The sequence below is a fragment of the Gobio gobio genome (genome assembly GCF_949357685.1).
Source record: "Gobio gobio genome assembly, chromosome: 1".
NCBI lineage: Eukaryota > Metazoa > Chordata > Actinopteri > Cypriniformes > Gobionidae > Gobio > Gobio gobio.
The window spans coordinates 7,586,442-7,658,530 of NC_137097.1; the positions used below are offsets into that span (position 1 = coordinate 7,586,442).

Below are 72,089 nucleotides of genomic sequence, written 5' to 3' on the forward strand. Positions count from 1 at the left end.
CACTCCAAGAAAAATCCCAAAACTTTAACTTTAATTATTTTATTGCCATACCAATCAAGGTTGATAAGTAAGTTACCATTTTATCTACTTAAAACATAACATTGATGATAAAAAAAAATAATTTCCCAGTAAAACGGATCAAATATGACTATATGTCCACTCCAGGTAGAAACTGTCAAAACGGCTATCCCTCAGAAAAACACATGCATCATTTTCAATGTCAACAGTAAGAAGCCAATTTACGTGCAAAAAGTGCCCAATATAGAGATGGGAAAAAGCAATGTAAACAGCCATTTCACACGTTAATGCACACACCAATGTCAAAATGCGTAATTCATTGATACTGTACAATAACCCGTCAACAAATAAATAACAACAATGACAAAACTACACTATGTCTTTCGTGAAGTACATGGCACATGCACTTAGCACAGTCAAAATGGATTAATGGTTGATTTTAACATCTTTCAGCAGCTGTCGGTGTTGCTAGTTGCAAATGTCCTAAGTTTGTATATGACGATGGACAGGAGTCACGGTTATATATATTTATAAAGAGTCTTCGAGTCACAGGTGTAATTCACGTTTGAGAGTTGAGTCACTCTCCCACTCTTTACTGTAGAAACAACTTACTGTATATTTATGCCACTGGCATAGCGATCACTGGAATATACAGCTACGAGTTATCGCGCTAAAAACCCGGCTAAAGTCATGAATGAGCTCGTCTGCCTGCTGATCGCTGATTGGCTGAAAGTGCTACTCTCGTCGCAAGAACCCGCCCTATCTGGCCACATGGTGTGTGATTTGTGCAGGTGCAGGCGTGATTGATCGCCTACAACCCAATAGGGTGTCGGAATGGTTTGTGTTTATCCTTCTCATCCAACCACAATCAAATTCACTCTGTCCGGATGGCGCGATTTATCTGGATATTTTTTTTTTTTTGATGACAAGTCGGAATGAAAACAGCCTCGTTACTCCTATTCCATTTCGGCATATTATTAAAATGTAAGGAGTAGAAAGTACAGATAATTGCTTGAAAATGTAAGGAGTAGAAGTAAAAAGTAGGCTGAAAAATAATTACTCCAGTAAAGTAAAGATACCCAAAATTTCTACTCAAGTAAGGTAACGAAGTATTTGTACTTCGTTACTTGACACCTCTGCTAGGCCAGTGTTAAATATTTTGTTCAGTTGAGTACTTACAATATCCCAAATGTTTCCAACTATTTGTAAATCGTGAGAAAATTGCTATTTTAACCAAGGAACCGGAACGTGTGAGGGAGTCGCCTGTCAATTGCGTCATATCTGCGTTACCCTCGGTTTCCGGTTTATTTTGTGTCATAATAAAAGTCCTGCTGCTCACAAGGTGTGTGTTGTGTTCATCTTATTAACAATCGCTCCAGCGGTTCCTCACTTCCACAACACTCGTCCTGCTCTGCTTCACACTACAGTAACGTTAATAATCACATCCATCAACATGATTTCTGCCCGAGTCCTGTCCCGATTCTCTCCCACCAGCTGTGAGGAGGAAACCACATGTCCCAAGATCCTGCGCTCAAACGTGGTGTCATCAACATACCCACATACAACATACCCACATTGGGTATCACCACATACCCAAATCAGAAGCCATGGATGAACAGGGAAGTGCGACTCCTGCTGAAGTCACGCAATACTGCCTTCAGATCAGGAGATGCACTAGCCTACAGCGCATCCAGAGCAAACCTGAAGAGGGGCATCAAAAAGGCCAAGCACTGCTACAAGCTAAAGATAGAGGGTCACTTTTCCAACTCTGACCCTCGACGCATGTGGCAGGGCATCCAGGCCATCAGTGACTACAAACCCACCCACTCCACCCCCGCAGCCACTGATGTCAACTTCCTGAACGAGCTAAATCACTTTTACGCTCGTTTTGAAAGAGACAACAGAGAAACTGCCACCAAGCTCAAACCCTCAGCTGACCCACCAATCACACTCTCCTCCACAGATGTCTGCAAGTCACTGAGCCGGATCAGCGCGCACAAGGCTGCTGGACCAGACAACATCCCTGGTCGTGTTCTCAGGGCATGTGCGGAGCAGCTCGCTGAGGTTTTTACAGACATTTTCAACCTGTCTCTTGCCCAAGCAGCTGTACCTTCATGCTTTAAACGCACGTCCATTGTGCCAGTGCCAAAACACTCTAACCCGAGGTGCCCTAATGACTACCGCCCTGTAGCACTCACACCCATCGTCATGAAGTGCTTTGAGCGGCTGGTCCAGGAACACCTAAAAGACTCTCTACCATCCACATTGGACTCACACCAGTTTGCCTACCGCAGCAATAGGAGCACAGAGGATGCCGTTTCCATGGCACTGCACTCTGTGCTCACTCACCTGGACAATAAGAACACTTACGCACGCATGCTGTTTGTTGACTTCAGCTCAGCATTCAACACTGTCATCCCAACCAAGTTAATAGCCAAACTTGGAGACCTGGGCATCAATACCTCAATGTGCAACTGGATTTTGGACTTCCTAACTGACAGACCCCAGAATGTTCGTTCAGGATCCACCTGCTCCACATCCATCACACTCAACACTGGTGTACCACAGGGCTGTGTGCTAAGTCCGTTTCTCTACTCCCTCTTCACCGCCGACTGCAAGCCTGTGTATGGATCTAATTCTATCGTCAAGTTTGCGGACGACACAACGGTGATTGGTCTCATCAGCAACAACGATGAGACTGCCTACAGGGAGGAGATCCAGCACCTGGCCACATGGTGCGCTGATAATAACCTGCTCCTCAACACCACCAAAACGAAGGAGCTCATCGTGGACTTCAGGAAGGAGTCAAGAGGCACACACGACACCATCCACATCAATGGAATGGCTGTTGAACGTGTCTCCAGTTTCAAGTTCCTGGGGATCCACATCTCGGCGGACATGTCGTGGACGACCAACACCTCCAGCCTGGTCAAGAAGGCTCACCAGCGCCTCTTCTTCCTGAGGACACTGAGGAAGAATCAGCTCTCCTCGGCTATCCTGGTGAACTTCTATCGCTGCGCAATAGAAAGCATCCTGACCAACTGTGTGGCAGTGTGGTATGGGAGCTGCTCTGTTGCGGAGCGCAAGGCACTGCAGCGGGTGGTGAAAACTGCCCAGCGCATCACAGGGACTCCACTGCCTGCCATCGAACACATCCAGAGGAAACTCGCAGCATCCTCAAGGACTCCTCGCACCCAGCCCACAGACTGTTTTCTCTCCTGCCCTCCGGCAGGCGTTTCAGGATCCACCGGACCAGGACCAGCAGACTTAAGAACAGTTTTTTCCCCAGAGCTGTCTCCTTACTGAACTCAAACCCCCGCTGATCCACTCCCCTCATATACTGATAACTCTCCTACCTCACATCCACCTTCACTTTGTTATTTGCACTACCGACTCTTTATTACAGTAACAACTGTTTACTTATTCATTTTGCACTACCACACCGTAACTGGATTATGCTCATTTGCACTGCCGACTGTTATTTACAGTACCTACTGTTTACATTTGTATTTTGCACCGTACTTCTAACTGTAATATGCAATCACTTCCACTGCACTTTTACACTTTTTTTCGGATAGCTTCTGTCCATAATTTATTGCACTACCTTAATCCACTGCCATATTCCTCATTTTAGCCTAACATATCATTGTATACCTCTATCTGTAAAATTCTGTTTATAGTAATAGCCATCTGTATATTATATTATATTCATAGTACATATCCACCTGTAAATTCTGTTTATAGTATTAACCATCTGTATATTATTCACTGTACATATTCACCTGTAAATTCTGTTTATAGTAATAACCATCTCTCTATTTATAGACATATTTATATATACTCAGTACATATCCATGTCCTGCACTTATGCAAACGTTGTATATCCTGCACTTGCTGCTATTGCACTTCTGGTTAGACCTAAACTGCATTTCGTTGCCTTGTACTTGTACTTGTGTAATGACAATAAAGTTGAATCTAATCTAATCTCTAATCTAATCAAACTACGCCTTTGTTTTGAATAGGCGACCTCTAGCGGATGGAAAAGTTACATAGTGCAGCTTTAAAGGTGAAATTCTTAGTGTCACAGATCCTCTGGAGTCGCACGTCCACTTACTGGGATTTGAGAAACCCACAGTAGTGAGGGTGAGTGCAGGACGGCTGTCATTCTCAGATCTGCTGTGCGAGACTGTGCTAAGCACCCTCAGTTGATACTGTAATAATATTGGCCAAACAGATTTGGCAGATTCAAATGCATCTATTTACAGCGAGTTTTTGCAGCGGTGAGTAATGCAGCCAATCACAGATATAGTTGTTTATTTCTCAAATGCGATCAAAAACTCAAACTCAAAACGCAAGAGTTTTTATTCAGTGTTAATGTTAGAGTTAATGCAGGCTCGCGAAACCTCTCATTAATAAACAAAGTCAGACACGATGTAAGTAATTTGACGACTTCATTTTTATAACGGAACTTGGTGAGATTGAGATGAACTGACAAAGCAACAGCATCACTTTCGAGGCTACAGTCATTCATTGAATAAAACTATTGTTGCTAAGAGGACCGATGGCATGCAGCAAAGTTTCGGAAGTGACATCTAAATATAAACGCTGCATGAGACAGAAATATCCTCCTGAGACCCAGATTAGAGGTTTTGCCTCTGTAGAGGACATTATTTAGCGAATTTCTCTGAAAACACTTTTAAGTCTGGAGATTCTTATGAAATACAAGACATTCTTATGAAAGTATTATTATACGTCTTTTACAATTACATATGCATTTACCTTATTTATTTTAATATGCAAATTAGATACAGTGTATGCATTGCCTAGAATGGGAATGGCATTTATGGCCATGTTTACATGCATATTTCATAAAGTAAAATGGTATATGAAATTATTCTGTATCTTTCATAACATTGAGAATCATCTTTATACAAAGTTTGGATAAAACAAACTTGAAGCATAAAAATTGATTGGTGAATAAAAACAATTATTTTAATCTTTTAATTTTCTCAATAAAGGGGTTCTGGTGTCCTCTACAGAGCAGAGAATATAGCATAGATAGAATAGATTCGCCAATCTTACAAATATTTAAACACTACGATCAGTTTTAAGTGTGCAGTTGTATATCGACATGAAATATCAATTAAAAATCACTTACGTGCATAATAGCTGCATATTTATACTCGAGAGCGCTTTGACCCGCTGCCTCGGCGCTAAGGGAGAGTCTGCCAATTCCACCAAGTTGAAACATAATTTGTATGAATTAAATTAAATGTTTTTTTTAATTTTCAAATTCCAATGTAGTGTTGTGCATTATTAAGTCAATTTTACCAATACAATCAAGCTGTGGAATTTTAACATGTCTGTTTTTAAATGTTAAAAGTAATTTTAATTCATACAAATTATACATTTCAACCAATTGGTGGAATTGGCAGACGTTCCCTACTTCCCTTAGCGCCGTGGTATCGGGTCAAAGCATTCTCGAGCATAAATATGCAGCTGTAGGTGATTTTAAATTAATATTTCATATAGATAAACAATGGTTAGCCTACATACTGTTAAAACTAATTGTGGTATTGATTTCTTTGTAAGATTGCCGACTCTATAGAACAGTGGCAACTTTACGGCGCTCCGAGTGCCCCTAAGTGGTTGGGAGCATTTCCGTTGTGTTGTGGCTTGATTTCGTTGTGTTGTGGCTTGATTTCGTTGTGGCTTTTTCGTTGTGTTGTGGCTTGTTTTCGTTGTGTTGTGAACTTATGTTTGCTTTTTATATTTCGTTGTGTTGTGCACTACTGGGCCACCGTAGATTACTCATTCCAAAGCTCCTTTACATTTATGACAAGCTTGATCTTAAAACTAGCTGACAGTAGGGATGGGCATTATGACAATATTATTCTACATACATGAGAAATTTTATTTCACAATAACGATATCACAATATATTTATTTATACAGAATAATACTGCTTTAAAAGTCTACACTGTATGATATTCCATGAATTAATATCAATGGATTCTTAAAGAAGCAGAAGGTCTTCTCTATTCTTTTGTTGTTTGATTAAAATTATGACAGACAGCAGTTTATTAATCTGCTGCCCCTTTATGAACGGATGCACAGAATGACACACATCCGGGTTTCCCCAGGTTAACTTGAACTGTTTAACTTAAGACATAACTGACTGTTTAAATCAAGTGAATACCTCACATGACAGGGTTTCTGAGATAACTGTGCGCATTTTACAGAAAGATCATTGATTTCGGGATCGCCTGCTGTCTGAGAGAGGCTTATTTTAACACATGCATGTCCCACTCATTATTCTACATTCATGCATGTTTCTTTGTCAAAATGTCAAAAACTTTTAGTACAGTCAGTGCTGCGTTATATACGCTATATTCACATTCCGCGATATAAAAATGTAATGTTAACGTTTACTGCAAATTCGCTAACAATAGTCATAACTATGATCGTCATAACACCCAGCCCTAGCTTAACAGTATTACAACACAACAAAACAGAATATGCAAGTTAATCACGATTAGCATATGACTTTAATGCACTAACGTTATATCTTGATGAGCAGTAGAAACAATATAAAGGGATTTACGTTACCTTCTGCCGTCTGCCATTGGTAACTTAGTCTGTTCGTATTCATGTTTTTTCGTTCTCAGTCGACATCTCACAATCAAAATTTGTCCAAAATAAGATTTTAACAGGTTTAAATGGTCCATGCAATGCCATTAATAGACCGACGAAGCAGTCCTGTTGCAGATTAGAAGCCGTGCCCGCGTCCCCGCGAGCCACTCCAACGACAACGGGTGTATAATTCAAACTGAAGGCGCGCACTGTCATTGGCCAGATTTCTGGATGACATTCAGATTGACCAATCACGCTCAAAAGAACACGGAAAGACAGCAAATAGCCTTGCAAATATAGAAAAAAAACTTGTTTTAAACAACAGTTCGAAAATGTGTATATTTATTTTTATTTGCTGTTATATTTAATTAATTGGTCAAATGGTGTTTTGTGGTGTGGGCAGAGGCCTGGAAGTTTCAACCTGGAGAGCAGTGCAGATTTGTACTCTTTAAAACCAATTATTGTTTGATATTTAGTTTGCTTTATGTATCCAGAATTACAGTTTGAATGTAAAAATACACCTACACTGTAAAATAGAAAATTAAAGTAAAATATCTTGATTTAAATAAGGAAAAATCTGTAAACTAACAGTGTTTTCTCTAAAACTTTTAATGTACATTTCTGTGAAGGTTTTGAACTTTATTTGACTTAAGATATTTTACTTTAATTTTACGGTTTTTGTTTTGCAGCTGTAGCTGCCAGTCATTTGACCTTTTTTTAGGTTTTTATTTTTTACAGTGTAAATATAAAACTAATAAGATTTACTTTAGAATTACAAAGAATAATGTTAAATTGTTAGTATGGACATAAACCTTTAATACAATGAGCTAAATATTTTATTACAGATTATTTCTGTCATTTTACATACATTTGTATGTAATTTATGAAAACAGAAAAAAAATGTTCCTGTATAAAAAATGAGAATTACTGTAATTTGTCATTAATAATATAATCCTTAAAATAACAGTCAAGTTGTTTATTTACAGATATTGTTTGTATAGATACTGTATAAATAATACAGTGATTTTCATGTATAAAAAAAAGAATTACTCTAATTTGTCATTAATGATAAAATAAAGGTCAAGTTCTTAATTTACAGACATTGTTTGTAATTTTACATGAATTTGTAAGTAATTTATGAAAACAGAAAAATAACAGTGATGTTCCTGTATAAAAAAATGAGAATTACTGTAATTTGTCATTAATGATATAATCCTTAAAATAACAGTCAAGTTGTTTATTTAGATATTGTTTGTAATTTTACATCGTTTTAAACATAATTCAAAATTACAAGAAAATACTGTAAAAAAACTGAAGTTTTTTCTGTAAAATTAGGATTGTTTTTTACAGTGTAACCTTATTGGTTGCACCTCCATTGCGTCACCACATCTATTGTGAGTGGTGGATTTCAAACCTCAAAACGCCCCTTTTTTGCAGCGTGTTAAAGTTAAGAATCTTGGAGTGACACTTTTTGTTAATAGTTGCAGAGCTGAAAGATCAGCTTGTGTTTCTTGAGCAAGTGAATCCCTGCTCTTTTTAAACCACAATTTATGATTTATTAAACCATAATTTATGATTTATTAAACCAATTTATTAAAACAACAATTTATGAGATTAAAAAATCTAGTCATGGCCAATAACATTTATGTTAATATTTACTCTTGTTATTTCATAGGGAGCTTCAAAGAAGATGTATCAGTAACAGTATTACCCTGTGTTTATCAGTATCCAAATATGTTTTTTGGGTAAAAAAGAAAAACTAAATAAACAAAGTAAAGTAGATATCACAATATATCGATATCGTGATTTTTTTCCCCTCCACAATAACCGTGGTGTGAAAAATCTAATATCGTGACAGCCCTACCGCAAAGCATCCCGGGAAGGCGGTGCCACAAGTGTCCTAATCTACAATCCTCTCATGGACTTCTTGTGGAAACCATATAAACACAAGTCACTTCAGTTTTTAAATCAAAACAATAATCCTTCACTTGCACTGAAGCGCTGTTTGCTGTGTGACGTCATCGGAATGCATTCTATTGGTGACATCACAGCACTGGAGGTTCCAGAGGCTCTGAGTTCTTCTCACTTTGACTCCTTGCCTTCGCAGATGCACTTCAGTGTCAGTATACGGTTTCCTATCAAAATCAACCTGCATTTTCATTGCTCACTGTGAACTTTTACATCCGTCTTGATCTGTTTTCATTTCCAGATCGTTGAATTGCACAGCTTTCTGATCTGTGTACGGCTTCAGATCATACGATTTCACTTGGTTGGAGGATTTTGGATCAGCGTACCATTGTAGATCAGAAATGTGTGCCGCAGACATGCCAAGACTGAAGACACAACCACCGCCTCAGAGGAGGGTAAGAAGCCTATCAATGTGTTTCATCATCGGTCATTATTAATATTTAGCCTGCGTTTATATGTTAATCATAGTACTAACGTGTTTTCTTATTCTTATACCATGGTCTGTCTGAATACTAGACACTGACTGGCTGGAAGGTGTGCAATAATACGGTTTAATGTGAATAAAGTAATCACCCAATAAAGTGATATTTAGCCTTGGGAATGCGAATTGTAGCAGGGGAACCCAGCCAAAAAATGCAGATTTACCCCCACGGAACACGATTTTCTGTGTGTCGGATTCAAAGCGGACAGAATGCTGGATATAACAAGACATACCTGATGAAAATAACCATCAGTTTTTTCCTTCCGGTCAAATATTGCGTCGCAAACATCAATTACAGCTTTAAGTTGTCAATGCTGGTAAATGGCCATGGTATAAGTGGTATAAACTAAAATCGTTAAATGCACAGCTAGCCGTGGTTTAACCCTTTCTTATTTATCATCAGCAGGAGCTGTTTCGCCGGAACACCATTACTGTCAGAGAAAAGGCCCCGATCTCCAGCCGACCGCAGTCTGTCCAGCTTCCTCCTGTCATTGGCAGAGGTGAGCTAGTCCAGCAATCTCAAACCGGTTTGCTACAATTGAATTCAAACACATATCACTTGAATATGAAGTAAACGTACGTTAACATAAGAACCATATTAACATGAAATAAATGTGATGTTTTATGCAGGACTGTGTCTACATCCACCCGCTCAGAGGAAGACAACGCCTTTAGTTGAATACGGCATCCGTGCTGTCCAACGCAAGGCTGAGCCGTCCGAGAAAGAGGACAGCAACCATGGGCCATCTGAGCTTAACACTGGTCATGGCCATGACAACTTCAGCCTCACCCCCTTTAAAGTCACTGAAAGAGCCCATCATTCATCTGACAAGGCCAGAGAGCAGAGAAACCTTGCAGAGAAGGTGGCCGAGCACCGCATTGACCGTGAAGTTGCCAAAGGCCGCAGATACGACTTCCTGTCGTCTCGGAGGACAGACACGCGTCTGCGTCATCAGCGTGAAATGGCGGATATGGAGGAAACGCTCACCTTACAGAGGGCAAAGCAGGAACAGGAAGTCCAGCATGTGCGTCAGAAACATGCCCAGTTTCTGGAAGAGAAGAGGAAGAGGATTCAGGAGCAAGAGAAAGTTGTCCGTTTCAGCCGACAGCATATCTCTCTAGCGAAGGCTGCACAACACATGCGAACGTGGTAACCAGCAATAGCTGTCTCTGGGTTCGGACAGCTGGCAGCGAGTCCTCCCCATCATGGTGGACGGCAGCGAGTTTTCCCCATCATGGTGGACGGCAGCGAGTTTTCCCCATCATGGTGGACGGCAGCGAGTTTTCCCCATCATGGTGGACGGCAGCGAGTCCTCCCCATCATGGTGGACGGCAGCAAGCTCCGGCCTCAGGCAAACGGCAGCGACTCCTCCGCTCCGCGCGGACGGCAGCAGCTTTGACAGCACATTCCTGTGCTATCATGGCTATCAATCAGATTCAACCATACATATATGATCCAGAATCTGATCCAGCAGCAGCAACGACTACAGCAGGACATCTTTATGTGCTAAGTACTGTAACTGTATATATTTGCTTAACGGCTTGTGTAAACTACTAAAAACAATAATAATATTACACCTATAGTGGTCAGCTAAACAAATGTATTTACACACACACCATACATCGCATGCTCCATTGATAAACTAGCTATACGTGATCATGTTGTTCACTTGATGTGCACTTATGCGCCGATAGCCAACAGCACAAAGACATTTGAGGCAGTTTTACTCACCGCCTGCTTCTACCGCTCGACCGTGAACCCTAAAGCCAAGCAAAGCGTGTTGAAGGTCGGCGTACAAGGAAATTCTGCACCAGTTGACGTCATGTAATCACACAATGTTTGATTACATTTACTTTTAATCTTACCTCCATATGATGCCTATATAAATATATAAATGCATCGCTGGTGCCAGAGGTAACCAAGGAAACTCTACAGGCTACACTGCAAAAATGATTTTCTTATTTAGTATTTTTGTCTTGTTTCCAGTCTAAATATATTTACTAGGTAAGTAAAATAACATAAGATATTTTTTTTCTTTTTTTCTGGAAAGCAAAATTATCTGCCAATTATTATGTCCATTGGCAGATCATTCGGCTTGTTTACACAATTCTTCTTGATTTTTTTATATATTTGGACTGGAAACGAGACAAAAATTTTGTTCACCGGCGATTAATTTTCCTAAGTTGATTTGTGTTAGGCCCATCTGTAAGATTATGCAGCATATTTTTGTTATAATTTTGTTTTGTGGAATATAGTGTCAGTCAGTTGCACCAAAGTGCCTAGATATTAAAAGTGTGTTATGTCATCACTACTCATTATCACAATGCAATACAAGATTACTTGTCAAATAAATAAATTAACTTCAAATTATTTTACTTCACGTGTAGAGATTGCAGTGATGTGATTTTTTTTTTTCATATTTTGTTTTGACAAGAAACAAGATGCAATGTCAAGTTAGCAATGCTAGAGCGTGCGCGGGATCACTTTCCTCTATACCAACGGAAACTAACGTTACTTAAAATAAAAATACTAAATTATGGTCATACAGATAAGAGTATACATCGTTCCTAATTGTAAAGGCTTTAAATCCAATCTTCTGTAACTCTTCCAACGTGCGCTCGCTGCTACACTAACTAACAATGTCGCTGTCAACACACGTGGTGCTGAAAGCCCGCGATCATGCAACTGGCTCGATTTGCTGCGAAACAAATAATTTCTCACACTTTATTTTTGTTTCAAAACACACGAACAAGTACGATTGTATCAAATGATTATGCTGTTGTAGAGATGAAAGGAGGAAAACACCATGAGGGGTCGTACAAGCGGAATATGTAGTGCATTATTATTATTCAGAAATTCAACAGGCCATTGTCAGTTATTCCTTACCTCAACAGGAAATTCCTGAACACAACGACTGTGTTCCCATGCAATCATATCTTAAATTGTAGACACTTTTTAACAATGTGCTCACCTGCAAAATGACTCATGCATCATGTGGCATTGCTATTCTTTTTTTGACCTCTTCTAGGCCTGTACACTTCGTATCTCCAAAGTCAAGCGCCATCTACAGGAGAAATGGCCCACACAGTTTGTATGCTTTCTTTATCTGACACAAATCAGGTCTTGGAGTCGTTAGTTTTGAGCTGATGGCCTGAGTAGGGAGTGTTAGATAAAGGAGATATATAAACAAACATTTACACTATAAATCACTGCATGAAAAGTGGGATTTTCGTCAGTATGTGACACTGTAGATTGCCGTGAAACTTCAGGTTTACGACTGTGCACGGCAATTTGCAGGCAACACCGAAAACTGCCGTAAATTGTCGGAAATTGACGTGGGCCTTGCTTGGCAGTTGTCCCCCCATGACCCCCCCTCCCCTTAATTCTAGGGGAGGCTTTATCATGTAAATGAACATGCTGTGAGCTACACAAATGCAAATCAGTAGCAGCAGGGTGAGTTTTATCTAGGTTCTGAATTTTTTTGACTAAAACAAGTTTAAAGTTTAAGTTAAAATGTTAACTTAAATTTAAGTTAAATGTACTCGATTTAGTTCACATTACTAAATGTTTAGGGCAACCAGTTTGCTCCAATTTTTAAAGTAGATTCAACTTGTCCGGGCTCACAGTGTAGATTAATTACTCTGTATGTCATTAGCAATAACCAATGTTATGTAAAAAAAAATAAAAAAATACAGGACAGCAGTTCATGTCTTCAACCTTTAGAGAGGTTATGTGATGCAACAAGACAATGAACCAAAGCACACAAATAAATCAAGTAAAGCATACAGTTTACATACCAACATTAATTTTTCCACCCTGCACTGTGAATGATTTTTTAAATGGCTATTAATCATAAATGTGAAAAGTACAAGTTTGTGTGTTAATAGTTAAGTCAGATTGTGTTTTTCTGTAATTGTCATTTAAATTGAGCTCACACCACATTTTATGAATTATCAATGCAGATTTTCAAGAGGTGGTTTCCTGGACAGGGTTTAAATTATGCCAAGAGTAGGCCTTAATCTATTTAATCGTGAGTTAAAAAATTGTTGCCTGGAACAAAGATTAAGCACAGATTACTAACACCTGGACTATGAGTCCTGAACTAAAATAAACTGGATTCATTTACAGTTTTATCTAATTGCTTACACACAATTTCTGAAAATATGGCTCCATTTCTTGTAACTCTACACACAAAACATCAGACTCTTGCAAAAGCAACACTTTGTGCAAAACTATTTTAACTATTTCCAAAAATGTTGTTTTTGCATATATCTAACTACACACAATGCACAACTGAGGAATTTACAGTTGAACTGAAATCAGCTGAACTGAATCAACACTGAAGTCACTTGAGCTGAATATTGACACTATATTGGCTTGTTAGAGCCGGTTTACAGCAGAATTTGTTTTGAACTTGTTACTGAAGCTGCTATGAAACAATATATTTTGTTGTATGCATATTCTTTCTTTCTCAAACCTTAGTTTTGATTTCTAAGTGATCAATTTATGTATAAGTGTTTTCACACATGATCATTGGCTGTATGGGTCCTCAGTAAATTAATGTGGCATTTAAATGGCAAAAGTTATTCTTGTCTCTATAACGTTTATGGTTAAATAAAATATTAATAATATAAATAAAATGAATATCAAAACATATTTTAAATATAATGAAGTCATTTTATTATAGCACTCATCAGATGTTCCTGGAAACAAAACAGAGACAGAACAGTATAACAAACTATACAACAAACTAAACACCAAATTACAAAAACATTATTATGTGAAAGTGAATAAAGTTGTGTGTGTTTTCAGTTATAAATATGTGCTGTGAAAATTAGCCTATACTTTTAGAAATTATATATAGCCTAACTTTAAAAATCAAACAATAACCCATATAGATAAATTATAATAATTGTATAATATTAAGCATTTACTTAATATACATTGTAACATTAGGCTACTTTACTCTAGCACAGTAGTCAGTTAAGCAATTAATTAATATCTTATATTAATATGTATGTAGCCTAGGCTACATCTAAAGGTAAGTCTGCTTTAAAAAAAAAAAAAATTACACTTTGACATGTACAGAATGTGCGCGTTAAGAAACACGTTCAAATGTGTCTTCTTAACATGTTAAAACTGTGCGTCGACTGTGTGTGTATGCCTGTTACACGACCAGAATGTGCGTGTCTACACATACAAAAGAAACACGTAAAAAATTGCTGCGTTGAAGCGGAAAACAGGGCGTGTTGAAGGTTGAAACGATCATAAGTCACGCGTTTCGTAAAGAGATTTGGCCCCGGGCGCGTTCCATATTAGAGCCCTAGTCCAATGAGGTGCGAGGTCGAGGTCATGGCCATGACGCGTAGAAGACGAGCTTTAAACTTTTTTTTTATGTTTTTTGCTGCTTTCCTTTTTCGTGATCAACTATGACAGGACACCGTCTTCAACTCAATCTCTGCATGGACGCGACGAACTTTTTGGACTCATTTTCAGGAGGCTGTTTTCGTCTTCACAACTCTGAGGCAAACTGCAGGCGCTATGAACCAGAGCATGGGTAATGTAACATTACGATTTAAAGAATATGCTTTTATTCAGCTGTATAAGGAAATGGATGCGTTAATAGATCCGAGCTTAAAACTGTACATTTTGTTTACACAGACTATCCTCGCCTCATAACGAAGCCGTGAGCTCTTATCTGCTTGGAGCGATTTCCGCGAGTCCAGATTTAACCGCTGATCACGACGACATTGTGTGTAAGTAAAACGTCTAATGTTTTTCTCATTCCTTGTTTAATTTTACCGTGACTGTTTTTATTAATACCAGTCTCATGTAATTGTTTTCCAGCTGCCTGTAAGACGTATTATGAATCGACATGCCGCAGCTTCAGATACAAACAACCTGAACTTACATAGCAGGCGGAAACTGCGAAGTTTAGCTCGGAGTCGATCAAAAAGAAAAAGGGTAAGATTTATTATATTAGATCCGTTTTTTGTCAATGTGAGTATTTTTCAGGTTGCTTATTGTCCTTATGGATTGTATTACAGTTGCTGGAAGCGAGAGTGTGCTGGATGAGGTGGACATTTGGAAGTCCGCGACCATTGAACTCATGTCTGACGAGGAAGACGGCATTGTTGACGGGGTGTCTGGATGGATTGTGCGGCCACCGCCCTCTCGCAGCCTGGAGCTCGACGAACTTTACATTACATTACGAGACGTTACTGCTGCACTGTACATAGTTGTGTGTTTAACAATAAAGCTCTTTCTTTGAGTAAACCGCTGTGTTTTATAAATGAAGCCCTTTCTTTGAATGAACAGCTGTATGCTTATAAATGAAGCCCCTTGTTTGAATAAACGGCATGGTCCGTATAATTTTCCCATATATTCCTTGATGGTATGAATACTTCATAGCACAATAACATTAATATGAAACAAATTATTACAACATAAATTATATATTTATTATTATTATTGGGGTTTACATTTATAATGAGCCAGGGGGACCAATAATGATTGGTTTGCAGTGATCTGCAACGCGACGTTCGCTGCCTCTAAATTGACGAAAAACTGCCGAAAATTAGGGAGATTTCCGGGAGTATACAGGCGTTTACAGGGTCGAAAATCCCACTTTTCATGCAGTGTGAACAGCCCTCTCTTCCCAAATAGCCAGCAAGTCCCGCCCAGAGTGCTGCACCAGAGCTAGGAGCCAATACGACAAAAAGGCCAATTCATCACAGATTTCGTATTTTAAAATAATTATATTTGGGTATTAGTTTTGCTTTGTCATTTGAACGTGTACTTGACATTGTTTCATTATAAATGTAACTATATTTCAGATATTCAAATATTTTTATATTGTAATTTTTTCACCCTTTTTTGCATAGTGAAATAAAACCTATATACTAAGATGTAGTTTGTGAGCTTGTCAACTAAATACTTTGACCAAGTTTGGTGTTTTCTTCTTCCCAATGTAACATGATCCTCATATGACTAAATATTTCTTGTTTTTAATGTGTGAAAATATGAATATGAGCTATATTCACCTGTTGAGCTGTTCTCCATAGTTGCTACAGTAGAAGACAGTGCTCTAGTGTTCATGGTAAAAGCAGATGTCCAGTGTTTGGCTGCTGATCGTGTGAAAGTCTTCGCTGCTGCTGATCGTGTGAAAGTCTTCGCTGCTGCTGCTGCTGACTTTTTTTTTTTCTTTTTTCTCTGTTATGTATAGTATTTCCAAAGCAGCATAGTCCATCCATAAATTTTGCCTTATACTGACCAACAGATGTGAAATTGATCTACAATACACACAAGCTATACAATGATCTCTGAGCCCGTTTCTCTGAGAGCAGCCTGTGGGGAGATGGAGACAGATGAAGCAGCCATACAGTCCTGGTGCCACAGATGTTCTGCAAGGGCATTTAGGAGAGGCGCTACTTCACCAAGCCCCGCACTCACATCACCTCCCACTCGGAAGACCGGAAGACCCCACACCTCTTGAAAATGTGTTATGTCACTCTCTGTCACGTCTGTGTGCATAAATAAGTCAAATTTGGTGCCAACCACCAATTTAACCATTGGATCTGAAGATTCTGTGATCCGTGATATCTGATTTGAAAGATCATCAAAGGAGCCTCGATCAGTGAAGGAGAACAGGAAAAGGATGGCATCCACCTGTTCCTTACATGACGGTAGCATGTGGTCAAATCTTCGCATGGCACTTTCTCCACAGTCCCAAAGCTCAAAGCGGAAAAACAGCACACGGCCACTGTCCTTTAGTCTCACAGGCCAGAAGACCACTGTTGTCTCTATGCCTGTGGTCTCATAATGCATTTTGGGGAGATCGAGGCCAGCGAGACGGGCAGCAAGAGCACTCTTCCCGACTCCAGTCTTACCCGAGATAAGAACCTTGTAGCGAACGATGTCCACATTCATATGAGGAGGCATCATCGGCGCCTCCAAGAGCCCAAACTTTCGCCGTGTCTTCTTGTGCAGTATTTTGCTGAAAAACTCTCTGCTGTCTGCACAACAGTGCCAATCCGACACCAATATGGATCCAAGTGGGATAGCCATTTTAATTGAGCTAAATTAGGTAAATGAAGAGACTTGCGCTTTATATTATGATATCAAGTAACTTATTCTGGGCGAACGCTGCTGCTGCTGATTGTGTGAAAGTCTTCGCTGCTGCTGCTGACTTTTATTCTGGCGCAGCTCGGAATGTTCGCTGGAATGTAGCTCGGAATGCAAGCACTGTGACATCATGAGCCCTGTGATGTCACGCCGCGCAGTGGAGCCTCGATCGCTGCTTTCACAGATGATCAACTTTACAGCTTCATACAACATATCGTTTTGTTCATTTCGCGGCTGTTGTGTGTCAATTTAAAGTATTGTGTGTGTGATATGCTTTATTATATTTCGCTGTTATAATGTGCATTAGTTTATTATGGCCATTGAAAGGAGATTATCGTGTCTTTAGACATGCAGTGCTGCATACATTAGCTTGTTTATGATTAGTTGCTTATGTTGATGTCCTTTATGTATATTTAATTTGTATTTCTGTGTTTGTTTGTCAAATCGTTTGTTTTGAGGTATTCTGAAGTTGTAAATAACTCAATACTCATGCGTCTGGAACATGTCCATTCAGAGTAACACATCTCGACCCTTACAAAAATTAACCATGATTTTACTACAAATAAAAAAAACAAAAAAAAACCACATGGTTATTATAGTAACCACAAACTTTTTGCTACACTTCCATGTTTTTTAACCAGTTTAACCATGGTATTTGTATTAAAACTGTGGTTATTCAAATGGTAATCAATACGCCAAAAAAAACATGGTTACTATAGTAAACCCTTAGTTTATTTTAGTGCTGTCAAACGATTAAAATATTTAATCGCGATTAATCGCATTAATGCCATAGTTAACTCACAATTAATCGCACATTTTTATTTATTCTAAATGCCCCATTTCTTTTTGTCCCATTATTTTTTCTTATTTTAATGCTCTTATCAACATAGAAAAGTGGATCGGCTTGCTTTGTTCAAATGTTTGTTTTATCGATTTCACACCAACATTCTCACTTGAAGCAGTCATTCACACTTGGAGCAAATAATCGCTCACACAATGTAGCACTGTCCATCAATAAAAGGGTGAAAAAAATACTTTGTTGCACAAACAGCCCCTTCAACAGCCCTTTCTAAGGGATCAAAACAGGGTGATACAAAATAAAATTACAAAGTGCACATGCAAGGTAAACTAGGACTCCGCCTATAGTGCAGTTAAACCAGGGGTCGCCAACTAGTGAACTCCGGACCGCGAAGCCTTTTGACGTAATGAAACAGTTAACGTTGCAATGCTCACTGTTACTACGTTCACTTCAGACCCAGACGCGCGGTCAAGCATGCAGTGAAGAAGAGACTGATGGTGCGCTCACACCAGACGCGAATGACGCGACATGCACGCCGCTTAATTCGCGCCGCAGAATGTCTATTTGCGTCTTTGCATTGACTTAAATCACTCGCGCAAAACGCTTCATTCGCGTCCGGTGTGTAGGCTACGCACCATCAGAGCAGAAAGCAGCGCTCAAGACAAGCACTTTTAGTTGAAGACCCCTGAGTTAAACCATGGCTTAATACGTTTCTCATTTCGGCATCTCACGCTTGCCATCCACGTCTACTGTTTTAATGGCCGAAACAAGTGTGGGCAGCCGCAGCGTGCCTGATGTTTTGTTTCCGGTCTAGCTACACCCGGAGTGGTGTTGTAGTTTTTCTAACGTTACTAGTTGTTGCAACAGCATGTGAAAAAACTACAAAGTTTGTTAGACCAAAAAGAACGTTAATCTCGCGATAAAAAAATTAACGCCGTTAAAATAGGTTTGCGTTAACGGCGTTAATAACGCGTTTAACTGACAGCACTAGTTTATTTTCATACTGTTAAACTTAATATGACATGCCCATTTTGTTTCTTATTATTAATATTTTTAAATAGTTTGCTGGATATTCAACACGTGTTTAATGACTTTGGTAAAGTTGGTTTTATATTCACACATTGGGACTTTCGTACTCAATATCTCTCCATTGGCGCTTGTGGAAAGATTTATATCAGTAAAGTATTCTTACCTGTCAGTCTACTACAAGCCATTTCTTCCTTGAAATATTTGTTTTTCAGATGTGGATAAAATCATTGTCTCCTATGGACTTGGTCTGCATTCCTGGGAAAGCTTACAAAAACGTCATATCCATTGATGCCAAGGAATTACCCAAAGTGAGCGATGCGTTTGCTGCAAATGTGTGATTTTCCCCTCAATTGCACCTCCTGCACAAGTTGAAAAAATATTTGGGACTTCCACAACCGAGTAGCAATAGTAGTTATCCCCAACATGTTTGATGATGGAAAAAATGGCAGAAATAAGTGTTCTGAAAGTATATATATATATATATATATATATATATATATATATATATATATGTATATATATATATATATATATATATATATATGTATATATATATATATATATATATATATATATATATATATATATATATATATATATATAAAGAGTTCTTATACTGAATCATATGCTAGTCAAATTAAAATCATATAGGATTTATTTACATTTTGTGTCACTTGTTCATGTATTTCATACAGTTTTCATATTTTTTAATAGGGAAATGGTGTGCTTGCTCTTTAAGCTTATATAATACACATATAAACTACATATAATTATCATACATGATTTCAGTCAATATTAAAATATCTCTGCATATACTAACCATATATGATTGCAGTCAATAACTTTTTTTCCATCACAAATTTGTGATGGAAACACTTTTATTTCAACACAAAGTGAAACACTCAAATTATATACTCCACATTAGTAATTTACAATTCCAAATTGATAACAAAACACACAAAAGAACAACAAAACACATTGAACACACTGTCATGGCCATCAATCATCAAAGAGACTTAAAGTGATAGTTCACCCAAAAATTACAATTAGCCCATGATTCACTCTCCCTCAAGTCATCCTATGGTGTATACGACGAATGAAATCAGAGCTATATTAAAAATGTCCTGACTCTTCCAAGCTTTTTAATGGGAATGATTCAAGATTTTGATGGCCATAAAAGTGCATCTATCCGTCATAAAAGTAATCCATCTGCAGGGGGTTAATAAAGAAGCGAAGCCATGCATTTTTAGTATAAAAAACAAAACAAAACATATTTATGACTTTACAGACTAAAATAACTAGCTTCCGGCAGACGATTGTATGCGTCAACTTATGCCAAAAGAGTGACCTTTGACCCGACACATGATGTATTGACGAACGAGGATACGCAGAGGATAGAGAAAAACAATACACTGGTCACAAATTAGAAGTCCACAATAAAAACTGCTCCCGAGGTGGTACTTTTTCAAAGTTCGGGAACTTTCGGGGGTGGGACTTGGGCGCTGAACATGCTGATTGGTTGAAATCATGCAGCATTTTATTTCAACAGGCATTTTTAAAAGTCTTTTGCGAGGATCGTTCAGCGTTCAGTAAATATCAGTCTTGCTCTTTCTGTCCGATGGCGCGCGTTCGTCTCAGCCATTGCACGGTCAATGTCCCTAATAGCTGATGATAACATACTTTGTCTTCTTTTAAATCTAGCTTTACGAGCTTTCAGAATACGCTTTAGTATCAATGCTTGTCTCTTTTCCGCCGTTTTGTTAATGACCTCTTTAGTAAACCAATATATAACCAGCAAAAGCAGCACTGCTTGCATCTCCTCCACTTGTTATTGTTGCAGACAGTATCGCACAAAAATGATTACTGTCCGTCGCTGACTGGGAGGAGCAGTCGCGCCGCGCGCAGTCCTACATCACCGGACTAATGTGCCTAATCTTCTCGGTACTTTAGACCGCGGTGGAAATGCAGACAGCAGCAGGTCTGGGGGAAAAAAGTTCCTGGTACAAATTGTTCCGGGTAATTTTGGTGGAAACGGGGCTATATTAATGCTTTATTCTGCATGACCTTATTCTACATCCCTTCCTTAATCCTACCCAATACCTAAGCTTAACAACCTTACTAACTAATGAGCAGTAATTAGGGGTTTATTGAGGCAAAGTCATAGTTTATAGTGAGAATTGGACCCTAAAGTGTGAACATATTTCCTATTGTACTGAACCCGTATTGAACCGTGAACCTGTAAGTGTTCCACCACCAATAACTACACAACACTGCTGTAAACCGAAATAGAATTTTGTTTTGCATAATTTATTCATTATGCCTATAACTGTAAACCTGTTTTAAAAGAATCTATATTATATAATAAATAAATTACATTCCAATATAGTTGTGCAAAATTATTTAAAAAAAAATCAAATATAATTTATTTGACACAAACATTACTAAATTTGAAAACTTGCACTTACTCCACTAAAATGCCTTTTGATATTCATGCATATTAATTTTGGGATGTTACTTCTAATAAAGACACACCATGAAAGTGCACTTAATCAATTCTTGTAATAACGTTTTAATAATTTTACAACATTGATAAAATTCAAAAAGACTTTATTTCATATGAAGACAAAGCACAAAACTAAAAAAAAAAAAAAAATGTTACATTAAAGATATATATTTATATATCATTTGAAATTTGTATATTCAAAATCAAGACAAAAAAAACGTTGACAATTTTTCAATCCAACCATACTAAACACAATACTGTACAAAATTGCTTATTTCTACGTGTACAATAAACACATTTTGAAAAATATCTGTGAATAAAGTGTGTTGTACACACAATATGCTGTCAGGACTTGGGTTTGATCATTGTTCTTCCTGCTTTTTCTCTCATTTATGTTTCCCTGTATTATTCCACCGCACCACAGCTGTGCTCTTTTCTTAATCAGCACTACTGCACCGCTCTCTCACCTGTCTCTCCATTTAAGTTTCCCCGCACTTGATTTCTGCGGCAGCTGCGCTGCATTATAATCAGGGCTCTTGCACACCTCTCTCACCTGTTTCTCCTCTCATTTAATTTCTCACACTATTTAGCTTCCTTCCTTCTCTGCCCGACTGTTTTTCTGTCATGATCTAGCCTTTCAATGTGAATCTATTTTTGCCTTGCCAAATTTTGATCCTGTTTGGTTTTTCCTAGTCTGATCCAGCCCTGCAGCTCAGTTTTCCCATCTCCTTTTGGATTTTGCCTTTTGTTATTGACTCTGTGCCTGGATTATTCTCTGCCCTGCACCTTGGACTGTGTCATTTTGCTGGTCTTGAACCTGCCTGCCTCTTGACCTCTCTTCCGGCTTGCCCTCTTACATTATTGCCTCACTGGACTGTCTACCTGTTGATGACTTTGGCCTGTCCTTGGATTACGTCATCAGCTATTTCCCCTGGCTTGGCAGCTCGGCTGTGCAATGAAATAGTGTTTCTGTTGCAGTGGCAAAATACAGGGAAACATAAATGAGAGAAAAAGCAGGAAGAGCAATGATCAAACCCGAGTCCTGAAAAATGCAGTGTAACTTGGTGACATTTACAATAACAAAATCAAACATTCTAGGCTATTTTTCATGCTAAACAATGTCTAGCAGAATAGTCACCATTGACAATAACCAACTTAAAGGGGTGATGAATTGAGAAATCAAGTTTCCCTTGAGCTTTTGATATATAAAAGGTCATGGATATATAAGAATATCCTGTAAGTTCCAGAGCTGAAAACTTCCTTGTTAGTCAAAGAAAAGCTTTTATTGACACCAGACCCAGAAAATGACCAATCTCAGAATGTGCCCGGCTATGACGTCTGAGTGTGGTGAAGCACCGCCTCAACAGAAGAAGAACAACGTCTGATTCTGTAGCCCCGCCCACCGACTCGTGCCACTAACATGACAGCTAAGAGCAGCATAGAGCTAGACAGCATCGAATTTATAAGCAATAAACATACCACATAAGCTTTTTGTATTCTGATTTTTAAGCATTCGAATTCCAATATTATGAATGCATGGATTAACTTTATTTTTAATGAATATCCAGCTCACGTGGGGAAGACACTGCGTTTGTTCCTTCATTTCTGATCACGTATTCGTTTGTAAACGAGACTGGATTTGCAGACAGGATGAGATTACATGAACGAATGAAGCTACACACTAATGTGAGTAAAACATTTTTTTTATATGTGATAGTATTGCATTGCTACAGATAGTACTGATTATGTGTACATCTCTGACTTAAGCACGCTGTCACAGACTGGAGAATACTTTATTTGTGGTGTTCTTGGTACATTACTGTCTTGATGTGCGTTGTATACTCTCTTGACTCGATGTTTGGCGCAATTCCGGTTACCGTTTGCCACACGCTGTCACTGACAGGGGGAGCAGAAGCTCATTATGCAAATCTTATCCAATCCTAGCTGTGGGCGTTTACTTCCATGTGTTCAGTGCGGCACACCCATCAAAACTGAGCGTGTCTTGAGAGAGCCTCAAAACCAGGTCAGAAAATAGCCTATTACTTATTCACTATGATGTTTTTAAATGTAAAAACCACGCAAACGTCATAAGTTGACCTTACATGACAGTATTAAACATTTAAAAAGCCAGTTCATGACCCCTTTAAAGACTTATTAGTGTGTGTATAAAATCAGCTGTCAACTAAAACATAAATGTCCCTGCAAAACATGCTTTTTTTTTTTTAGATGCATCTGTATACCAGTGATATTACTACATAAACTATAAACTTAGGTTTAATCCATGGTACACAGACAAAAAAACATTACACATCCTCTGCACTGAAATTTGCTGGACTACATTGTTCAGAGACATTAGCATTAACAATTAGTCCTCGACACATTTCAACTCTTAACTTGTCGTGGCTCAAAATCTTTGAAGCCAAGGTATCTCCCTCATCCTTCACACATCTTTGCAAATGAAGCTCGTGATCCAGAACAAACTTTTGATTACCCGTACCAACATCAATGGTGATGTGTCCCCGAACTGTTGACCTAATTTTACTCGTTTTGCAGAATGCTTTGCAGTGCAAGTATCTGGTCATCTGAGTTTCATGATTCACAAAAGGCAAAGTGTGAAATTGTGGACAAAGATATTCCACGTGAACATCTGTACACTTTCTCTTTGATCTACTTGTACACAAGCACCAAGATCTCCAATCATAGACAATCGGCTCTGCACAGTTGTGTTGAGGCAAGGTTTCTCACGGACACATTTTCAAATTCATACCATTTTCCGATTTGTACAGGTATTTCGCCCCAAACAGACAAATACATGCTTGTTGTAGAATCAGCTACTGTGTGTGTAATTTGGACGTCATTTTGACGACTTCTGGTCACAGTGTCCTTCTGCTGAACAAGCTCCAAGATCTTGACTGTAGGTACAATAAAAATACAACATCTCTATACATTGTTAAAATTCATACACAACAAATAATAAACACATCTTCAGCCAATATATAGTAGTGAACGAGCCGCCGCTCTGTTCACTGTGCGCAGTGAATAGACCTCTCAGTGTGCGAGTAGTTTTGAGGACACCGCTCATTCCCGCGGGTATATAGGGCATTGCTAGGCGAGTAGATGTTGTAGACTAAACTGGTAGGTATTTTTGGGCCGGTAGCCACCTCAGGGTAAAGCGGTTAGCATCTCCTCTCTGTGTAAAACTTCAGAGAGTGTAGGTTCAGACTGGCGCATGAACTTCATTTAGATCTACGTCCAGCTCTGCAGGGCTTCTGACTTTTTCTGCCCGAGTGCCTCCTCTCATGTGAGGCCGTCGCTCCCCCAAGCCTTGTGTAAAGATCTATGCTTGCAGGCTGGCCCTCAACTGCTATCAGATAGTAGGCCCCACCAGGCCTCCCTGAAGGTGGGCTCCCAGTTGCCAGTTACCTTGACAGTTAGCATGGATTGCTAGCAGGTAGTAGGCCTCACCAGGCCTCTCTGAAGGTGGGTTCCCAGTTGCCAGTCACCTTGACGGTTAGCATGGATTGCTAGCAGGTAGTAGGCCTCACCAGGCCTCCCTGGATGCGATTTCCTGGACCCCAGCCACCTTAACAGCAAGCATAAATTGCTATCAGATAGTAGGCCCCACCAGGTCTCCCTGAAGGCTTGCTATCAGATAGTAGGCCGCACCAGGCCTCTCTGAAGGCTTGCTATCAGATAGTAGGCCCCACCAGGCCTCTCTGAAGGCGAGCTCCTGGACCATTTTCAAACAAACTATTCCAAACGGCAACATGTTTAAAACTGTTCATTTAAGACCTGTACCCATCCATTTCCCTCTCAACTGTTTACATTCATTTTACACATAACCAGCTTTATTTATATGTAGACCTTGTGAGTTTTGACATTAACTCAGGCATAAATGATAATTTAGTCTGTAACATCTGACTTCAAAACACTTTTGTTGTTACATAATTAAGGGACCAGAGACTTCTACGTTTCAATGAGTCATATGTATTTCAAATCACAATTCATCCCGAAAACATTCCACAAACATATCTGTCCTGCTGTATATGAACCACCAAAAAGTGCAGTCTTTTATAGTAGCATTTTGGCTACCAAGAGCTCAGTCCTTGTAGAAGTAGCATTGAGATGGAACAGTACTCAAGATCTATGCTATTGAAACCCCATCATCTTATGGCCGAGGCCCCCAGCGGCTGTTGGTAAGTTGAAGTATCTCATGAAATGAACACTGGATGGTAAGGACGTTGTCGGCAGAACGAAGACAATCAAATACTCCTTTGGACAGGTTTATAGTTGAGCTGTTTCCTCATGCTTACTCAAGGAACCCTCTGCACCAAACAAACAGATAAACTTAGTGCAACCATTAACACATTTCCCCATAACATATTTACATAAACCTTACCAAAACATCATATATACAAACAAAACAACGACAGTAGTACTCACATTTGAGTTCCAGAACTAGAAGTTCCTCAAAACCGGGTACAAACACAAGACAGCATTGTGGGTAAAGCTTCTCCATGTGGTTAACACATCCTTCCTCTCTCATCTTCTTCTTCTTCTTTTTCGTATTTTACGGCGGTTGGCATCCAGCTTTATGGTGCATTACCGCCCCCCTCTGCTCCGGAGTGTGAATCAGATAATAGGTTTACAGACTAAATCACCCACATAACAAACACACACACACACACACACACACACACACACACACACACAACACCTCCCTATTAAACATTACCCTTCACACTTTAACCCTCCTACCACTTTGCTTCATATCCGATTAACCACCCCAGTATCTCTCAAAAATTTCATAAGAATACTAGCCTGCACCCTATGACCCTTGCTTAATAACTCTTTTAATGTTAAGTTCTTCACCCCTATTTCACTCAACTTAGTCCTCATCACCTCTCTCTGATCATTATACCTACTGCATCTCAGAACTACATGCTCTACTGACTCCTCCTCCCGGCATCCCTCACACATTCCATCCTGATGCTTCCCTATCAACTTAAGTGTTTTATTTAACAAACAATGCCCCAATCTTAACCTAGATATCACCTCCTCTTCCCTCCTATTTCCACTTCCTACCCATGTATTTTTAACATCCCTTTGAATTCTATACAAATGTCTTCCCTTCCCCTCCCCATCCCATCTTTCTTGCCACTTTTGAATTATTTTCCCCCATATCACACTTTTGCCCTCCGACTTACTAAAGCTTACTTGCATTTCTATATTCCCTTTTGTTAATGCCCTTTTTGCTAGTGTATCTGCCTTTTCATTCCCCTTTATCCCTACATGTCCTGGAACCCATATAAACTTTACCTGTCTTCCTTGATTTACTATTCTCGTTAATGATTGCAATACCTCATATAGTATATCTTGACGACTTTTGGAATAAAATGACCTTAAACTTACTAAAACTGAAGATGAATCTGAACATACCAATACTTTGTCCTGCCCCACCTTTTCCACCCATCTTAATGCAATTAACATTGCCAGCATCTCCACTGTATATACTGCTAATTTGTTAGATGTTCTTCTATTTATTCCTACTCCTTTATCTGGTATTACTACCCCCAATCCTGTTAATTCTGTCTCTGGATTCTTAGCCCCATCTGTATATATTTGAATATAATCATTGTACTTATCCTCTACTCTACTATTAAATACTCTTTCCAGATTTATATCCTCCTTTGCCTTCCTTTTTTCCTCCAACACAAACCAGTCCACCACAGGCCAAACTAACTTCCATGGAGCTATCTCTGGGAAAACTACCGTGGGGCTTATCTTCATACCAAAAACATCTAATTCTTTAGCTACATCATTTCCAATCCTACCAAAATTCCCTTTTTGATTTCCCCCCCACTCCCAGCTCTCCTGCAATACACTTTTAGTGAGATGTGATTCATTATGCCCCTGTAAACTAGCCCAATAATTTGCCATCAACTGCTTCCTTCTTAACTCTAACGGTAATTCTCCCATTTCGACCTGAATGGCTGACACTGGCGTTGTTTTAAAAGCTCCGCAACATATTCTGAGAGCCTGAGTCTGTATTACATCTAGCTTTCCCAAAAGAGATTTTGCTGCTGCTCCAAATAGTATACTCCCATAGTCTAAAACTGATCGAATTAATGCCACATACAACCTCTTCAATGATGCTCTACTAGCACCCCATTCTCTTCCCCTCAAGCATCTCATCACATTTATTACTTTTTTCCCTTTATCCTCCATTTTCCTTATATGGTCAGCAAATGTCAATCTAGAATCCAACGTAACTCCCAAAAATTTAAAATTCCCAACCCTCTCTAATTCTCTACCATACATTTTTAATTTCATTCCTTCCTGTATTTTCTTCCTAGTGAAAAAGACAGACAGAGTCTTTTCAGTAGAAAATTTAAATCCCCAATCGTAGCCCCAATCTACCACTTCATCAATAGCATCCTGAATTTTCCTAAATACAAATTCTACATTCCTACCTCTCTTCCACAATGCCCCATCATCTGCGAACAAAGACCTTCCTATGTCTACTGGTATTCTCCTAAACACATCATTAATCATAATAATGAATAGTAAAGGGCTTATCACACTCCCTTGCGGTGTACCGTTTCCGGTTATGTATTGTTTTGACATTTCTGTCCCTATCCTCACTTGTATTCTCCTTCCAGAAAGAAAATCCCTGACCCAGTTAAACAATTTCCCTCCTATCCCAATCTTATTTAACTTGATCAATAATCCCTCCTTCCACATCATATCATATGCTTTTTCTATGTCAAAAAACACTGCTATCTCTAATCTTATCACTGAATCTATTGTGCCTCTTCCCTTCCTAAATCCACTCTGACAGCTATCCAATACTCCTCTTTTTTCAATTACATATGTTAATCTTTCTGCTATCATCCTTCCCATTATTTTACATATATTTGAAGTAAGAGCTATCGGTCTGTAACTACTAGGTTTAGTTGGATCTTTACCAGATTTCCTTATCGGGATCACTACCGCTTCTTTCCAGTAATTTCCATTTGGTAATTTTCCCTCCTTCCATATTTTATTGTATACCTCCAACAGCTTCAAAAGTGATACTTCCCCCAGTTGTTTTAACATAATGTAACAAACTTGATCCTTTCCCGGAGATGTAGGTTTAGCTCTTTTAATTGCTCTGACCAATTCTGCCAAAGTAAAAGGCTCATCTAATTCACTTCTAAACTCTTCTTTCCTACTTAACTCATGCATATGCTGATTCAATGTTATCAGTCTTCTCCTTCTCCCTTCTACTGTCAGATTTTTGACCTATGAACCTTTATGAATGATTTAGCCATTATTTCCACTTTCTCCTTATTTGAAACTGCTACTTCCTCTTCTGTTGACATAACTGGATACTCCCACTGCCTCCTGTCTCCCCCCATCCTTTTAATCATTCCCCACACTTCTCCCACCGGTGTTGTTCTTCCTATTCCATCACAAAAATTTCTCCAACTATTCCTCTTTGCCTGCCGAATTATTCTTCTAACCACTGCCTGGGCCTTCTTATACAGTATTGGATATTGCCTACTATGTGTTCTTTTAAGCATTCTGAAAGCTTTATTTCTGTCCCTTACTGCTTGTTTACACTCTTCATTCCACCACGGCACCAGACTTCGATTTATCCTATTACCTCCCTTAGGGATAGCTTCCTCTGCTGCCATAATAATTGCAGAAGTTACCTGTTTATTAACCTCATCTATCCTTCCAGCCACATCCACCCTTTTCATTGCTCCCTCACTCACTTCCATAAACCTTTCCCAATTGGCTTTGCCAAAATTCCACTTAGGAATTCTAACATTTGGACCTACTCCCAATTTCCCACCCACTGTGCATAATACTGGGTAATGATCACTCCCCACTGTAGTTGCTGTCCAAACTTCCCAATTACTAATTCCTGCCAGAGAACTCGACACTAAAGTAATATCTATTGCTGACTCTTTCCGTGTTAAAACATTTATTCTGGTTCCTCGACCATCATTCACACAAACCAATCCTCTTTCATCCATCAAATCTTCGACTACTTTACCATTAGTGTCTGTATATAAACTTCCCCAAATTGTACTATGAGCATTGAAGTCTGAACACCATATTACCCTATTCCTATCCTGCCCTGATATCTTTAGTAGCTTATCTATTTCCAACCTCTTACACGGATTATAATAATTAACAATATTAATTGCCCCACCTCTATCCCACAGCTCCACCACTAAACATTCCTGATCTTTACTTTTCTCCAGTACTCTGAAAGATATACCCGTCTTTATGAATATTGCACATCCTCCTCCCTCCCCAGTATTTCTATCTCTCCTTATTGCTGTATATCCATATATTATGAAATCTAAATTTGGCTTCAACCACGTTTCTTGGATACACACTACATCTGGCTTCTCATCCAATTCATTCAAAAAATGTTTAAACTCCTGTCCATTGGCTACTAAACTCCTTGCATTCCATTGTATGATAAAAACCATTAATATTAACCAACCCATGATGACTCTTGACTTGACTGATTAGTAAGGGTCCCCCTTACCTCTTCCCATCACAGTCCTACTAGTCCTAAGTGATTAACTGCTGCCTTAACCACCAATTGTATTTTCTCATTTTTAGATTTTACTTCTGCTGTACTATTTATCAATCCAGCTATAAATGTTACAAGTTCCCTTTTACCCACATATATTCCTTCTGGTATACTTTGTCGTTGCTCTTGAGTGACCATATCCTCTACTTCATGGATTTTACTATCCCTCTCCTTTGTTACTTTTACAGCCTCTGCAAATGTAATTTTTCTCTCCACTCTAATCCTTTGGATATTTGTCTCCCGTCTCATTACCTCACAACCACCATACGCCACATTATGATCTCCTCCACAATTGCAGCATTTTGGAGATACCCCTGCCCCACACTTCCCATATTCATGATCCCCTCCACATCTTGCACATCTTCTCTGCCGGTTACAATTTTTTGCAGTGTGACCAAACCTCTGACAATTGAAGCACCTCATTGGTTTTGGAACATAAATCCTCACTGGATAACTCATGAACCCCAGGAAAATCCTCTTTGGCACTGCTTCATCCTCAAATTCAATTGATACCGTTTCGCTGTCCTTTGCACTTCCATCCCTTGTTGTTTTCATTCTTTGAACACTCACAACTTTAGCTCCCTTAATATTTTTCTTTAACTCGTCCGTTGTTACACTCAACGGCACCCCTGTGATCACTCCAATCCTCCCATCTTTCCTCCTTATTCCCACCCTTCCACTATTTTCCACTTTACATTTAGCTATTTCCTTTAATTTCAGAGATTTCTCCATTTGTCCAGCATCTGCACACCTTACCAATAAATTACCATCATTAAGGATTTTCGCAAATTCAATCTCCCCTATCTTACTTGCCAGAGATGAAGAAAGTTAGCCCATTTGTGCTAACTTCATGATCTCCTGTCCCTTTTCATTAAATCGAATCACAACCTCAAATTTCTCCTTAACTTCATTCTGAAACATCTCCTGTCTATCTTCATCACTTTCCGACTCCCCTTCATTATCACTTCTTACTCTTTTGTTCCTTTTATCTTTATTATCAATCATGCATCCCCTCTTTCCCACTTCAGTTCCTTCATTTCTCCCTTCGTTATAATCCATTTTCTCCCACCTCCCTACCTCTGATCCATTCACGGAGCAGTCGTGCTCCACCGCCTTTCAATATGATCCAAAGTTGTCAATCCAGATTACAAATCAAAACAAGTTTCCCACTCCACTCGTATGTTGCAACACCCTACACCGACGACCCTGTTCCCCAAAGACACATGGCACACATGAGGGCTTAAATACACAGACTACTGATGAAAAGACAAGGGACACCTGTGAACAATGATCAAACAATGAACCAATCAGAACATAGGTGTGTTCGACATCTGCTGCGGCATACTTTACCACAGCTGACGTGAAATGAATGCAATATTTGGCAAAACAGATGTTTCAGAGACATTATTGTCATGTAATACTTTACTCAGCGTGTGTTTGTACAAGAATAAAGTTCAACATTTAAGCCTACACTATCAATGAAGTATGTTTTTATCAGTTTTATTTTGATAAACATGACAATATATCATCGCGATTACATAAAAAGAGGTTTTACCGTTATAAAAAACAGATTTGTGAGCATTCGTGGAGCTGAAGGTTTTAGAATAAACGTGAAACACACGTGATCGCTGTCATGCGGTGAATCTGGCCAATCGTGGAACAGCTGTGTTGCTGCACCGGATATATTAGCCGGCTGCTCTCGAATCGCTCTCGCGGCACAAGTCGGACAACATTTCTAACCGGCATGCACTGCTCTAAGTCAGCCTCTGATCGCATCGCCACGCATCGCTGGGTGAAGTCGAACAAGCCTCATGACAAACATTAGGTGTGTTCGACATCGGCTGCGGCTGGATGGAGCAGATCGGCGAGAGTAGCCGCGTACAGGCGGGGAGGAGCTGCAAACGGAGACGTGAAGTCGGACACTTTCTGCTTCCCGTAGTGATGCTGCATTTACGTCAGTCATGGCAGATCACGTGGCGTTTGATTGCTTTATCGCAGACGAGCTGGAAGCGATAGAAATTTCATTCTTTTTGCATGAAATTGAGCCCAATGAGAAACGAAGGTGAGTAAAGGTTCAATGTAATTAGTAGGCCTATTATTTTTTTTATAAACAATATACGTATAAACAATTTAATTTTTGCTAGCCTATTGGTTTAAATATAGATAATTATTCATTCTGTTTACTCAAAGAAATAATGGACTTTTATTCCTATTTCAACACTCCTGTATACCCTACTTATTTGATTAAAAGCCCAGTTCAGCATAAAACATTGAACATTACATTTTAACTACCTGTGTCTTCCTTTACATGTATATAGTGAGCACAGTTTTCTTTCTGTTATATACAGAATGGTTCCAAAAATCGTGAATTTTGTGGAGGACGTTGTCCCTCTCTACAGTCCCTCAGAATTTAGAGGGCATTTCAGGCTTTCCAAAGAACAAGTGGAGGTGTGTACAATACACAATTAATTTAATTTATTACAAGTGTTAGTATGTACTTGTGCAGGATGTCATTACCACCCTTGGTCCTGTTTATATGAATTTACAACAGACCAAACTGCCACTCACAAACAGTGTTCTTGCCTGCCTTTGGACATTGGCCAATCAAGAGTCATATCGTGGGGTGGCAGATAGATTCAATATCTCAAAATCCACTCTTGCCAAGCATCTCCATGATTTTTGTTCTTATGTCAATACATACATGGCCCACCACATTTCCTGGCCCAGAGGCCAAAGGCTGGAGATGTCAAAGTTAGGGTTTGACGCAGCAGGTTTCCCCAATACTATATGTGCAGTGAATGGGTGTCACATTGCTATACTGAGACCCCATTGTGATAATCCCATAGCATACATGAATAGGAAACAGTTTTATTCTGTAAATTTAACTGGGTTTTGTGACAGTCAGCGGCACTTCTGTCACATCAGTGTGGGTCACCCTGGGAGTTGGCATGATGCCAGGGCATTTCGCTTCACAGAGGTTGGTCGTGTTCTTGATGAAGATCCTCATTCCCTTGTTCCACAGGGAATGCACATAATTCGGGATTCTGCCTACCCCCTGTTGCCTCAACTTATGAAGCCTTATAGAGACAATGGCCACTTGTCTGCTAGACAAAGAGGCTTTAACAGAAAGCTCAATGCTGCCCGTGTGGTCATTGAGCATGCATTTGGCATTCTAAAATCGAAGTTTAGAAGGCTCCAATGCATGCATATGAGAAGCATTTCAAATATCAGTTTAGCGGTCTCGGATACCAAATTAAAAGTCGCGTTCACGTGCATAGAAATTTACATAGAAAAATCTATTCCACTGTCCCAGAGTCATCCATTAGTTTTGCTGTTTCTTCAATCTGCCATAGATCAGCTTTAAAGAGAGAGAGTACACCAACAGATGAAATTCCTTTGATCATTTACTCTCACACTCATGACACACACACTGTTAAAAAAGTGTACAATTACAGTAAAAACGGTCCAATAGCAACAGTAACAGACTATAATAATCCAAAATAGTATATTACCCTAACACATGTTAAAATAGGACAAATTACACAAATAATGTCAATAACTATTGAAAGTTCATTAAGATTTCCTTAAAAAAAAAACTAGAACAATCATTACTTGTAAACATTATATACCCATAATCAGGTATTTAAAATACTCAACTTTATGTCCACAATTATATATAAATATATATATATATAATTTTAGCTTGCTATATGTTTTTCCATATATATATTTTTGTATTATCTCTTTGTTTTAGTCTTGTACACTTTTATTTTATTTTATTTTTTTACAAAATATGTATTGACTTGGGTACAGTCGCTTTACATCCTTTTTTTATTTTCCAGAGATGCTTTTAGAAATCTAGACTCGCTGGATGGGTGGACCGTGTGCAATCCACAGCAATGGCGACGAAATGATGGAAACAACTGTGGTGTTGTTGTTTGCACAGTGAGTGGACAGAGATTTATGTTTGTTTTTCTTTTAATTCTTTTTACATTAATTAACATTTATATAATGCATACTATGAGACCTTAATTGGAATCAGTTTACAAGTAAATCCAGTATATTAAACAAATGCTCTTTACATTTCCGTAGGTTGCAGAGATGGAAGCAAAAGGTCTCAACATGTCTTCAGAGCTGCTTTACGCTGAACAGCTGATTCACTTCCGAGTTTACCATGCCTCCTGTTTGGTTCAAAATATACAAACTAAGGTAAAGCAGAGTCTCAAGCTCTTAATTGAATAATAGTGGCATTTTCTCCTATATATATGTATTGTGTACATGTGTAATATGAATGTCATATAGTATGTATGGTCCAACATGTCCTCCAACCAATACTCCTATATAGGTCGTTTGTCACTTCCCTGAAATACGACCCATAGGAGTGTTTACTAAAGTTGCGCCTCTATCGACAACAGGGCACTTTCCTTTTAATGCTTTGTTTCCTTTTATTTGTGTCATATTTTGGGTTTTGCGAAGCTCAATTGATAGAGCGCTGCAAAATACAACATCATGTGATCATGCAATCGTGGGTTCGATCCCAGGTATATGCACTATACATCACTGGGTAGATTTAGGGGTGGGGTGGGTGTACTTGTTATTAAAAAAATCAATTTGAGTCAATTTGACCCATAAATAATTTATTAACATATTACATTTATTAAATAAATACACCAATCACACCAATAATTAAATAAATGTGACTTATATTTTGTATCAGCGTATCCATTCTCTGTGACATTTACATGCATGACTGTTGGAAGTTTTTGGAAGTGAACAATTCGAAAAATATTATATACTTAAAAATACTGCATGTTTTTTTTTTTTTTCAAAAAGTTTTAAAAACTTATTTTGAATTAACCATTTCTTCACATTGTAGGAACTACACAATGGTTTGACTAGTGGCACAATAAGATCAAACAGGATGTTTTTGCATAAACATCCAACATTTTCCCCAAAGCTGAAGTTGACTGAATTGTCCCCCAATTTGTCCACTTCCCTTGCACACAGGAGGAGCTCCAAGTGGTTGGGGATGGTTTTGCTCGCTTGGCTAATCACCAAGCATTTGGCAAGGCAGCAGGGGCAGTAGACGACTGCAACATAAGAATAAAATGCTGTAGCGAATTAGCTCTGGGGAAATATGAATAATTATTCATAACTCATTATGTTTTTCCTTATGATTAATTATGAATATTCAAATCAGTTAAATATATTAACTTGACGTAGCTACGTTAACATTACAGTCAATCAGTTAGTCCTATGGACGTTCAGTATTGATTATTAATTAATTCTTAGAAAAGGATGTTTTTCATGGCTACAGAAAAATAATTATTTCTCTTAATTTATGTATGCGCCTATAGAGCACGTAGCAAGATCGATCATTTAAGAGACAATTTGTTTGCAGGCAGGGAGTCAGGACCAAACATATGTTGTGCACAAACTTTAATAACTAAATCACGGAACAAGACTACACTAACATGAAACATACATACACAAACATACATGACAAGAGTTAAGGTTAAAGTGGTTGGAAAGGAAAGGGTCAGAATAGATGGATGCATCTATGCAGAGAGTCTAAACCTTGTAAAGAACCCTCCTTAATAAACGTAATAAAATAAACAAAGGGGTTTACAGTTTTACTAACTACACCGCGATTTCTGTTTCGTACTTTACTTGCATTTAGCCTGAGCTGTAGAAGACCTTCCCAGGTGAAATCACAGGAGAAAGTTTTTGGGTTCCGTCCGATGGCTTTGACGTGGCGGTCAAGTTCTTCTGTATTGGATGAAGAAGAAATGATGAGCTTGCGTGGTTGCTTCGAATCCGTGGAATAAGTTGCACATGGCATGCAGAATTTGGGCCTTCTGCTCCATGGCCTTGTGAGACCTTTGGCCAGGTGTGTGTTGACGCCTGCCATGTGGGCGGCCTGCGGGGCAGGAGCCCACAGCCACAGCCTGTCGTGTCTGTGACACAGAAGAAGAGAGAGGGAGGGACGAGTGCCTTGCTCCTTAAGAAGTCTGCAGGAGGTCACCACCTCCTGAAGTTGACTTGACCATAGGGATGGCAGACGCGAAACAGACGTTTCGGGGCTTTGCCGAGATCCCGAAGCGCAGATGTTTCGAAACACTGCTCCGAACTGTGATTCGAAACACCCATGTCACGTGACTATGGCTAAATGAAGCTTCAAAGTGTTTCATCAGGTGGCGCCTTCCGAAACTGCGTTGATTAAAGGGGGCGGGAACAAGCCACACAGTCACACATCTGTAAACCTAATTCACCACAGTTTAAAAGTGAAGTAAATCCATCTTCACCTCGTGGGTTTTTGTGAGAGGAGAGTGATTTTGTGATAGCAGTGATTTTGTGATAGCAGTGAGATTTATAGTGCGCTTTGGTTAGTTATATTTAGGCTAGATTTAAATTAGATATATTGACTGATAGGTATAGACAGTGACATATAGTTAGGATAGATATAGTGACACATTCATATAGGCTAAGTTAGATAGTTACAGATAGATAGCACAGCATAAGTTAGATATATAGAATTATATAGATATAGATTCATAGGTGATATATAGATAGATATATTAATTGAATATATAAAAATGGAGGCTGCACGCAAGAGATGCCGTACATCTGTGGTGTGGGAGCATTTCCATTTGGAAGCACCAAATAAAGTGAGATGTGTGTATTGTGATAGGCAGCTAGCCTTCTGCAACAATACATCATCCATGTATTTACATCATCCAAAAATATTTGTGCATGCCAGCAACAAGTGTCCCTTGTGAGAGGATTTTTTCAAAGGCTGGAGAAATTATATGTAAAAAAAGAAGTCAGCTGAGTCCTTCAACAGCAGAGCAATTCATATTTTTGAATAAAAATGTTTTGTGACAAATGTGACACATTGTGGCTTTATTTATTTTATTAATGTTCATTTTGTATAACAAACAAATATATATATAGTTCTTTACAATGACGAGGCTACAGGTTACAAAACCAAGATCATGTAGTTGTCAGACAGATGTTAAAAACAATATTTTTACATGGATCATTGTCAAGGTATTTCAGATCAACACATGGAAGTGACCACTAGATGGCGCCGTAGAGACGGGTGTCAGATTGATTCGAAGCTTCGAAACAATATGACACATTTGCTTCAACTGCTTCAGTGCTTCACGAAGCCTCGGTCTGCCCATCACTACTTGACCAATGAGATTGTTGGGATGTCCAAGCGGGAAAATCTCCTCTGGAGATTTATGGCCCTTTGTTTTAAACCGGATTCAATTGCAGAGGAAGATGCTATTAAAGATCCTTGTAATACTAATATTGTCACAGAGTCACCAGTAACACCTGCCACACCATCAGAGTCCAATCACCCGACTCCGCCCATCCGCTCGTTATCACCAGATTACTGAAGTCACCACACCTGCACCCGCTCATCACCACCACTTCATAAGCCTACACTTCCTTTCACTCTCTGTCTGGTCTCGTCAGAGATACACTGACTCTATTCTCTGCACCATACTTTGACTCGTCTGTATATCAGAACGTTTGATTCATCCTGATTACCTACCACCATCAGTCATCTGTGTCCAGTCAGTTCCTCCTGTGTCCACCTTTCATCTGTACAGCAATTATCCTCAAGTCTTCCTCATTACATCCCACTCAGTTCTACTATTCCTCTGCAAGCTTGTGTGATACCATCTCCTGTCTCCATATTTCAAATAAACATCTACTTATCTGCATTCCCTGTTGTCTCTCTCTTCTGTCCGTGACAAATATGTTGCACAAGGATTGACATATCATATACCATCATTCAGATCTTTACATTTCAACTTCGTAGACACCAAACATGCCGTACATATGATTTTTGTTAACCATAGTATGCAATTCTGAAACCAATCCAACAGAGATTGAATTAACACATAGATTAACCCTATAAAAACAAATCATGAGATGGATACATGTTTATATATTTCTCAAGTGGATATATATAGGATATATGAGTTTAAGATGGTGTATTCAAAATTTTCAGAAAGACTCAGTCTCAGCTCTCTGCAAATTTCTCTCTCTGCACATTCTTTCACATCGTAAAACTTCTTATCTGATTGTTTCCAGGGTAACCGATGATCCTTCTCTGGGGTGTTGGGGGAAGGTCTGTTATTCAGCACAAAGTATTTAAAACATATTTGTTGAATGTAACAGGCAATTAAGTGTCTGATTGCTCAGTCACTACAATGCCCTGATGGTCACGATTAACAGCAGAAAGCTCTTCCTTCAGTGGTGCTCCAGGCAATCTGTGACCATCAGGGTCGGATTTATTGACATCTTTGTGGGTTACCCAGGAAGTGTGTATGATGCACGCATCCTCAAGAACAGCCCCATCTATACTAGGGAGACTTACCCTCCGCCTGGGTATTTTCTCCTAGCTGACGGTGGCTACCCATGTCTACAGGAACCCCTGGCCCTTATCACACCATATAAGAGGCCAGTGAGGGGCATGGCAAAGCAAAGGTTCAACTACCATCATTCCAAAGGTCACACAATCATTGAGACCATCAAACCTGCTTCAGGTGCATCTTTTTAGAAGCACTTGAAGTACATACACTGTTTGTCCCTAAAGTAATAGCAATACTTCTGTGCTAAATCTCTTCATCAAATCATAGTATACTGCTCAACATAACAGTTAATGCTTAACAACTGCCAAAGTCACACTATCTTCTGTGTTCATATTTTTTTTCATATCTCAACAGTCTTGTATCCTTTTGCTCTGCCTTGGGCACAGGTGGTGACAGCATGTGTAATTTTGCACAACATTTGTGCTGGTGTTAAGGATGTGCTGGAAGAGGTTGTGGAGGAGGAGGACAACCAGCCACTTGTGGAGCTTGATGGTGGGGAGAGCCAGAGTGGAGCTGCTTGGCGGGCAGGCTGCGCTGACCAACGAGGTGTCTGCACTCCACAAGGCACCTCCTGACCATGACTATTTTTGCCAGGTGAATAATTAAGTGTGGACTTTGACCTGCTGCGCTTACATCCAAGTACATACAACACCACCATTGGTAAACACCCATACAGTCAAGAAGGTAAATTAAATATACTTAATGTACCAGTGATGTACTGTATTATGGTCTTAACTGACCATAAATGTACATTAAGTATATTTTATTTACCTTCAGTGATACAATATTAAATATACTGCAACTGTTGGCAGATTGGATTACCACTGGACTAACCTAAACTAACCTAAACATTCTTCTTCTGTCTGCAGCCTTGAAGCAACAACAGCAGCACCGGCGTTGCTGTAGGCAGTGTGGCTGATGGCCGCTTGTGTTCTTCTCGTCTTGTTTTATATAGTTGTAAATGTTTAAGTTGTTGTATATATGAGAATGTTGTTTAAATGAATTTGCTGCTTCATGTATATACACTCACCTAAAGGATTATTAGGAACCCCTGTTCAATTTCTCATTAATGCAATTATCTAATCAACCAATCACATGGCAGTTGCTTCAATGCATTTAGGGGTGTGGTCCTGGTCAAGACAATCTCCTGAACTCCAAACTGAATGTCAGAATGGGAAAGAAAGGTGATTTAAGCAATTTTGAGCGTGGCATGGTTGTTGGTGCCAGACGGGCCGGTCTGAGTATTTCACAATCTGCTCAGTTACTGGGATTTTCACGCACAACCATTTCTAGGGTTTACAAAGAATGGCGTGAAAAGGGAAAAACATCCAGTATGTGGCAGTCCTGTGGGTGAAAATGCCTTGTTGATGCTAGAGGTCAGAGGAGAATGGGCCGACTGATTCAAGCTGATAGAAGAGCAACTTTGACTGAAATAACCACTCGTTACAACCGAGGTATGCAGCAAAGCATTTGTGAAGCCACAACACGCACAACCTTGAGGCGGATGGGCTACAACAGCAGAAGACCCCACCAGGTACCACTCATCTCCACTACAAATAGGAAAAAGAGGCTACAATTTGCACCAGCTCACCAAAAGTGGACAGTTGAAGACTGGAAAAATGTTGCCTGGTCTGATGAGTCTCGATTTCTGTTGAGACATTCAGATGGTAGAGTCAGAATTTGGTGTAAACAGAATGAGAAAATGGATCCATCATGCCTTGTTACCAATTTTGAGCGTGGCATGGTTGTTGGTGCCAGACGGGCCGGTTTGAGTATTTCACAATCTGCTCAGTTACTGGGATTTTCACGCACAACCATTTCTAGGGTTTACAAAGAATGATGTGAAAAGGGAAAAACATCCAGTATGCGGCAGTCCTGTGGGTGAAAATGCCTTGTTGATGCTAGAGGTCAGAGGAGAATGAGCCGACTGATTCAAGCTGATAGAAGAGCAACTTTGACTGAAATATATATATATATATATATATATATATATTTTTTTTTTTTTTTTTTTTTGAAGTAACATCGCTTTGCTAGTTAAGACCCTATTCCTCAGCTGGGATCACGTAGAGCATCTGAAGCCCTTCCTTTGAAACTGCATTGATTTGGACCATTTTGGTTGCCATTGAAGTCCATTATTAGATTAGATTCAGATTAGATTCAACTTTATTGTCATTACACAAGTACAAGTACAAGTACAAGGCAACGAAATGCAGTTTAGGTCTAACCAGAAGTGCAATAGCAGCAAGTGCAGGATATACAGTGGTTGCATAAGTGCAGGACATGGAAATGTACTGAATATATATAAATATGTATAAGTAGAGAGATGGTTATTACTATAAACAGAACTGAATTTACAGGTGAAAATGTACAGTGAATAAATATACAGATGGCTATTACTATAAACAGAATTTACAGGTGAGTATGTACTATGAATATAATATACAGATGGCTATTACTATAAACAGAATTTTACAGATAGAGGTATACAATGATATGTTAGGCAAGATGAGGAATAGCAGTGGATTAAGTTAGTGCAATAAATTATGGACAGAGCTATCCGAAGAAAAAAAAAGTGTAAAAGTGCAGTGGAAAGTGGTTGCATATTACAGTTAGAAGTACGGTGCAAAATGCAAATGTAAACATTGGTACTGTAAATACAGTCGGCAGTGCAAATGAGCATAATCCAGTTAAGATATGGTGGTGCAGAATGCATAAGTAAACAGTTGTTACTGTAATAAACAGTCGGTAGTGCAAATAACAAAGTGAAGGCAGATGAGGTAGGAGATTTTGCAGTTTATGAGGGAAGTGGATCAACTGGGGTTTGAGTTCAGTAAAGAGACAGCTCTGGGGAAAAAACTGTTCTTTAGTCTACTGGTTCTGGTCCGGAGGATCCTGAAACGCCTGCCGGAGGGCAGGAGAGAAAACAGTCTGTGGGCTGGGTGAGAGGAGTCCTTGAGGATGCTGCGAGCTCGGTGCAGACAGCGTTTCTTCTGGATGTGCTCGATGGCAGGCAGTGGAGTCCCTGTGATGCGCTGGGCAGTTTTCACCACCCGCTGCAGTGCCTTGCGCTCCGCAACAGAGCAGCTCCCATACCATACTGCCACACAGTTGGTCAGGATGCTTTCTATTGCGCAGCGGTAGAAGTTCACCAGGATAGCCGAGGAGAGCTGATTCTTCCTCAGTGTCCCCAGGAAGAAGAGGCGCTGGTGAGCCTTCTTGACCAGGCTGGAGGTGTTGGTCGTCCACGACATGTCCGCCGAGATGTGGATCCCCAGGAACTTGAAACTGGAGACACGCTCAACAGCCATTCCATTGATGTGGATGGTGTCGTGTGTGCCTCTTGACTCTTTCCTGAAGTCCACGATGAGCTCCTTCGTTTTGGTGGTGTTGAGGAGCAGGTTATTATCAGCGCACCATGTGGCCAGATGCTGGATCTCCTCCCTGTAGGCAGTCTCATCGTTGTTGCTGATGAGACCAATCACCGTAGTGTCGTCCGCAAACTTGACGATGGAATTAGATCCATACACAGGCTTGCAGTCGGAGGTGAAGAGGGAGTAGAGAAACGGAATTAGCACACAGCCCTGTGGTACACCAGTGTTGAGTGTGATGGACGTGGAGCAGGTGGATCCTGATCGAACATTCTGGGGTCTGTCAGTTAGGAAGTCCAAAATCCAGTTACACATTGAAGTGTTGATGCCCAGGTCTCCAAGTTTGGCTATTAACTTGGATGGGATGACAGTGTTGAATGCTGAGCTGAAGTCAACAAACAGCATGCGTGCATAAGTGTTCTTATGGTCCAGATGGGTGAGCACAGAGTGCAGTGCCATGGAAACTGCATCCTCTGTGCTCCTATTGCTGCGATAGGCAAACTGGTGTGAGTCCAATGTGGATGGTAGAGAGTCTTTTAGGTGTTCCAGGACCAGCCGCTCAAAGCACTTCATGACGATGGGTGTGAGTGCTACAGGGCGGTAGTCATTAGGGCACCTCGGGCTGGAGTGTTTCGGCACTGGCACAATGGAAGTGCGTTTAAAGCATGATGGTACAGCTGCTTGGGCAAGAGACAGGTTGAAAATGTCTGTGAAAACCCCAGCGAGCTGCTCCGCACATGCCCTAAGAACACGTCCAGGGATGTTGTCTGGTCCAGCAGCCTTGTGCGCGCTGATCCGGCTCAGTGCCTTGCAGACTTCTGTGGAGGAGAGTGTGATAGGTGGGTGGTCAGCTGAGGGTTTGAGCTTGGTGGCAGTTTCTCTGTTGTCTCTTTCAAAGCGAGCATAAAAGTAATTTAGCTCGTTCAGGAAGTTGACATCAGTGGCTGCGGGGGTGGAGTGGGTGGGTTTGTAGTCACTGATGGCCTGAATGCCCTGCCACATGCGTCGAGGGTCAGAGTTGGAAAAGTGTCCCTCTATCTTAAGCTTGTAGCAGGGCATGGCCTTTTTGATGCCCCTCTTCAGGTTTGCTCTGGATGTGCTGTAGGCTTGTGCATCACCTGATCTGAAGGCAGTATTGCGTGACTTCAGCAGGAGTCGCACTTCCCTGTTCATCCAAGGCTTCTGATTTGGGAATGTGGTGATCTGTTTCTGGGTTGTAACACTGTCAATGGTGGTATTGATATGATCCAATACAGAGGAGGTGTAGGAGTCAATGTCCATGTGAGCGCCACTGGTGGCTTGAGAAGCAAACATACTCCAGTCTGTGTTTAGAAACCTTTCCTGGAGTGTGGAATCTGCCCCCGCAGGCCATGTTTGTGTAAACATGGTCTAAGGTTTTGTTTCCTCTGGTGTGGCAGGAAACATGCTGGTGAAACTTGGGTAGCACTGACTTTAAGTTTGAGTGATTAAAGTCACCTGCAACAATAAACGCAGCTTCCGGGTGATCAGTCTGTTGTTTACTGATGGCTGCATGAAGTTCTTTCATAGCAAGCTTGGCATCAGCATCGGGGGGAATATAGGCAGCAGTGATAATGGTGGAAGTGAACTCCCGCGGTAGATAAAACGGTCTACATTTAACCATGAGAAACTCCAGGTTAGCTGAACAATGACTCCCAACAATAGCAGAGTTTGTGCACCAAGCTTTGTTAATGTAAATGCACAATCCACCGCCTCTTGTCTTACCGGAGCCATCTAACGTTCTATCCGCCCGGAGTGTGTGGCGTCCCGCTAGCTCAATAGCGGTGTCCGGTATTCCGCTGTTTAACCAGGTTTCCGTGAAGATTAGGACGTTACAGTTCAAAAGTTTCTTACTGTGTGTGATGCTGAGTCGAATCTCCTCCATTTTGTTCACTAGCGATCGTACATTGGCAAGGAAAATGCTGGGTAAAGAGAGCCGATGAGGAGTAAGCGTTAGCTTAGCTCGCTGACCTCCACGCTTTCCGCGCCTTTGTTTACGATCACGCCGCCTCCTGCGTGCACTTCCGCCCGGCCGGGTAGAGTGCAGAGTAAGTGCAGTACAGTAAGAAACCGCGGGTGTCCTAGCGATCTCAGGAAGGAGTTGAAGATTGTCCATAAAACTGTCGAAAATTCGCAAACCAATATCCAAAAGCTCAACGCGGGTGTACGTTGTAAAGGCACGACTGTTCTGTACGAACAGACCCGAGAAGAACAGGAAAAATACCGCAAAATTGCAGAATCTGGAGAGACGCAGAGCCTCGCGATCTACTCGCACCGCCATCTTCGCTCACTAATCTTCGCTCACTCCGTTCACTTATGTGGAGAAACTTCCTGGAATGTTTTCCTCAAACAACATAATTTCTTTTCGACTGAGGAAAGAAACACATGAACACTTGGATGAGATGGGGGTGAGTAAATTATCAAGAAACTTTCATTTTGAAGTGAACTAATCCTTTAACCATGAAAATAACATATTACTGCATTGTTTAAGTGATTGGATTTTAGGTTTGAGTGACTTGTGGCCAAGGGACAAAATGAAATCAAATGTGCTCTTCACCAACGGTCCAGCTGATCGAGTGTCAAACAATGTGAATGTAAACAGTTTGGGACACTACATTTTTCAACTAAACATCGAAATAAATCTAATTAATAAACTAAATGAACCATTTAAACTTAATTACTGATCTAATTATTGATCTAAAGCCCACACTGTCACCGTATGGAAATTGAAATGAACTGATGACATCAAATGGCTATACAGCTTAATAAAATTATGCTGCATTATTTTCCTGTTTAACACTTTAAAGCTGCTTTGAAACAATCTACATTGTTAAAAGCGCTATATAAATAAATAAACAGTTAGAGAACAAACAGGCACTGTGTGGTGACACAAGCTGCAACAGATGAGGTAATAATGCTAATCTGCTGGTCCAATCCAGATTCATTCTGGGAAACAGTATCAGCAGTTACTCTAATGACATCTCACTTACACCAGCTCATCTCAGAAGAGTGAACTGAACTACAGAGCAAAGTGCGGTGAAGAGAAGATTTTTTACCGGTAAAACACCAAATTATATACTTACACTGACAATCTGACTTCCTTTAATAAGATGCCTATCTTTGTGCTATGTCTGCGCTTCTTTTATATATTTATTAATTGTATTAATGAATGAATTTCCTCTGTATTGGTTGGCAGGGCACTTTTGTTTGTCTTTGGAAAAGAGCATCTGCTAAATGCCTTAAATGTGAATGCTGTGGGTCAGTTTGTTATTTAGCATATTCTCTGTTTTCAGCATCTAATAGAGTCTAATAGTATCTAATAACCAATGCTAATAACTACTATTGACAGAACTGCATTCATAGGGTTTTCAACCTGTGAAGACCACCTTTGTAATAATAAATATAATGAATATATCATATTTTATGGGATAAATGGGAAAGTTTGTTTACATAGAATTTTTTTTTTCTAATCATATCTAGTCTTGATTTACTATGATTTTTTACAGGTCAATTTCAGATTCAGAGTCAAGAATGTCTCACACTGTCAAACCCGTGAACTCTTCAACGGTGGTCATCCAGTTTCAAACACCAACACAAGCAACAACAGCTGGAACTGAGACAAATGCTCCTGTGCTTATTTATGGACAGCCAGCTCCTCACAGACTTCAGCCATTTCTGGAAGGCCAACTAAAAGCCCTTGGGGTGAGAAATTTAGCATAAACCCAAATAATTGATTTTTATGTGTCTATGTCAGTGTGAGGTTTGCAAAGTACAAGGATACATAAAATAAAATAAAACTTAAAGGGTTAGTTTACCCAAAAATGAAAATTATGTTATTTACTAGAGTTGAGCCGGATACTCGGCTGAAACGAGTATCTGGTACGGATAAAGCACTTTTGCTGAGTACGAGTATTATACGAGTAATACGAGTCAATATCTGTGCTCGGATTGAATAAAAATCCTCATTGGGTAGCTGACTGTGTCTGTGTTCTGTGATAGGCTAGTCACAGCGCCCCTCCCCTACACATACAGATTAGCCATGTCCCGCTCTGCTCACTTACACACTGAACACTGAGAAGAGAACAGCTCTCTTTCTCTCTCTGTCTCGCCCTCAGTCACTCAGGTTTGCAGGTCTTTTCCGTTAACGTTTAGGGTTTCTTCAGCTTCAGGTTTGTTTTTTTATTTCGGTTTGTTTGTAGTCAGGGGCGGTTCTAGACCCTTTTTAGGGGGGCTTTAGCCCCCCTGTCCGTCATGCCAGCCCCCCTAAACCTATCAACTATCATGTTATCAAAATGTATTGAAAGTGTAACTTTAATTTTTTTTTAAATAAAAATGACAATAAGAAATGTAGGGCATGTCGATTAAATAAAGACTTTGATTCAAGTTTTTTTATTTAATTTTTTTATTTAATTTTTTTATTTGCGTTGGCGTTGCTGTTCTGCGCATGCGTTTCGTGATAGCTCTCGTCAATAGTGCAATACTTCTGTTGCATGTTAACCGGAGGCGGGAGAAATGAACTGAAATGATCATTCATGACGTTTCGCGGCAAATAGGAGGTTATTGAAGGTATTTTCTGTTATTTTATTTTTATTGATTAGCCTGCATTAATGCATTAAATGTATACAATGTCTATGGTAATAATGTGCCATCCCAAATTAGCTTTTCATAGAATGGATTGGAGTGAATTCTCAGGTCGTACTGTAGTTAATCACCATCGTCCAGTTTATTTCAGCATTGCTTGCTTGCTATTCAAACCAGTCACGTTTTGTTGACATTTTTTTTCATTTACCTAGCTAACAACAGTATGATAATAATGAGATCTCAAAATAGCACAGTTGAGTACACTTAGATGTTCTAAAGATTATCTTAAGAAGTACTAAAGAAGAATGTTTAGTATATTAAGTATAACATTAGTGCCTAGAAATAAAGGACTTTAAGTACATTATTATGGAAGTGTACTTTTTTTTTTATACCTGGGTTGGTGACTAACAAGATTATGTTTCCATGTATGCATTTTAAATGCATAATTGCTTTTTTATAGATGGATATACAACACTTTTTTTTTTTTTTTAAAGCCGAAAGACAGGGAGAGCAAATGGGTGGAGAAAAAGTTACAGAGACTGAAGGGGTCACAGGAGACAGAGAATTAGAGCCAGGTAAGAAATAGTCAAGAATAGATTTTTCTAGTGTTTCTGTGTCCACAATTCAGCTGTATAACATTTTTAACAGGATAATTAACTCCAAATAAAAAAAATCTGACATATTCTCATCATTATGTTGTTCCAAAACATGAAATTTTCCCCGATTTTTCCAATCTCTTTAATACTTCAAAATATAAAAAGATATTGATGTGCCAAAACTTGTTTTTCCTTTATTAGAACTACCTAATAAGTGAGTTAGGGTTAGGGTTCACTTTCTCTCTATTCTTTGAACCATATCCAATTGCCTAGGCTAATGAGAAAGAAGAAAGAATGGGAGTAATGTTTATTTAAATTTGTTATGAATTTGTAAAGAACTGATTAGTGTGGTTTTTGTTTTACTTCAACATGTTTATGCATTTAATTTTGTGCAGTAGACACATCATTAATATAGTCATTATTCATTAATTAATTCATTAATGATCAAAATAATGGCATTGTTTATAGAAAAAGTAAATATGAGTGAAAGGATTAAAAGTAACATTTCATAAGCAATAAAACAAAGACTAAAATTTGTAGTTTTAGGTTTATTTAAACTAATGTAATTCAGCTATGAGCACATTTGTGCTATCGTATCGACATTCTGCAATACACAGCCATAACACTCAGTAGTGTTATCAGCAGTGAGGGCTAAGCCCCCCTAAGGGGGAAATCCTAGAACCGCCCCTGTTTGTAGTACTTACTTATTAACCAGTAGAGTTCTGGTAAACGTGGGGTTTGTTCAGACGTGGTGCTTGGTAGAATGCGACTCGCGTTGCGTCTCTGCCTGTCGGAGATTTTTTTTCTTTTTTTAACCGTCTGTTGGCCCGAACCAGTTTTTTTACTTCACGCAAAAAATAAAGGAAGTAGTGGTATAAAAACTATATTACAAATGAATTAGCTACACACACACACACACACACACACACACTCTCTCTCCCTCTCTCTGCCGGTCATCAGAGTTTTTTTTTTTAACTGTCTGCTGGATCTAACCAATTTTTTGACTTCACGCACTGAGTGTCTGACACTTTCTTGCTGTATTTCATAAAAAAGAAAGATATTAGTGGTATAAAACTATAATATTACAAATTAATTAGCTACACACACTCTCTCTCTCTCTCTCTCTCCCTCCCTCTCCCTCTCCCTCTCTCCCCGCTGGTCATCTGAGTTTTTTTTTTTTTTTTTTTTTTTTTAAACGTCTGCTGGCTCTAACCTGTTTTTTTTCTAACCAGTGACTGACACTTTCTTGCTGTGTTTTATTAAAAAAATAAAGGTAGTTGTGGTATAAATAATATTACAAATTAAGCTACACACACACACACACACACACACACACACACACACACCCCTCTCTCTCATGATCAGTGATACAGAATAATGAGTGTTACAGAGAGTACTTCGGCTGACACTGCACCACCAGTCAGAGTTTGCTTAACCTTGCAGGACAGTGAGAATGAAAACAGTGGCAGTAGCACCCACCTTTCCCCCACTGAGACCAATATTCCATCTGTTTAGATGAAAACTCTTGTTCATCACATTTTTCTTCATAATTGCAACCGAATGTGTTGTATTCATTGTTGCAAAACTTGTTCTGTATATAGTTTGTTTGTTATCGTGATCAAAACCATTGATCTGAAGCTCAATGCTGATGCTGTCATGTAAATAGTTTTCTAATCAGCAATAAATATAACAATTTCTGATCAACCCATATCAATTGCATGATTAAAAATAACATACCGGTAAAAGCCCCGCCCATTTCAAGACAACCCGACCACTTCCGGGTTAAACCCCGCCCACTTCCGGGTTATGCCCCGCCCAGTCCGAGTACAGATACAGATAATGCTGTACTCGCTCATCCCTATAGGAGGATCTTTGTTGACATCTTTGTGCGCATGCGCGAGTGGTTGTGTGGCAACAAAACAAACAGTATGGCGGGCTGTAAAGACGCGACGAGCACTTTCAAGAGAGTTAGCGGGCGAAACTCACAATATATAAGCACTTTAACATCTGAAGACCGGAGGAGGTTTGGAGAGAAGCTCAAAATTTGTATTGGTGACAAAATTGAAGTTATTCAAAGCCCATATATGAGATCTGGGATGACAAAAAACGTTGGTCCGACTCGCCCGTGTCTTGGCCACCAATCTGCTGGGGAGACATTTATTCTTATTTAATAGAAACCCCTGGACCCTTCACTCATGAAAGATTAAAGGCTTTCAAAAGTCTGGAGGCCTATGATTATTTTGTTTCGCGCAAAGTTGGGCCGATCTTTTCTGCCAAACAGAAAGCAGTGATCGTGCTAAAAGCAGAGGTTAGACCTGGCCAAGCAGAGTCACAGCGTGATTCGCATCTCCCGTGGGTGATCGCCAAAGAGAACGGCGAAATAATCACTGCTCACTGCGACTGCAAAGCCGGGTAAGTCTTCATTGATCAGTGTTCTTATAGCTGTTAGTTCTGAATAGCCTTTTCTTTTGCTTTTAAGTTTTGCGATCCATAATAGCCCATTTTGATGTGAGGAACATAGTCTGGGTGCTGTGGATCGCGGTTTGGGACACCTGAATCAGAACGCGAAAACATATGACTCGGTTGATTTGACTCAGTTTTATTTATTTTTTATTCAATCTTCTATAAATACATAGTCACTAAGACTTACCATGAACAAAATGTGCCTCACAAACTCGATCAGAAGCTGCAGGAATCCAGGCTTTCTTCGGAGCGTCCAGGCTCAATCGCCTAATTGCACGCAACCATTTCTTTCTTTTTTCGCTATCCTTTTCGGAGGGAATACGAAAAAACTTTTTTCAGGCCCCCAACGAGCCGTACAATCAACCACACAGCAAGAGTGAACCATCTTCTTCTCTAAATCCTCCTCCAAACGTGCAAAACAATCGAATTACAGGTATCTACCGGTGTTTCTTGCCACACGACTCCCATGATGCAACGCGACAAACATAAACAATGACGTCACAAAAGATCCGCCTATTAATTACCCACCCTCATGTCGTTCGACACCCGTCAGACCTCCGTTCATCTTCGGAACACAAATGAAGATATTTTTGTTGAAAGCTGATGCTGAGAAAGGGCTCAGATAGGCCTCCATAGGGATTCAGTACATTCACACTCACAAGACCCATAAAAGGCACTAAAAACGTTGTTACAAAGTCCATCTCACCACAGTGACTCTACAATAATCTTACGATGCGACGACAATAGTTTTTGTGCGCAAAAAAAAAATCAAAATAACAACTTTATTCAACACAAACTTTGGCCTCGGACATGAACTCATGAAGCACCACGACGCATGCGCGAGAATATGACGCAGCGCCGGCGTTCGGGAATCCATGAAATCCACACTTTAGTCCCATTTTGAGCACTACGCCGAGACCTAAAGCACGATCAATGTAGAATTCAACAGCTTAGATACGGCGCGTCTTCCTCTGCTCGTTGTAAACAAATCTCCTCCTCGCTTCTGGGTCACGTGTCCGAACGCCGGCGCTGACGGGTGTCGAACGACATGAGGGTGAGTAATTAATGACATAATTTTCATTTTTGGGTTAACTAACCCTTTAATGCCTTGGTGACAATGCTGTAAGACAGCAATATAAGATTTATCATTTATCATCAGGTTTATCATTTACAGAGTAAAACTTTATTGTGTATCTAGTTCAATTAAAGAATGTGAAGGACTGGACAACTTTTGTTCATCCGCAAATCAGTGTGTGAATTCATGCAATGAGAGTCTCTAGATATTTTAGTAGTACAATAATAAATCCATAACTACAACTGTTATAAATGTATATTGTTCATGTTATACTGTTCACTAAAATAAGGATAATATTTACTTTCTTTATAAAAGCCTCTCTTGTCCCTCACAGACTGTCCAGATAATGATTGGTCTGTTGATTCTCCTGTTGGGAATCGTGTCTACAGTTCATGCAGAATCCGCCTTTGTCAGTATGGGTATTCCTTACTGGGGATCTCTCATCGTAAGAAATAATTATACAATTAAGTGTTGTGTCTTTTATAACACAAATGTATATATTCCAGCACAAGGCTTGATTTTTGTCTTTCTCTGTGCTCTCAGTACATTATCACAGGCTCACTCTCCATTGCTGCAGAAAACAAACTGTATTCACTCTCCAGTTTGTGTTTGGTATGTACATAGCACTAGTTATTTTTAGGGGTCCAAGCACTGGAGGTGCTGGGGGGTTTTCCAGAAAGCAAGGTTAACTTACCGTCACATTATACTTAAACTTGAGGTTGATTAACCCAAACCTTGCTTACTCGAGTAAGTTCAGACAACTCAGTATGTTCCCAGTTAACACACAAGACATTCTCAACAGAGCGACGAATCGATGATTCCCCAAGGAAACCACTTCCTTTTTCTTTTGTTTAATGGCGATTTACATAACCTACTTAGTGCACATCGCCACCTATTTGGTGGTTTTGCCTTCATTTTTCGACCTTTTCATTTGAGTAATCTTTATTCACTGAGCATAAGAATTATATTGTTTGTTTGATGCTAAATAATTGAATGCAGATCCATGTGTGAGATGACAAGAAAATAAATAATAAATATATTTTAATTGAATTCACATTTAAACCGCCTTGTTATAATAGTGCTTTAGAATTCATATATAATATTGTATACTATAACTGTAACTATATAATACATTTGGCTATATTAATTTAACTATATTAATTATATAACACACAGCTGAATACCTCTTAAAGGAACACTCCACCATTCTTAGAAATAGGCCTTATTCAACAACTTTCCTACATTTAACTTTATGCATTTGGCAGACGCTTTTATCCAAAGCGACTTACAGTGCCCTCATTACAGGGACAATCCCCCTGGAGCAACATGGAGTAAAGTACCTTGCTCAAGGACACACTGGTGGTGACCGCTGGGAACAAACCAGCAACCTTCTGCGTATCAGTTCCATGCTTTAACCCACTGGACCACCATAGATATGTGGGCAAATGCATTTTTGTCTCAGTGCATGCATTGTTTTAGTTTGGCAGGGTTGCCGCTAGCTTAGCTTAGCATAATGAATGAAATCCTATGTTGCCAGCTAGCATGTCCCGAGTAAAAGTGATCCCCAAAAAAAAACCCCCCACCTAATTATTTCTTGTGGCCTGCGTATTCAGAACGAGTACAAATAGAGATGCAGATTAAGACTAGGTGATTTCCTAGGCAGATATTGATTTGGGACTATATTATGGGGAAACACAGGCGAAGCACTGCTACTTGGGTGCAGAGATATCACGCAACACATGAAATCTTGATATCCGTCTTAATCTGCATTGCTATTTGTATTCGTTTTGAATACGCATGCCATTAGGTGTTGTTGTTGTTTTTTTGATCACTTTTACTCGGGACATGCTAGCTGGCAACATAGGATTCCATTCATTATGCTAAGCTAAGCTAGCGGCGACCCTGCCAAACTAAAACAATGCATGCACTGAGACAAAAATGCATTTGCCCACATATCTAAATGTAGGTAAGAAGTTGAATAAGCCCCATTTCTAAAAACGGTGGAGTGTTCCTTTAAGCAAACTAACCCTGGATCATGAGCTGCTCTGGAGCAGGATATGTTCAGAGAGTGAGTTGCTATGGCTACTTACATACCCTGAAAGTTACCTCCGTTTTGGGAACCGAGAGTTGAGGTTATCCGCTAACTTACTCTTAAACATAGCCAGGTATATCACATAACCTGCTTTCTGGAATACCCCCCTGCAACCCTATTGTTTTGTACTGATTTCTTCTTCCTTATTTTTTCTGCGTATGGTCATCAGTGACTGTAATTCGTTGAGAAACTTGTCAGTGTCATGATCCTGATGGTGTGCCTTGCGTTTTGTATGGACTTTTATGTTTGTTTCTATGTTCAGTTCCTGTTTCTCTTGCTTGCATTGTTTGTTACCATAGTTATCCTGATTGTTTGTTAGCCCAACGGTTCAAACAAATACACCATTTAAAATAGCTAAAAGGCCACACATCTTGTATCATAAATAATAAAAACAAAAAGTCCACATACACCCCATATATTTTATGATAATATAGTAAATAACAGTAAATAATTATACAGAGGATTTGTTTTATTTCTCACATATTCCCTGTGTGTTTGTGGACTTTTACGTTATTTCTTGTTGTGTGTTTTGCTTCGTAGTTCTTTCGTAGTTTTTCATGCAGATTTAGTTATCCAGGTGTTTCCTATCTGTCACACCCCCTTGTTACCTTGTTTAGCTAGTCTTTCCTGTTATTTATAGTGCTTGTGTTCCACTCGTGGTTGATCAATCGTTGTGTTTATAATATGTATTGATGTGGTATTATGAGTTCCTTGTTCCTTTTCTAGTTTTGTCATTAAATGTTCCTGCACTTAGATTCGCTTCCCTGCCTGCTCATTCCACATTCAGAACGACTGATCAAATAATGGATCTAGCATGATCATACCAGGACCCCTTGAGTGCTCTTTGTACGAAATAACGTTAAAGTCCACAAACACACAGGGAATGTGTGACATTATTAGACAAATTTCAATCGTATCCCTTAAACATCCACATGAGCTATTGGTGCTTGGACCCCAATGATTGTTGCATGCTGCTTATATTTTATTTATTTATGTCAAGTAGTGTATTTTTATCACACTCTGCATATCTTTCCATCTATGTCAGTAAGCTAAAATTCACGTTTATTTATTAATCTTTTTTATGTTGTTGTTTTTTTCACCTACAGGTGAAAGGTTCACTTGGAATGAACATTTTCAGTGCTATAACTGCAGGCATTTCCTTTATCATAATTTTACTGGATTTGGATCAAGGGCCAATCGACTTGTACAATTACAGCAACCAATATGATTGTGGTTATACTGAGAGAAAGTATACGGTATGTCACCAACTTTTGAATTTCACATTTATTTAGTAATTACAATAATATCACTGTGTGGTCAGCACATTTGTCAAAAGTCAATCTGCTCTCATCTGTCCAGTCTTTTTTCAATATTTCAGAAGTAGTTTATAGTTCTCTTACTATTACTGATCATTCACAATTCTAGAAGACTTTATACATGAATTGTACACTCAGTCCAGTTTGACCTATAGATATGTTGTATTACTTTATGAACCTCAATGATGGTAGATTCTGAACTACTGTACCAGTGTGAGTGCTATTTTTCAATTATTTCCTCATTATTTTTTGTGCTAATGTTGAATTCTCTCTCAGACTCTCTTCTTGGGAATCAGTGGTGTATCACTGGTATTCACCATCCTTGAGTTTATCATCTCCATCTGTCTGTCAGCATTTGCCTGTAAAGCCGTCTGCTGCTGTTCTCCACAGGTGAGTGACGTGTCAAGTCAGGGGTTCCCAAACCTTTTTGTCAGCTGATCCCCTCAGATATGCATATAGAATTGAAATGGTTTCTTTTAAGGGTGTTCACACTTTTAAAGAACAGACAAGTACTACTAAGTTACGATACAAATATTAATTTTTTAAATGTTCAAACCCTCAAGGTTTTACCATATAAAGTTATCAAGCTTTAAACTGCTGTCCACTAAAATGTTGGAAATTATGTGACTGTAAATAAAGTGATCTTAGCACACTTTGCATTACCAAACGTTAAACTCACAGCACATGTAGAACTACTTTCTTACACATCCCTTACTCCAAAACATTAGTTTAGTGCTAGTAATGGAGGTAAAGTCTGTGCGTCTCTGAATTGTGTTCTTCAGAAACGTCTCTACTAATAGCAGAACTTCAAGTTTAATCGCTTCAAAAACAGCAACATTACCATCTACTGAGAAATGTCATGTAGTTTTTCAGTTGTGAAATTATTTTAAGAAATCCACACCAGGACATTTCAGAAGGATTTCTGTCTTCTGCTTTTTTCTACTCCATCTGAAGTACATTGATGTCTATAAATCTGTAATACTGAAACTGTCTGCCAGTGTCATAGCATACTTTGCATTTCACAATACGAAGACATAAAACTCAATTTGTGTTTTTCCACAGGTGCCATTTGTTCCACAAGTTGTAACTCCACAGCCCTGTGATTTTAGGTCCAATCACTTCCATGATCTTAACAGCTCAGAAGTAAGAGAAGCTTGTTACCCCAGTTTAACTGGACTTTAAGTATAATGGTGCTCAAAAAACAAATTTCCACAAAACAATCTATTATTTGAATGTAATGTCATTAACTGTAAGTGTGTAAAGCACTAAGTAATGGGTGAATTGTTTAATATTATCAAAGAAAACTGATCATATAGCTGTTTTCTTGCAGATATCTGTGGTCAGGAACCCTTCCATGCATCACCATCCTGCAGAAAATCCTCCACAATACAGTGAATGTAAATAAATATGAACATTAAAACAAGAGTCGACAGAGTTGAGGTGGGACACATGGGTTACCCATAGATTTCCTGTCCATTATCTCTAATGTCCTTTCATTTAAAAGGAAACATGACAGCAAAGGAAAAATCATTTGATCAGATGATGATTACAGATTTTTCAAGTCACAAACGTGTAAACACTAGATGCTATTTAATGATTTTCTTACTTCAGTTAAGTCAAGAAAGTTGCCTAATCATTAATGAAACTGGATGCCATGTTTTGCACAACTAATTACTTAATAGAGTATAAATCTGTAAGAAAGTATATAGAATAAAAAAAAGGATTTTTCATGTATTTTTTGTTTGTTTGTCACCTTTATTTAAAGTGTGAGATACGCTTGTAACTTCATGAAACATGCTCTGATCGTTTAAAATCCTTATTTACAGCAGATTCTCAAGATTAAAAAGAGACCAAGGTCACCATAATCCGTCACTCAGATCGTAAAATATTCCCAGATAGATTTATAACACATTATAACCTGACAGGAGATAACAGACAGATAAGTAAAGTGTTTCAAGTAGTTAACTATTTAAAAAATAATTAAATAACCCTTCCAGGCTGTCAGAGCGTGACTTTTTGACTTATCTAGAGGTGCTAAAATGATTTATGATAGTCATTTTATAAAAATTCCAAAAGGGTCATTCCGTGTCAGCTCAACCAGAAGTTTCCGGCTCAAATTTTTGATTTGTATTATTAAACATATTAAATGTCACAGTGTCAAAATTACAGTTTTCACCTGCAGGTTGATTTCAAAATAAAAGTTAATTAAGAATGAGAATCTAGAAGGATATTAAGATTTCTTGAATACTTTTAGAATTACAAACATGAAAACTTTAGAAAAATAATATGGCACTCAGACAGGAATGTTCTATGGCATAGTAAACGTGAGAGGAAGTGAGGTGAGTCAAGGAAATATTGGGAGCTGGAGGTTTGATAAAGCGAGTTGGGAAGAATTTATGAATTTGAGTGAAGAGGGATTAAAGAATATTATAATAGAACCAGATAGATCTGTAGAAATGATTAGTGATAATATTGTATATGCAATTCAAGTAATACATTTCAGCGAATATATATATATTCAGCGAATAAATATATACCAAAGAGGAAAGGAGGTAGGAAGAATAAGATAGTTCCATTGTGGAATGAAGAATGTACAAGTGTAATAAGAAGGAAAAGGAAAGCATTTAGGATTGTTAGGAAAACACATCATTTTCAAGATTTAATAGAGTATAAACAAGCACAAGCTGAGGTAAGGAGGATAACAAGGAAAGCCAAGAAAGAGTATTGGATGGCTCATTGTGATGAAATGGGGAAGAATACACCAGTAGAGGAGGTATGGGGCATGATTAAGAAAATCAAAGGGATTCAAAAGGGTAAGGGGTATCCAGTTTTAAATATGGAGGGAGAAATAGCTGTGGAGGATGGAGATAAAGGGGAAATGTTTTTAAAGGCATTTATAAAAGTAAATAGTTCAGAAAATTTGACTGAGCAGACTAAGGAAATGAGAGCGGGTGTGCTAAAGGAATATCCTGATATAAAGAAGAAAAAAGAGGCTGAAGATAATTTGTCAGATGTATCATTTTCTATGAGTGAATTAAAGAATGCAGTATGAAGAATGAAACAATCTACTCCAGGGGTGGATAGAGTTAGTTACTGTATGATGAAGCATTTTAGTGAAACTTCTATGAAAGTGATTTTAACGTTTTATAATAGAATATGGATGGAAGGTATAATTCCTCAAAGTTGTAAGGAAGCATTAATTATACCTATTAAAAAGCCTGGGAAAGATCCAAGTAATCCTATAAATTATCGTCCAATAGCTTTAACTTCTCATTTATGTAAGGTAAGCTAATGGAGAGAATGATAACTGATAGATTGACATATCATTTGGAAAAAATTAACTGGTTTTCTCCATATCAAAGTGGGTTTAGGAGTGGTAGAGGGACTATGGATCCAATAGTATCTTTAGAAGATGAAATAAGAAAGGCATTTATAAATAAGGAAAATGTCATCGCTGTTTAATATATATATATATATATATATATATATATATATATATATATATATATATATATATATATATATATATATATATATATATATATATATAGAAAAGGCCTATGATATGTTGTGGAAAGAGGGATTCCTAATAAAGTTACAGAAAATGAGTATAAAAGGAAGAATCTATAACTGGATTAAAGAGTTTTTAATTGGAAGAAGTATTCGAGTAAAGGTGGGTGGGGCTATATCTTTAAGTGGAATAATTGATAATGGAACCCCCGAGGACAGTGTTATAAGTCCACTTTTATTTATTATCATGATTAATGATGTTTTCTCAAGGATTGATAGAAGTATGGGGAAATCATTGTTTGCTGATGATGGGGCTCTCTGCTTTAAAGGAAAGAATATAGAGTATCACTGCATGAAAAAAGGTGTATCCGGACCAGTATACTCCTGTATACACTGCTGAAATTCGGAAGAATCCAGGAGTATACTGGCCGGATAGGTCAAATTCCATGGATCCGTATATGTCCGTATTCATCCGAAATGGCACCAAATCGGATGTATGTTGTGGCCGTATACTCCCATGCTACAGCCATTTGTTGCCATGGCAAATAATCCCATCAAGTTTTTCCCAGGAGACATTTTCACACCTCTAAACAGCTTTGCCTTCCACCCCCTATTGGTCCTTCATCTCAAACTGGATTGGCTGTTTTTTTTAAAACCACTCCCAAAACCCAGACTGCTATTGGAGGACAGGACGCATGGAAAACCCAGTCAAGTGACTTTATTGGTTACTTCTAAGGCTAAGGGTGGGCTAGGTTTTGTAGCATAGGGACTTGATTGGTTATAGGCCAGCTATGCAGATTTTGCTCATTAATATATAATTATATATATATATATATATATATATATATATATATATATATATATATATATATATATATATATATATATATATATATATATATATATATATATATATATAAAAATCCCCTCTCCCTCCCAAAAGAAAAATACACACAAAACAATTTGAGAAAGTCTGAAATATTTATTAAAAAGGTATATAAAAAAAAAACATTCTTAACAGCATTATAAACAAACATTAAAACAATGGTGAAACAAAAACAAGTGAACTAAATGTATTTAAAAGGGATGAAAATGTAAAGGAACAAATGTAAAAATATAAACAGTCCAAAGAACATAAATATACGTTAAAATGAATTGGTAAAGAAACAAAAAGGGAACAAAAATGAACAAAATGCATTTAAAAGACAGAGATGTAAAGGAATAAAATACACAGTGTACATAAAAAGGAAAAGAATAAATATACAAATTAAACAATATAAAATGAGAACAATAAATTTATAAGACAAAAAAAAGTGTATATAAAATACACATAAATATTCGAAGTAAACAATATAACCAAATAAAAAGAACAAAGAGCATTATAAACATAAATTAAAATGAATGGGGGAAAAGATAAGTGAACAAAATGTTTCTAAAGGAAGGCGACGTAAGAGGAACAACAATACAAAACATGGAGATCAAAAGCAACATGGACATCTAAAAAGGAACAAACATACAAAGTATACAATATAAAACGAGACAAAGAAATCTATAAATTAAAAAGTGTATATGAAATATATGTAAATGTTCTATATATGGGAACCAATAAAAGTATAAGTATATAAACATAGGAATAAAGAAAATATAAAATGGAACAATTGAATATTAAAATTATAATTATAAAGTAATTGTGACCAACTCTAACACAATGTTGTTTGAGTTTTGAAAATTTTTCAAACTGCCGTGATGGGCTGGTGATGTGATGCGTAGTGTGGGTCAGTCTAGTCTGGTTTGTAGTAGCTAGCCAAACCATCCACACTGGCCTTCCATCAACAACAGCATCATCTTCATCTTCATCAGGTCTATAGTTGCGGTCTTCCACAGGTTCTGTGTTGGTTTGTGCAACCCTGGACCTGGTCTCCAGCAACTGCAAAACATGACAGTAAATTAACCACTAAAACTCAGAGAGGAGTATAGTAACATTCTGGAGGGAAAAAGCTTAACCACTTTCTTAACTTACCCGTCTCTTTCTCTGACGGTTCTGTGTGATGTTCTTCATAGTGTTTCTTTTCTGGGCCTTTTCAGACTGAGCCAAAGAATACTTCCTCAGCAAAGTCTCACAAAATAAAATACGTCTTGCGACCTGCCAAATAATACATTAATAATATATGGTTAATGCCAATAAAAGTAAGTAAAACAATTCAATTAAAATGTATTTGTATAGCGCTTTTCACAATACATATTCAGGGTTTTTCCTGGGTCAAAAATGGTCTTCGGTGGTGGCTGACAGACATGGTCATCCATACACACACACATACGCACGGTAAAAAAAAAATACCCTACCCACTTGATCTGCAAGCGCAATACTGACAATAAATTTGAAATAAATTCAAAGTTTGTAACTTTTGCTTATCTTATTTTGATACCTTGATGTTTGTTTTTGTTCCTCATTTTTACACTATTTACTGATAATTGTTTTGGTAATCATATCAATATTAAAAAATAGTATTAAAAAAATGAACAAATAGCCTAATTTTCTGCCATATACAATTTTCTGCCATATACAATCAGCTAGTTAACAACAAATTTGTTCTGGTTTAACCTCACTCCAGTCTAAACTAAATTATTTTAGGCTATTTATTTTACTACACATTGTCCACATAAATAAGCTGAAAGACTGTTGATAATTAAAAATAATTCTTACTATCCACTCTTGCTAAATTGTGTAAGCACACTTGTGTTCTCATTTCAGGTGTTGTTCTGAGTAATTGATTAAACCGATTCGTGAGTTCAGTGTTGGACAGATCAGTTGTTCTAACCAGTCGTTAAAATGATTCAGTTCAAAGGAGTCATTAGGTGGCGAATCGGACATTAGCACACGCGTTGTGTGTGAATCCCGTCTGTTAGAACATCGCGAAAGATTTGTCAACACACAGAAAACACTTCATAATCGGATAGGATTTGTTTCCTGTTTATTTAAAGTATGCTTTATGTCAGCTGGTCAGAGAATCAGTCAATGTTTTTTGAGCGCATTTCACACCCAGCGGTAATTAAAGGAAGACGTCTGATAGCGCCACGTCTGATAGCGCCACGTCTGATAGCGCCACGTGCAACATGGATTCGGTCTTCCGACCTTTTGATTTTGATTAACGTAAAATGTGAAACATTAGAAAGCTAAGAATGCTTATTTTGAAGACAGAGAGCGTGCGAGCGAGGGATGAGCTCACTGGTCGTTCTCTCTGTCACTCAGTTAACGCAAGCGCAGCAGTCATCTACTACATCACACATAAATCACAATAACTCATCAACTAAGGCTTTGGCGGGACAAAAATTTGTTTTGGCGGCCGGCAAAAAATTTTCAATGTAGGAAAAACCCTGATATAGTTTAAAAACAACTTCACAGAAAATGCATGCGTCTACATTACAGAAAAAAACGGAGAACATTAAAATAATTACAACATTTGTAAGATTACCTTTTACACATTCAGGGTCAACATCTGTAAAAGTTCTTCAGGATCATGGATCCAAAACTTCTGGATCATGAGGGGGGAAGAAACATGCACACACACAAATGAATATTAATTTGTTTGATAAAACATTAATCTTAATTATCAACTTACGGACATGGACTTGCAAAACATACTCACCAGGCCCATACAAAAACTTCACAGTAGAGACAAAATCCTGGTTTTCCTATAATTCTTCAGAGTCCAAGTATGGTGTTTTCCTGTCCTCTCTGCTGAATGAGTACATGACAGTGTTCTCAGATTAATCATTCCAAAACTCTGTTACATTTTATGAAAAGCTTGAACTTAAAACTAGCTGACAGTAGGGATGGGCATTATGACCATATAATTATACATACATGATAAATTTTATTTTACAATAACGATATCACAATATATTTATTTTGATGGATATTTAATTAAAATGCTACAGAATAATACTGCTTTAAAAGTCTTCACTGTATGATATTCAATTAATTAATATCACATGATTCTTAAAGAAGCAGAAGGTCTTCTCTATTCTTTTGTTTTATTAACATGATGACAAAGCTGCAGCCCCTTTAAGAACGGATGCACAGAATGACACGCATCCGGGTTTCCCCACGTTAACTTGAACTGTTTGACTTTACTTAAAGGGGGGGGGAAACACTCAGTTTCAGTCAGTCTCATGTCAATCTTGAGTACCTATAGAGTAGCATTGTATCCTGCATATCTCCGAAAAGTCTTTATTTTTATTATAATTATAAAAGGAAGATGCGCTGTTCCGAGTCTTTCCGGAAAAAGCCGTGCGGCTGGGGGCGTATCGTGTGGGCGGAGCTAAAGAATGTCGAGCGCGCGCCGCTGTTACTGTGTTGAGTCCGTCTGAAAGCTGCGTCATCCCTAAAAGCGGAAAAAAACTTTATTCAACATAAAAAATGGCTTTTAATCAGATACAGCCATACATCTATGATCCGGAATCAGACCCAGAGGCTGAAGTTGAACAGGAGCAGCAGCAAAAACGACTAGAGCAGGACATCTCTATGTGGTGTAAGTTACACTAACTATATAATATGTTTAGCGGCTTGTGTTATTTAGAACACCATGTCAAGCGCGAGTGTTACAATGTGTGTGTGTGTGTGTGTGTGTGTGTGTGTGTGTGTGTGTATGTGTGTGTGTGTTTACGCGTGGTTTGTGAAGACATGATTTGTAGTAAGCGGACTGGTTTTGCGCGTCAGGCTAGTGTTTACATAGAAAGACATGGAATAGTAGCGCATTTGAATGAAGAACCGCGCTTATTTAGTTCAACATATTTCCCCACTCTTTGTGTATTGTTGTTTGGAGTGCTTTTACAATACACTAACATACACATATAGTGGCCAGCTAAACAAATGTACACACACTATACATCACATGCTCCATTGATCAATACGTGATCATGTTTGGGCTACTTGATGGGCATAGGCAAAAACAGACATTTGAAGCAGTCAAACCTGCGGTTCCAACGTTGGGACCTTTATCGTTGGGACCGCTCCATCCTTCAGTATTAGGCGATCTGAAAATCCGGCGTCGAACTGGGCCTTGTTTATAAAACAATCGGCACCGAAATGCAGGGAACAGACATAAATATTTGCGCAACTCAGTTGTTGATCCGGAAAAGCAAATTCCATCTGTACGAGCCAGCGCTTTGATGGGCGTAGCCTATTGCTTTCACGCGCTCTCTCTCTCTCTCTCTCTCGCGCGCGCTCTTCCGGTAGAATTGTCCGTACGGCCCATACAAGGAAATTCCGCCCTGTTGACGTCAAGCGGACCCATGATCGAAAAAAACTTTCCGAAACTTATGACTAACAGGAAGTACTAATTTTGGCAAAGAAATACTCCCATCAAACGTCCACCTTAGCTTTTGAAACTGTGTCCATGTTTAGCATGGGAATCCAAGTCTTTAACAGTGCCAAAAGATCAGTATGCATGAAACAGCATTTCACCCCCCCTTTAAGACATAACTGACTGTTTAAATCAAGTGAATACCTCACATGACAGGCTTACTGAGATAATTGTGTGCATTTTACAGAAAGATAATTGATTTCGGGATCGCCTGCTGTCTGAGAGAGGCTTATTTTAACACATGCATGTCCCGTTCATTATTCTACATTCATGCATGTTTCTTTGTCAAAATGTCAAAAACTTTTAGTACAGTCAGTGCTGCGTTATATACGCTATATTCACATTCCGGATATAAAAAGGTAATGTTAACGTTTAACGTACTGCAAAATCGCTAACAATAGTCAGTATCATCAGATCGCCATAACACCCAGCCCTAGCTTAACAGTATTACAACACAACAAAACACAGAAACAGAATATGTAAGTTAATCACGATTATGACTTTAATGCACTAACGTTATATCTTGATGAGCAGTAGAAAAAATATAAAGGGATTTACGTTACCTTCTGCCGTCTGCTGTCGGCCATTGGAAACTTAGTCTGTTCGTATTCATGTTTTTTCGTTCTCAGTCGACATCCCACAATCAAAATTCGTCCAAAATAAGATTTTAACAGGTTTAAATGGTCCATGCAATGCCATTAATAGACCGACGAAGCAGTCCTGTTGAAGATTAGAAGCCGCGATCGCGTCGTGTCCCCGCGAGCCACAAGCAACTCCAACGACAACGGGTATAATTCAAACTGAAGGCGCGCACTGTCATTGACCAGATTTCTGGATGACGTTCAGATTGACCAATCACGCTCAAAAGAACACGGAAAGACAGCAAATAGCCTTGCAAATATAGAAAAAAACTTGTTTTAAACAACAGTTAGAAAATGTGTATATTTATTTTTATTTGCTGTTATATTTAATTAATTGGTCAAATGGTGTTTTGTGGTGTGGGCAGAAGCCTGGAAGTTTCAACCTGGAGAGCAGTGCAGATTTGTACTCTTTAAAAACAATTATTGTTTGATATTTAGTTTGCTTTATGTATCCAGAATTACAGTTTGAATGTAAAAATACACCTACACTGTAAAATAGAAAATTAAAGTAAAATATCTTGATTTAAATAAGGAAAAATCTGTAAACTAACAGTGTTATCTCTAAAACTTTTAATGTAAATTTCTGTGAAGGTTTTGAACTTTATTTGACTTAAGATATTTTACTTTAATTTTACGGTTTTTGTTTTGCAGCTGTAGCTGCCAGTCATTTGACCTTTTTTTAGGTTTTTATTTTTTACAGTGTAAATATAAAACGAATAAGATTTACTTTAGAATTACAAAGAATAATGTTAAATTGTTAGTATGGACATAAACCTTTAATACAATGAGCTAAATATTTTATTACAGATTATTTCTGTCATTTTACATACATTTGTATGTAATTTATGAAAACAGAAAAAAAATGTTCCTGTATAAAAAATGAGAATTACTGTAATTTGTCATTAATAATATAATCCTTAAAATAACAGTCAAGTTGTTTATTTACAGATATTGTTTGTATAGATACTGTATAAATAATACAGTGATTTTCATGTATAAAAAAAAGAATTACTCTAATTTGTCATTAATGATAAAATAAAGGTCAAGTTCTTAATTTACAGACATTGTTTGTAATTTTACATGAATTTGTAAGTAATTTATGAAAACAGAAAAATAACAGTGATGTTCCTGTATAAAAAATTGAGAATTACTGTAATTTGTCATTAATGATATAATCCTTAAAATAACAGTCAAGTTGTTTATTTAGATATTGTTTGTAATTTTACATCGTTTTAAACATAATTCAAAATTACAAGAAAATACTGTAAAAAACTGAAGTTTTTTCTGTAAAATTAGGATTGTTTTTTATAGTGTTACCTTATTGGTTGCACCTCCATTGCGTCACCACATCTATTGTGAGTGGTGGATTTCAAACCTCAAAACGCCCCTTTTTTGCAGCGTGTTAAAGTTAAGAATCTTGGAGTGACACTTTTTGTTAATAGTTGCAGAGCTGAAAGATCAGCTTGTGTTTCTTGAGCAAGTGAATCCCTGCTCTTTTTAAACCACAATTTATGATTTATTAAACCATAATTTATGATTTATTAAACCAATTTATTAAAACAACAATTTATGAGATTAAAAAATCTAGTCATGGCCAATAACATTTATGTTAATATTTACTCTTGTTATTTCATAGGGAGCTTCAAAGAAGATGTATCAGTAACAGTATTACCCTGTGTTTATCAGTATCCAAATATGTTTTTTGGGTAAAAAAGAAAAACTAAATAAACAAAGTAAAAATTTCCCCCAGGGTTTCTATAGATATCACAATATATCGATATCGTGATTTTTTTCCCCCTCCACAATAACCGTGGTGTGAAAAATCGAATATCGTGACAGCCCTACCGCAAAGGATCCCGGGAAGGCGGTGCCACAAGTGTCCTAATCTACAATCCTCTCATGGACTTCTTGTGGAAACCATATAAACACAACATGTGGTCCGGCCCACGGCCTGATATAAACACAAGTCACTTCAGTTTTTAAATCAAAACAATAATCCTTTCGCTTGCACTGAAGCGCTGTTTGCTGTGTGACGTCATCGGAATGCATTCTATTGGTGACATCACAGCACTGGAGGTTCCAGAGGTTCTGTGTTCTTCTCACTTTGACTCATTGCCTTCGCAGATGCACTTCAGTGTCAGTATACGGTTTCCTATCAAAATCAACCTGCATTTTCATTGCTCACTGTGAACTTTTACATCCGTCTTGATCTGTTTTCATTTCCAGATCGTTGAATTGCACAGCTTTCTGATCTGTGTACGGCTTCAGATCATACGATTTCACTTGGTTGGAGGATTTTGGATCAGCGTACCATTGTAGATCAGAAATGTGTGCCGCAGACATGCCAAGGCTGAAGACACAACCACCGCCTCAGAGGAGGGTAAGAAGCCTATCAATGTGTTTCATCATCGGTCATTATTAATATTTAGCCTGCGTTTATATGTTAATCATAGTACTAACGTGTTTTCTTATTCTTATACCATGGTCTGTCTGAATACTAGACACTGACTGGCTGGAAGGTGTGCAATAAAACGGTTTAATGTGAATAAAGTAATCACCCAATAAAGTGATATTTAGCCTTGGGAATGCGAATTGTAGCAGGGGAACCCAGCCAAAAAATGCAGATTTACCCCCACGGAACAGTGTGTCTGATTCAAAGCGGACAGAATGCTGGATATAACAAGCCATACCTGATGAAAATAACCATCAGTTTTTTCCTTTCCGGTCAAATATTGCGTTGCAAACATCAATAACAGCTTTAAGTTGTCAATGCTGGTAAATGGCCATGGTATAAGTGGTATAAACTAAAATCGTTAAATGCACAGCTAGCCGTGGTTTAACCCTTACTTATTTATCGTCAGCAGGAGCTGTTTGGCCTGAACACCATTACTGTCAGAGAAAAGGCCCCGATCTCCAGCCGCCCGCAGTCTGTCCAGCTTCCTCCTGTCATTGGCAGAGGTGAGCTAGTCCAGCAATCTCAAACCGGTTTGCTACAATTGAATTCAAACACATATCACTTGAATATGAAGTAAACGTACGTTAACATAAGAACCATATTAACATGAAATAAATGTGATGTTTTATGCAGGACTGTGTCTACATCCACCCGCTCAGAGGAAGACAACGCCTTTAGTTGAATACGCCATCCGTGCTGTCCAACGCAAGGCTGAGCCGTCCGAGAAAGAGGACAGCAACCATGGGCCATCTGAGCTTAACACTGGTCGTTGCCATGACAACTTCAGCCTCACCCCCTTTAAAGTCACTGAAAGAGCCCATCATTCATCTGACAAGGCCAGAGAGCAGAGAAGCCTTGTGGCCGAGCACCGCATTGACCATGAAGTTGCCAAAGGCTACAGATACGACTTCCTGTCGTCTCGGAGGACAGACACGCTTCTGCGTCATCAGCGTGAAATGGCGGATATGGAGGAAACGCTCACCTTACAGAGGGCAAAGCAGGAACAGGAAGTCCAGCATGTGCGTCAGAAACATGCCCAGTTTCTGGAAGAGAAGAGGAAGAGGATTCAGGAGCAAGAGAAAGTTGTCCGTTTCAGCCGACAGCATATCTCTCTAGCGAAGGCTGCACAACACATGCGAACGTGGTAACCAGCAATAGCTGTCTCTGGGTTCGGACAGCTGGCAGCGAGTCCTCCCCATCATGGTGGACTGCAGCGAGTGCTCCCCATCATGGTGGATGGCATCGAGTCCTCCCCATCATGGTGGACGGCAGCGAGTTTTCCCCATCATGGTGGACGGCAGCGAGTCCTCCCCATCATGGTGGACGGCAGCGAGTCCTCCCCATCATGGTGGACGGCAGCAAGCTCCGGCCTCAGGCAAACGGCAGCGACTCCTCCGCTCCGCGCGGACGGCAGCAGCTTTGACAGCACATTCCTGTGCTATCATGGCTATCAATCAGATTCAACCATACATATATGATCCAGAATCTGATCCAGCAGCAGCAACGACTTCAGCAGGACGTCTTTATGTGCTAAGTACTGTAACTGTATATATTTGCTTAACGGCTTGTGTAAACTACTAAAAACAATAATAATATTACACCTATAGTGGTCAGCTAAACAAATGTATTTACACACACACCATACATCGCATGCTCCATTGATAAACTAGCTATACGTGATCATGTTGTTCACTTGATGTGCACTTATGCGCCGATAGCCAACAGCACAAAGACATTTGAGGCAGTTTTACTCACCGCCTGCTTCTACCGCTCGACCGTGAACCCTAAAGCCAAGCAAAGCGTGTTGAAGGTCGGCGTACAAGGAAATTCTGCACTTGTTGACGTCATGTAATCACACAATGTTTGATTACATTTACTTTTAATCTTACCTCCATATGATGCCTATATAAATATAGAAATGCATCGCTGGTGCCAGAGGTAACCAAGGAAACTCTACAGGCTACACTGCAAAAATGATTTTCTTATTTAGTATTTTTGTCTTGTTTCCAGTCTAAATATATTTACTAGGTAAGTAAAATAACATAAGATATTTTTTTTCTTTTTTTCTGGAAAGCAAAATTATCTGCCAATTATTATGTCCATTGGCAGATCATTCGGCTTGTTTACACAATTCTTCTTGATTTTTTTATATATTTGGACTGGAAACGAGAAAAAATTTTGTTCACCGGCGATTAATTTTCCTAAGTTGATTTGTGTTAGGCCCATCTGTAAGATTATGCAGCATATTTTTGTTATAATTTTGTTTTGTGGAATATAGTGTCAGTCAGTTGCACCAAAGTGCCTAGATATTAAAAGTGTGTTATGTCATCACTACTCATTATCACAATGCAATACAAGATTACTTGTCAAATAAATAAATTAACTTCAAATTATTTTACTTCACGTGTAGAGATTGCAGTGATGTGATTTTTTTTTTTTCATATTTTGTTTTGACAAGAAACAAGATGCAATGTCAAGTTAGCAATGCTAGAGCGTGCGCGGGATCACTTTCCTCTATACCAACGGAAACTAACGTTACTTAAAATAAAAATACTAAATTATGGTCATACAGATAAGAGTATACATCGTTCCTAATTGTAAAGGCTTTAAATCCAATCTTCTGTAACTCTTCCAACGTGCGCTCGCTGCTACACTAACTAACAATGTCGCTGTCAACACACGTGGTGCTGAAAGCCCGCGATCATGCAACCTGCTCCATTTGCTGCGAAACAAATAATTTCTCACACTTTATTTTTGTTTCAAAACACACGAACAAGTACGATTGTATCAAATGATTATGCTGTTGTAGAGATGAAAGGAGGAAAACACCATGAGGGGTCGTACAAGCGGAATATGTAGTGCATTATTATTATTCAGAAATTCAACAGGCCATTGTCAGTTATTCCTTACCTCAACAGGAAATTCCTGAACACAACGACTGTGTTCCCATGCAACCATATCTTAAATTGTAGACACTTTTTAACAATGTGCTCACCTGCAAAATGACTCATGCATCATGTGGCATTGCTATTCTTTTTTTGACCTCTTCTAGGCCTGTACACTTCGTATCTCCAAAGTCAAGCGCCATCTACAGGAGAAATGGCCCACACAGTTTGTATGCTTTCTTTATCTGACACAAATCAGGTCTTGGAGTCGTTAGTTTTGAGCTGATGGCCTGAGTAGGGAGTGTTAGATAAAGGAGACATATAAACAAACATTTACACTATAAATCACTGCATGAAAAGTGGGATTTTCGTCAGTATGTGGCACTGTAGATTGCCGTGAAACTTCAGGTTTACGACTGTGCACGGCAATTTGCAGGCAACACCGAAAACTGCCGTAAATTGTCGGAAATTGACGTGGGCCTTGCTTGGCAGTTGTCCCCCCATGACCCCCCCTCCCCTTAATTCTAGGGGAGGCTTTATCATGTAAATGAACATGCTGTGAGCTACACAAATGCAAATCAGAGTAGCAGCAGGGGGAGTTTTATCTAGGTTCTGAATTTTTTTGACTAAAACAAGTTTAAAGTTTAAGTTAAAATGTTAACTTAAATTTAAGTTAAATGTACTCGATTTAGTTCACATTACTAAATGTTTAGGGCAACCAGTTTGCTCCAATTTTTTAAGTAGATTCAACTTGTCCGGGCTCACAGTGTAGATTAATTACTCTGTATGTCATTAGCAATAACCAATGTTATGTAAAAAAAATAAAAAAATACAGGACAGCAGTTCATGTCTTCAACCTTTAGAGAGGTTATGTGATGCAACAAGACAATGAACCAAAGCACACAAATAAATCAAGTAAAGCATACAGTTTACATACCAACATTAATTTTTCCACCCTGCACTGTGAATGATTTTTTAAATGGCTATTAATCATAAATGTGAAAAGTACAAGTTTGTGTGTTAATAGTTAAGTCAGATTGTGTTTTTCTGTAATTGTCATTTAAATTGAGCTCACACCACATTTTATGAATTATCAATGCAGATTTTCAAGAGGTGGTTTCCTGGACAGGGTTTAAATTATGCCAAGAGTAGGCCTTAATCTATTTAATCGTGAGTTAAAAAATTGTTGCCTGGAACAAAGATTAAGCACAGATTACTAACACCTGGACTATGAGTCCTGAACTAAAATAAACTGGATTCATTTACAGTTTTATCTAATTGCTTACACACAATTTCTGAAAATATGGCTCCATTTCTTGTAACTCTACACACAAAACATCAGACTCTTGCAAAAGCAACACTTTGTGCAAAACTATTTTAACTATTTCCAAAAATGTTGTTTTTGCATATATCTAACTACACACAAATATGCACAACTGAGGAATTTACAGTTGAACTGAAATCAACTGAACTGAATCAACACTGAAGTCACTTGAGCTGAATATTGACACAATATTGGCTTGTTAGAGCCGGTTTACAGCAGAATTTGTTTTGAACTTGTTACTGAAGCTGCTATGAAACAATATATTTTGTTGTATGCATATTCTTTCTTTCTCAAACCTTAGTTTTGATTTCTAAGTGATCAATTTATGTATAAGTGTTTTCACACATGATCATTGGCTGTATGGGTCCTCAGTAAATGAATGTGGCATTTAAATGGCAAAAGTTATTCTTGTCTCTATAACTTATGGCTTCCTAAAGACACGTTTATGGTTAAATAAAATATTAATAATATAAATAAAATGAATATCAAAACATATTTTAAATATAATGAAGTCATTTTATTATAGCACTCATCAGATGTTCCTGGAAACAAAACAGAGACAGAACAGTATAACAAACTATACAACAAACTAAACACCAAATTACAAAAACATTATTATGTGAAAGTGAATAAAGTTGTGTGTGTTTTCAGTTATAAATATGTGCTGTGAAAATTAGCCTATACTTTTAGAAATTATATATAGCCTAACTTTAAAAATCAAACAATAACCCATATAGATAAATTATAATAATTGTATAATATTAAGCATTTACTTAATATACATTGTAACATTAGGCTACTTTACTCTAGCACAGTAGTCAGTTAAGCAATTAATTAATATCTTCTATTAATATGTATGTAGCCTAGGCTACATCTAAAGGTAAGTCTGCTTTAAAAAAAAAAATATTACACTTTGACATGTACAGAATGTGCGCGTTAAGAAACACGTTCAAATGTGTCTTCTTAACATGTTAAAACTGTGCGTCGACTGTGTGTGTATGCCTGTTACACGACCAGAATGTGCGTGTCTACACATACAAAAGAAACACGTAAAAAATTGCTGCGTTGAAGCGGAAAACAGGGCGTGTTGAAGGTTGAAACGATCATAAGTCACGCGTTTCGTAAAGAGATTTGGCCCCGGGCGCGTTCCATATTAGAGCCCTTGTTCAATGAGGTGCGAGGTCGAGGTCATGGCCATGACGCGTAGAAGACGAGCTTTAAACTTTTTTTTTATGTTTTTTGCTGCTTTCCTTTTTCGTGATCAACTACGAGAGGACACCGTCTTCAACTCAATCTCTGCATGGACGCAACAAACTTTTTGGACTCATTTTCACGAGGCTGTTTTCGTCTTCACAACTCTGAGGCAAACTGCAGGCGCTATGAACCAGAGCATGGGTAATGTAACATTACGATTTAAGGAATATGCTTTTATTCAGCTGTATAAGGAAATGGATGCGTTAATAGATCCGAGCTTAAAACTGTACATTTTGTTTTCACAGACTATCCTCGCCTCATAATGAAGCCGTGACCTCTTATCTGCTTGGAGCGATTTCCGCGAGTCCAGATTTAACCGCTGATCACGACGACATTGTGTGTAAGTAAAACGTCTAATGTTTTTCTCATTCCTTGTTTAATTTTACCGTGACTGTTTTTATTAATACCAGTCTCATGTAATTGTTTTCCAGCTGCCTGTAAGACGTATTATGAATCGACACGCCGCAGCTTCAGATACAAACAACCTGAACTTACATAGCAGGCGGAAACTGCGAAGTTTAGCTCGGAGTCGATCAAAAAGAAAAAGGGTAAGATTTATTATATTAGATCCGTTTTTTGTCAATGTGAGTATTTTTCAGGTTG

At 38.6% G+C, this 72,089-nt stretch overlaps 2 protein-coding genes across 2 annotated transcripts; one reads left to right on the top strand and one right to left on the bottom strand.

Moving 5' to 3' along the window:
* Window positions 1–16,409: 16,409 nt before the first annotated feature.
* On the bottom strand, window positions 16,410–17,168 carry LOC307131169 (ciliogenesis and planar polarity effector 2-like; the record flags this gene model as incomplete). Its single annotated transcript, XM_079824672.1, has 1 exon — window positions 16,410–17,168. One exon carries the CDS (start codon window positions 17,166–17,168, stop codon window positions 16,410–16,412), a length of 759 nt encoding a protein of 252 aa, XP_079680798.1.
* Window positions 17,169–32,113: 14,945 nt separating this feature from the next.
* On the top strand, window positions 32,114–39,117 carry LOC307143948 (uncharacterized protein; the record flags this gene model as incomplete). Its single annotated transcript, XM_079845796.1, has 5 exons — window positions 32,114–32,214; window positions 32,501–32,600; window positions 32,659–33,344; window positions 38,373–38,716; window positions 38,897–39,117. 5 exons carry the CDS (start codon window positions 32,114–32,116, stop codon window positions 39,115–39,117), a joined length of 1,452 nt encoding a protein of 483 aa, XP_079701922.1.
* Window positions 39,118–72,089: the final 32,972 nt, after the last annotated feature.